The sequence below is a fragment of the Alosa pseudoharengus genome, unplaced genomic scaffold (genome assembly GCF_046254945.1).
Source record: "Alosa pseudoharengus isolate Yale_2024_CS ecotype anadromous, Long Island Sound unplaced genomic scaffold, YU_APseudo_1.1 YU_APseudo_1.1_scf_9, whole genome shotgun sequence".
Lineage (NCBI taxonomy): Eukaryota > Metazoa > Chordata > Actinopteri > Clupeiformes > Clupeidae > Alosa > Alosa pseudoharengus.
This window is the reverse complement of record NW_027468881.1, coordinates 36,314,917-36,387,005: the sequence shown is the minus strand read 5'-3', so window position 1 is coordinate 36,387,005 and position 72,089 is coordinate 36,314,917. Positions and strand designations below refer to the sequence as shown.

At 40.3% G+C, this 72,089-nt stretch overlaps 3 protein-coding genes and 1 long non-coding RNA gene across 8 annotated transcripts in view; 2 read left to right on the top strand and 2 right to left on the bottom strand.

Moving 5' to 3' along the window:
• The window catches only part of LOC143114791 (uncharacterized), a 6,290-nt gene extending 5,208 nt beyond the window's left edge, over nucleotides 1-1,082 (bottom strand). The window contains exon 1 of the mRNA XM_076276553.1: nucleotides 920-1,082. The gene's annotated coding sequence lies outside the window, so the exon portion shown is untranslated. The remainder of the gene's footprint in view (nucleotides 1-919) is intronic.
• A 22,466-nt stretch (nucleotides 1,083-23,548) lies between these two features.
• On the top strand, nucleotides 23,549-25,277 carry LOC143114523 (uncharacterized). The gene is made up of 3 exons (XR_012984936.1): nucleotides 23,549-23,658; nucleotides 24,778-24,940; nucleotides 25,189-25,277. It is a non-coding gene; the product is annotated as an uncharacterized LOC143114523 (long non-coding RNA).
• Nucleotides 25,278-26,764: 1,487 nt separating this feature from the next.
• On the top strand, nucleotides 26,765-38,677 carry LOC143114708 (carbohydrate sulfotransferase 11-like). The gene is made up of 3 exons (XM_076276444.1): nucleotides 26,765-27,209; nucleotides 34,286-34,368; nucleotides 36,875-38,677. The coding sequence occupies exons 1-3, from the start codon at nucleotides 27,116-27,118 to the stop codon at nucleotides 37,718-37,720; spliced, it is 1,023 nt and encodes a 340-aa protein (XP_076132559.1). The 5' UTR covers nucleotides 26,765-27,115; the 3' UTR covers nucleotides 37,721-38,677.
• Nucleotides 38,678-39,049: 372 nt separating this feature from the next.
• Nucleotides 39,050-52,501, bottom strand: LOC143114533 (solute carrier family 41 member 1). 5 transcript variants are annotated; one of them, XM_076276199.1, is made up of 11 exons: nucleotides 52,414-52,501; nucleotides 50,787-51,110; nucleotides 45,690-45,797; nucleotides 45,242-45,313; nucleotides 44,427-44,571; nucleotides 44,074-44,220; nucleotides 43,067-43,211; nucleotides 42,828-42,907; nucleotides 41,581-41,715; nucleotides 41,165-41,313; nucleotides 39,050-40,292 (listed from the first exon to the last, which is right to left on the bottom strand). In XM_076276199.1, exons 2-11 carry the CDS (start codon nucleotides 51,084-51,086, stop codon nucleotides 40,119-40,121), a joined length of 1,455 nt encoding a protein of 484 aa, XP_076132314.1. In that variant the 5' UTR covers nucleotides 51,087-51,110; nucleotides 52,414-52,501; the 3' UTR covers nucleotides 39,050-40,118. The 5 variants fall into 5 exon arrangements, with proteins under 5 accessions (XP_076132314.1, XP_076132312.1, XP_076132311.1 ...); XM_076276197.1 differs by lacking the exon at nucleotides 52,414-52,501 and adding an exon at nucleotides 52,026-52,065; XM_076276196.1 differs by lacking the exon at nucleotides 52,414-52,501 and adding an exon at nucleotides 51,739-52,019.
• Between the last annotated feature and the right edge of the window lie 19,588 nt (nucleotides 52,502-72,089).

Below are 72,089 nucleotides of genomic sequence, written 5' to 3'. Positions count from 1 at the left end.
AGTTTGCCGTTCATTTGCATTATTAATATAACATTGTATTTTGTAATTTTTGGCGAAGACATGCATTCCGTTAGGGATATTGAACATATTTAACATTCTCTAACCATCGTGATTTCGAATTGATGCAGTTTTCAGCACAAAAACTCATATTACTCTTTTCATGGAGAGCATTGCTCTATGCTGTTCTATGGTGCTTTCTGCCTCTTAGTTGCGCACGCATGTTTTCGTGACATTGCATAGAAATCCATGTATAGGCTAAAAGATAGCCTACACTTACACACAGATAATGGCAAACTATAGCCTACTGAACATCTCGTTTCTTAACTTAATTGCATTTTTGTCCGCTTTTAATCGTACATTATTTTCATAAAACTCCAAGTTGCCCTAACTTATCTCCAAACTCTTCACTGCACTAACTGCATGACAGGCAACACTACCACTTCAGTGTAGAGGAGGAAGTTGCCTAACACGGTCAAGGATGTGAAACTGACGATGTGAAACTGAAACGGATGTGAGACTTCAGCTGAGAGAAACAAAGCAAATAAAGCAAAGCAAACAAACAAAGCAAACAAACACCATCGAGTTGATATCCATTCCCATACCCGATATTACGTAGCGCAAGCAATATCAAGTGTTTCGGCAATGTGTCACATAAATGTTTATTACTCGACCTCTTTCTTATCGTCAAACGTCTTCTTAAGTGACACCCTGAAACATTATTGCACAGGCAGCACAGTAGGACTCTCACAAGTAGCAATAGGCCTAACTGGTATGACCGATGTACCAATAAGCCTAATCTTCCAACACACGTGTGAGATTTTCCATAAATCATTGTGGCATTATAATGAGTTTGAAGCCTATAGATTTAGATAAAGAACAACATTGTTGCTCTAAACCTTCATACAGTTAGGCTACTTACTTTAGAGTTTGAATGATGTCCTTGATGATGAATAGCTTTTAACATCAAGCTGCAGGTAATAAATAGTCAAATCTCAGAATACATTCATTGTATTTTTTGGTACAGCTCCTCAGTAGCCTATATTCAAGTTGACAACTGCTGCTATTGACACGAGCACCTCTCTAGGAAGGATTTCAATTCAAGGAAGTGGCTAGCATTGGCTACATTAGCAACATGCATGCTGTGTCTAGGCAGGCTCCCCCCACCTCCCCTTAGTTATTGGCAAGGTCCCAAAAAGCTTTTGCAGTGGTAAGGTTCAATTTAATGTAAGGAGACCCAGAGAACAAAAATGTAACAATTAATTATGTGTGAACAGGCAGGGCTTAAACCACTGACCCAGGATAAACTTGACATTTATGAATGTTCTATCAAAAATAGATTTTATTGACACAGATCACAGACTTGTTAAAATAGATGGAAAGACCGAAATGGTATGGAAGCCCGCTTTTGCCAAGTAAAAGGAAAAAAAAATGCAGGTCACAACTCATTATTTCGACATATCATCTCATTATTTCAAGATAGCATCTCATTATTTCGAGATAGCATCTTGATATTGTGAGTTAACTTCTCATTACTTTGACATATCAGCTCATTATTTCAAGATAGTAGCATCTTGACATTTTGAGATAACTTCTCATTATTCTGAGATAATATCTCAAATTTTCGACATACTGGTTAGCGCTTCGGACTTGTAATCGGAGGGTTGCTGGTTCGAACCCCGACCAGTAGGAACGGCTGAAGTGCCCTTGAGCAAGGCTCAAGGCACCCAAACCCTCACTGCTCCCCGAGCGCCGCTGTAGCGGGCAGCTCACTGCGTCGGCATTAGTGTGTTTCACTAGTTCACGGATTTAAATGCAGAGACCAAATTTCCCTCACGGGATCAAAAGAGTATATGTACTTATACTTATATATTATTGCATTAGATGTATGTAAGGGATAATATTGTCCACACTGAATAACTTTGTGAAGTTTATTCCTCGTAGATCACCATTTTTACATGCATACCCAGGTCTCAGTACTTCCGAAATCAAGCTGGATGATGAGCATCATCTCTGATCTTCAGGATAGGCTATTTTGATATCCTAGGTATTAAGAACATGAGTTGGATGTTAACCTACAGTACATGAGTTGTATATTAATTGTGTTATAATGATTTAGGAGTCGCCCAGTAGATGGCGGTCCAACATAAGTAATAGTGTTTGTATAGTTCTATAGTTAAACTAATAGAGAAGTGTGATCTCGAAATAATGAGATAATTATGTCAAATTAATGAGAAGTTATCTCAAAATATGAAGATGCTATACTGAAATAGTGACCTACCTATTTACAGCAACGCAACATGACACACATGCAAGATAGATACCCTACCACTCAGATCTCCCCTTTAATGTAACCAACACCCACTTAAAGAAATAAAACAAAATGACCCATTCACATTGTTAATTGACAATCTAAGTTGGAATTTGGGAAAAACAGTGGTTGGCTCCTTTAATGTGGTGAGACTGAAATAAACAAAAGCACAGAACATTTTACAGATATTATTTCATAGTCATATGTAGTGTAATTGGAAATCTACCTTTTATTTAAGGTGGGACACAGTGCATGGTGACTGGAATCTACATTTTAAAAAGCATGTTAATATCATATAAGGGGGATTAACATCCTATTTAAGAACTCTTCAGTTCTGAGAGTTACTTATTGGCTGATGTGTCTAGGCACTCACTCCAAGTTAGCCCCTCACCAAACATGGGTCTAACAAATGACATTTTTGATAATTATTTCATCATTATTCCACTGCTTGGTTGAATTTCCCATTGTCCTATGTAATTTAGAACGACCATTAACCGTATGTTATCTGCACACCTATGAAGTAGATCCATTTTTTTGGCCGTATCACACTTGTATATTAATTCGCCGAACTCGTTGTGAAGTTTAAATGAACTGTCACGGTGGTCTGTTCACAGAAGTTAATGCACTACGAGGTTTAAACGGCCCTCCGCTTCGCGTCGGGGCCGTTTTACAACCTCGACCGTGCATTAACTTCTGTGAACAGACCACCGTGTCGTCCATTATCCCTTACATATTTTCTGTTACAAAAAGAATTGCAGACAAATGCAGGGCTCAGCTGCTCTAGCAGAGCTCAAGTGTGTCTCAGAACAGGAAGAAAGGCCCTCTCTCTCTTTCTCTCTCTCTATACGTCTGTCTCTCTCACTGTGTGTGTGTGTGTGTGTGTGTGTGTGTGTGTGTGTGTGTGTGTGAGAGAGAGAGAGAGAGAGAGAGAGAAGCAAATTAATTCTGTACAGTAAAAATTGTGCAGGAAAAAAGCGGTCAAGCCTTCACAGTATACCTGTGACAGTGTTGTTAGATGAGAAAGATGTGAGGGACTACTGAATTTCTATCTAAAAGTAGGCTAATCTACTTATGATGATCTAAAAAAGCAAAACTAAAACATATCTTTATGTTTGCACTTGAGGGTTGTTTCACACACACACACACACACATATATATATATATAAGTGATCAGATTGTGACATAACAAAGATTTGTTGTCTTCTCTTGTCAACTTCAAACACTAATATGGCCAATTCACATATTAGCCTAGCCTCTTGTGATGAGATCATGAGATGGTATCATGTTTTGGCCAGTTTTTGTTGTCCAAAAAGTACAACTATGCAAACGCACGTTACAAGTAAATCAATGTTAAGGAAAGTGCTGAGAAATCTGTTAGCCTACATCTCTGTGGCTAGGCTACATCACTGTTTGTGGCAAAGATTCTAGAACAGAGCTCTAGAATCTTTGGTCTGTGCCTTCTTTGGCGAGGAGGCCAACGTCTACAGGTCGCGAGGATGCTACGTGAGATTTCAGTTGCTAAGCAACAACTGAGCGAATCTGCCTACTGTAGCCTACTTTTGTTAACAGTTACTGTCTAATAATAAGTAACTTTTCGTGTAGGCTAGGTTAGAATTAAGTCATCATAGCATTCCAAAAGTGAATTGAAATCTAACAAAATTATTTTCACCGTCATATTGTAGGCAGGCTAGGCTGCAAGGATGAATGCAGGCGATGGACCACATTACAGCGAAGCAACTGGGACGCACATGTCTCAGGAGGCCAATAAGCCTCTTCATTCACTTATTTTTGGTCCTCGTGTATTAAAAAACTTCAGCCAACCAAAACAACGAACGGACATCAGAGCCGGTAGGCCTTGAAACCAAACGTTAAACAATGGCGCTTAACGTTAGCCTACTTTCTCCACGCTGAATTGACGTAGGCCTAAACGCTAGGGGGATAGAGTGAATGTGGTTCAAAGAACAGGTGGTGGATATTTCTTCTATTCATCAGGTCCCTTTCCACAGGTGTATTAATCAAGCACCATGCAGTCTGCATTCATAATCTGGGGCGGTGGTAGTGTAGTGGTTAAGGAGCTGGGCTAGCGTGCAGTAGCCTGAAAGTTATCGGTTCAATTCCCAGCTTCCACCGTTGTGCCCTTGAGCAAGGCACTTAACCCCAGTGCTCCGGGGACAATGTGATCTCTTGTAATATACTGTACAGTAGCTGACATATGTAAGTCACGTTGGTCAAAAAGTGTCTGCTAAATGTAATGTAATAATCTAGGCGCTTGATTTTATACACCTGTGGAAAGGGACCTGATGAAACCCATGAATTAAGTCTTCATGTCTCGTTAACTTGGTTGTTGATGTGCCTGACTCTTTCCCCAGTGACCTACAACAGCAGAGGGCAGAGGCTTATCCTCCTGGACTCACGGGGTTGCTCAAGCTGGTCACTGGCTCGCCATATTAATTCATGTGAGTAAGTCAAGTCAAGTCAATTTATTTACGTAGCCTACTGTAGGCCCTAGCACATTTTACGCAACAGCGTTGCGTAAAATTACGCAACCCTTTAAAAGTGCTTTGGAAATTATTAAATATGAATAATAGCAAAATAACAAATAATGATAGGCCTACAATACAGAATACAAAATGGCTACATTAAAAATAAAATAAAATGAAATACAATAAAGAGTACAATTATAATAAAGCAGTGGCAATAGTAATAAAAAATAAGATTATGTTGGAAGATAAACAGTTAAATGAACTCAAAGAAAATAGTTGTGATAATAGTGTTAATAATTAAATAAAATAAGCAAAGCATATTTAAATGAAAATAAGAATGGACGTATGAAATGAAACCATGGGGGAGATTAAAGTGTACTAAAAGCTAGGGAGAAAATGGGTTTTAAAGGCACACTATGCAGGTTTTTTAGCTTAATTTACCTTCATTTAACAGCTTCAGAGTCATTGGAATGGTTATATGACTTTTTTCGGGTTGAACGGTGGCCGTCTCGCTTCCCCCTAGCGCCTGTGAGCGGAAAAACCACCCTTCCAACTGTGGGCCGGCGGGCCGACGGCCTCAGTGTCAGGAAGTATAACGAGTGTAACGAATTGCTTTACTGCATTCAAATACACATACACGCCAGGCACCGGCTAGAAAAAGGAAGCGATGGAGTTTCTCAGACATTAGTCATGACAGAGCCAGCGAAAAATAAAGGAAATTGCCAATACTGCGTAGTTTACCTTTAAAATTAGATTTAATTATCTAAGGCAGTGGTCCCCAAACTACGGCCCGCCAACTCACTTTGGGTGGCCCCCCAAAACATATCCGTGGTATATAGCATCTGGCCCGCACGGGAGTACGACATCGTCAAACTATAACCTCCGTAATTTCCCCATGGCGAGTCTTAAAAGTACACATGTAATACTCTTTTTGTCCACTGGTGGTTGTTTTGGCGCTGTTTCGCGTTTGCCATCGAAAACGGAATGAAATGTAGGCCTACCTGCAAACAATGTAAGAGGCCTATGCTGACTGCATCAGTGCTGAGAGTTATTTTTTTGTTAATAACTAACTAACTTCTATTCAAGTCATATTTCTGGGACTTTCTGGGATAATTATTTATATTTTTTATTCACACGTTCAAATGTTCATACAGAGTTCAAAGCTCTCATCAGGTGAGTGAAAGTTAGAATGGTGGTCATTTCAGATGTGTTTGCCAGCACTTCATAAATCTCTCATAGTTTGATAACTTTAAATTATTTGTAGGATATTGCTTGTTCACAACTTGATCTATGTATGCAAAGAAACAGAGTCTTTTTATTAGTTTTATTTCATTTGAGCTACATTTTACACTGATATGGCATGGTGGCAACATAAACACAGCTAGCAATGGTATTAAATTGCAGTGATGATTAAATGTAATGGAATATTCAACTAAGGTAGACTGCTGTTGTTCACAGCACTAAGCTATTTATGGTTGATATACTCCGAGTCTCTGGCCCTCTCTTAGAGCCAGGCATAGTGAGCTGGCCCTCGGAAGAAAAAGTTTGGAGACCACTGATCTAAGGTATGGCTGGACTTAATATGAGGATGAAGACTATTTCAGAGCCAGGGAGTGGAAACAGAGAAAGCCCGGTCACCTTTGGTTTTTAGGCGGGAAGGGTGAACAAAAAGGAGCTGGGAGGAAGACTGGAGTGACCTAAGGGTAGAATGAGGCCTACAGTTATGAGATCACAAATATATTGTGGTGCATAGCAACAGTGGGGTGTGTTAAACCATAATAGAGAGAATTGCAGTAGTGCAGCCTAGATGTAATGAAGGCATGAATGAGTGTTTTCAGATCCTTATACGAAACAAGAGATTTTAATTTAGAAATACTTCTAAGCTGAAAAAAGCTACCCCTCACCGCTCTACTGACTTGTTTGTTAAAATTCAAAGATGAATCCAGGAAAACACCAAGATTTTTAACAACATTGTGAGAGTATGTAGACGGGTCCAAGTGAAAGGTTTTGGTCTGAAACAGAGCCAGAGGCAAAAATAATGAATTCAGTTTTCTTTTCATTGACTATGGGAAGTTCCTTGCCATCCAGCCTTTGATATTATTAAGGCAGTTGAACAGATTTTCCAATGAACAGGCAGTATCAGGGGTAACTGGGAGGTAGAACCGAGTGTTGTCTGCATAACAATGATATTGAAATCTTTAGTTCTTAAAGATGGTGCTGAGGGGGAGCATGTATAATGAAAATAAGAGAGGGCCTAATATTGAACCTTGGGGGACACCACACTTAATAGGAGCAGAGGATGAAGAACAGAGGCCATATTACAGAAACTTCCTATCTTAAGTCCTAAGTTAAGATAGGAGAAGTGTAAGATAGGATTTTTCTCAATTTGGTATTACAGAAACATATCCTATCTTAATTTAGGAATCCTATTTTATCTTAGGTTAAGATATTCTAAGTAGGCGATCTAGCATCGACGTTCAGCTTTTATGTCTGTTACTTAGCAACAGATGAAACTTGTTGTTGGATCACCTCACTTCACAACTGACAGCTAGCAGCTATGTAAGGGATAACGGCCGCCGAGGTGTCCTGTTATACGGAATTAATGGACGAGGGCGAGGGGCAAAAACTCCCCGACGCGCAGTGGAGGCCTGCAACCAAAAGATTCTAGAGCGCTGCAACCGTCGTCCTACTATGGTTGTTATAGTTACCATTCATAAGCATTGATATGGAACGGTGTCCTGTTATTCAGAATTAAAGGCCACCCGCCAGCCAATCAGAAAAGAGTATTTCTTCTCTCCGGGTGATAACATAATAATAATTATGACCGCCGCTAGCGAAGCTAGCGAAGCGGTCATATAGGGATTGTCAAAGTTGTTTTTTTTTTTTTTTTCCCGTCATCTACTTCCTGAAATTTTGGTCAACGATACCCGGGGCACCGAAACACCGGGGCACATGAAATTTGGTGGGTATGTAGCCCCACTAGACTTTTACGGAAAAATTTCGTTTGGTCCCCGGGGGCCACTCCCCCTCCGCGCTGGGCCCCCCAAAACCCAAAAAATGCGGTTTTTCCTAAATAACTACCTGAACCGTGGCACCGAGGATGAAGACATTTTTATGGTATGTTGGTCTCAAGGGCCCACATCAATCTAGCCCATAATCACTCGTTTGTGATTTGCACCCCCCCGGTAAAAAATGAAAATGCAATATCATTCTGCTTTAATCGCCCCTCTCTTCAGTAAAGACGTTCAGAACTGCACCAAATTTTATGTGTATGATTAACCTGACATTCTCTGGGGGTATGCCAAGTTTCGTAGAATTTCATCCATGGGGGGGTCTAAAAAATTAAGTTATGTGTACATTTAGTGACTGTAAACTCATTGGCCTGTAGATGGTGGTGCACACATATACACATGCACACACACACACAGGCACCCACATACTATCGGTATTAGAACGGCTGATACATAATTACAAATTCAGTAGGATTAAAAGAAAGCCAAAATAAATATTCATCATTATCATCATGGCTGCATTTCCAGTATTGGCGATAAGTAGTCGTTTGTCCACTAGATGGCGCATCGTTGCAGTGAGACGTAATTTTGTTGGAAGTTAATCTAAAGTGGGTTGGAAAGACACTACGCTTCCTACAAGGACAAGACTGTAGGCTACAGTAGTTTACCGCAGAGAACGTCTAAGGGTAGAATGATTTCTGCATGACATGTAATTCCCATTTTCTCTTGAAGCCAAAATAAATCTGAGAATGTTTATCGGAAATGCTTGTTTTTTACTGCAGGTAGGCTACGTTAATCCTATCAATAGCAGAACGTAGGTAAAATAATGTTACCGTTAGCATGGTTGAGTGATGGAGGCCAATTTGATTATTGATGTATTTGTAGAAAACCATAAATGCGTTTATAGGCTACCAAGCAAATCGATAACAGCACTAATTGTATCTTTCGACTGTCATCTCATTTGCTTATGACCATAACCTAGGCTACTAACAGGAGCTAAGTGAGCTAGCCACAACACGTTCGCTACGTGATGGTTTTTTAATGGAAAATATATAGGCTACCTGAAAGATAACCTGTCTATGATGCACCCTAAACACCGGGCTGGGACATTTCTGCTCAAGGTCTCAAAAAGCATCTGAGTCAACGTTCATTCCCAAACACCCATATAGGCTACTTCAATCCTCTATTTTCAAAGGTGATTCAAGTAAGGAAGAGCATGGCTCAAAGTAAAGTAACTGAAACTACATAAATTCGTCAAAGTGAATAATTTGTGTCAACTCGCTGCAATGTAGATATATTAACGCACCCGTGATGATCGATCTACATCTCCATTTAAACCAGATGTTTTAGAGCGCACGTTGAGATGTATTCAGGGCAGGGCTGTACCTACACATATTTGTTGCACGTGCTACAAAAATCATTCTTTGCGATGGATGATTTAGTACCAACGTTACACCGGTCAGATACAGTTTTGCCTATGGCTATTCCGTGAGACTGAGGGGCTTTTTGTTTGTTCGAAGTGCATGTTTAGGGTGTGAGAGGGGAGTCGATGTGCTTTGATTCCAGCTTGGTAGTTGTAGTCTATGCGATTAAAAAACACGTGTGTGTGAAGTATCCTAACAATGATAACGCTTTCATTATGGCTGCTTTAGCCACAGACCTTGAGCTACTGTACAGTGGGTTGGGTTCCATGTAGAAGTGTCCACTTAATTCGCCCTTTCCGTGATTCACAGCTACGTGAAATGTATTACTACTGATATGCAAAACTATTAACTTTTCGCCAAGAGGTGGCAGCTTGATACTGTAAGGTGTAAGCCATTGGTTCCAAAGGAGATTTTATTTGGGTCGCCAGCATAGCCTAGTGACAATTTGTGTTGTGTAATAGGCCTAGCATAGGGCCTACCTTATATAGCTTATAGTTTGTTAACAGTCACGGTTTTGTCATAACTCCCTCTATGCATTTTTGCATTTAGAATAGCTCTAAAACCGGGGGGCGAACACGTCACAGGGGGGGCGCCAGTGCGTGGATATCTCAATCGCAAAATTAAACAATATTTCTATCGGGCGCCTACCATGGACTAGGCTGAGTGAAAATCAAAAGATTGCGTCAAAAGATTGAGCTTAACCATGGACCTCATGGTTGCAAAATGCAAGGGAAAATGAATCAGCATATTATTTGCACAAACAATAACGGACAGTAGGTCTTCAACTTTGCCCGTTAAAATGTGTATGAACAGTCTCGCAACGCATTTCATGAAGGCCCTTTTGGACATGTCAGTTATTTGCACCACTGGGTAAAACGGCATTTTGTTTTAGACTACTGGTATTTAATTTGTGCATTGACAATAAAGCTGAATATCATTTGAACTAGATGACTAAACTTATGCATATGTAGAAGAAGAAACATTCACAAAAATCCATGACATGACCTCTCTTCTTGATAGCTGTTGAAAACTGCATGGAACTGACAGGGATTGTTTTGTTTAATAATAAATAAATAAATACATTATGCTGCTACCTTCTGCTTTTCCCAAATACAATGTAGCCTACAGGTGTACCTTTCATCAGTCCAGTTGCAATGGATGGACTGTGATGAACTGCCCTACTTGTGATTGTTTAGAGATTTTAAAGGTTTTATAACAATGTTACAGATTTTTTGGCCCAGAAACAAATCTATTCACCTTTGCAGCGCCAGTAGGCTACTTTGTGTGCGGAATGTGTACAAACACACATTCCAAACAAGCATACACAGAAAAGTTTCAAGAGTGGGGGATGGAGTAGAAGATGGAGACAAATTCATTAATATGATTTATTTTCGCGGAATGGATGTGCAGGACTGAGCGGCGGTCATATTTTGTACCGCTACGCGGTACATCTAGTTCAATGTGGAGTTCATTACCCGTTGGAAACTTAATTTATAACGTCGCGCTAATCCACCAATGGCTTTTGCCACCTCTGTTAAAGGAGAATTCCGGTGTGATATGGACCTAAAGTGTGTTGAAACATGATACCGAGTGTGAACGTATGTCTAGCTCATCTCGGCCTGTCCCCTGCACTCAGAAATCGGGCGCTAGTTATCCGCCTAGCCATGCAAATAAATCACTGTTTTACACCATTTACGAGTCTCAGAGTAGCTCCATACTTCATTGTTAGACTTCCGAGGGCCTTGACATTTAAAACGAGACATTGTGAACTTGCAAAAAGCACTGGTAGTTTATTTACAAGACGATTTATACAGACAGTACCTGCGCTACATGTAACAAAAGAGCTGTCATCTCGCTTATTTGTAACAGTAATTTGACAGTTAGGAGAGCTGATGGGTCATCCTAAAGTTAGGACAGTTTATTTAGGATTTTGGTAACTTAGGATATTTCTGTAATACACATTTCCTATCTGGAGTTAAGATAAGAAACTGACTTTAGGATCGGCCGTTCTGTAATGACTTTTTTCCTAAATCCGATCCTAACCCTTGTTACCGTAGTTACCAAACAGATAAGATAGGATTTTCGAGTTAGGATGTTTCTGTAATACGCCCCCAGTTTCTTATTCTAACTGAGAAAGTTCTGTCACTCAAATAGGATGTGAACCATTTTAACACTGGGCCCTGCAAACCAACTTCATCCTCCAATCTTTTTAAAAGGATGACGTGATTGATGGTGTCAAATTCTGCACTAAGATCCAGAAGGACTAAGAGGGCACAAGAACGAGTGTCTACTGAGAGGAGGATATCATTGTGGACTTTCAACAGAGCAGATTCAGTACTATGGAGTGATCTAAAACCAGACTGGAAATTATCAAAGATGTTGAAAGTGTTCAAATAAGAGGAGACCTGGGAAACCTACTTGCCCCAGCAGTCATCCTCATGATAATCAGAGTGTATTTGATCATTTTCTCTTTATAGTACGCAGGGAGTTGACATTCCCAAAGTACCAGTTCAACATCCTCATCAAAATCCTCTTCTGCAAGGAATTCAATGTGTATTTTGGCTTGGGAAAGGACCGCTCACTGAGGGTATGAAAGTTCAGTTTATGCCCATTTCCTCAGAGTCAGCCGCTAAACGCAGTAGGCCTAAGCCTAGTTGTCTCGATAACAAGATGTCTTGTAATTTGGTTTACACATTACAGGTATATAACTGGAATTTTGAGGAGACACAAAGAGCTTGCACAGATGATAGCTATGTGGTCTCTCACCTTCTGTTCAATCCTGTGCTGAATGAAGTAATCACTGGTGGCGACTGTGTGCGGGTACTCCAGCACTACATATTCTGTAATGATTATCTGTATTATTCATGGTTAACTGTTATAAAACACTCTGTTGGCTGTTACATTTAAGAATGTAATAGGACTTTTTTAATTTCTTCTGGCAAATGATCAGATTGATCAGACCAAAACTACATTACTTATTGGGAAGGCATGACGTGACCATTATTAGTTTATTACCATCTGACAGTACTGTATGTAGCTCCAAAAACACCTCAAGTTACAATGAGGCGGACACTAATTTTCTAGAATCAACTGATGCCAAATAATGCATTCTAACCGAACGTAACACTTTCTTTTTCCTCTGCCCCAAAGTTCTGGAGCTACAAACGTGTGGAGACTAACAAATTAAATTTCCTCCCCATGTCCAATTATCGCCTCGTTCTCAGGTACTCACATGACTTACAGAAATCAGAAATCTGTTTCATGTTTTCACTAGTTCTGGGCTAGTTTATTGCATTTACATGGAGTGTGTAAACAGTGGCATCCTCACTCTGCCGTGCTGTGTTTGAGCTCGTTGATGTGTTGACTGCATGCGTAGGCACGAGTTTCGTCTGGAGGAGGCACGACGGTGCACCCATATGGAGCTGGATGTGCCACAGCAGCGCCTCTACTTTTTCTCCCACGTGAACATCCTGTGCTATGATATGACGGGCACCATAATGGCGCGGCTCAGGAACACCCACAGTGGCATGGTGCTGGCCTCAGTGTTCTGTCCTTATGCCAGGATGCTGCTGACGGCCGACATAGAGAGTGAGCTCCACTGGTAGCTAAGCACCAGTGTAACATTTAGCTGTGTAGTTTAAAGGCTTGAAATGTATCCATGTTGTCAGTAAATCGGTTGCATATTATACTGCTTTCTGTAACCTTTGAGCTTTACAAATGAAGATTGAATAACTTACTGCTGTGGTCTCAGTCAAAGCCTGGAGTGAGGCAGGTCATCTCCTGCACGTGTTCCATGGACATAACCGGCCAATCACCAGTCTCATCCTGCATCCTACTACACCAGCAATCTTCATCTCAGCCTCTTTTGATTGCAGTATTCGTCTCTGGTGCCTCAACTCTCTCACCCAGATCATAAGGTGGGTTGGCCAGACCACCTCCACTGACTAAAACATCTGAAGGTGAAATGTTTTGCAAGGACAATGCAGAATGAATGAAAACATATTTAATGCATGTTGTACAGTATGGATTAAGTAGGCCATATATGCTAAAGAAAATTGTTGTTGAAGGATAATTATGATCAAAAATGATGTAGGCCAGAAATGTTATTCAATTGTGAACCTGTTTATGATAGTCTTTTTCACTCTCTTCTACAGCATTCCATGTTTAGAGGGAGTGGTAGGACTTGGACTGACTGAAGAGAACCTGATGTTCTCATGGTCTCTCAGGACTGTGCAGCTCTACTACCTCAACCACTTCCTTGACTTCTGGGGCTACCTCCGCTATCCAGCCCTGTCCTTTAGGCTATGCAAGGCTCCGGGCAAGACCAACCGACTTCTCACATTAGGAGATGGCAACAGGTTGGGGAAAAGATTCATTAGTATAGGCATGTCAAGCTGACTTCAGAACAAAATTGAAAGACTGCTTTTTTGGTCAACAGTCTGCACATCTTCTCCTGTTCCACTGGGAAGAAGCTTTGCCTGATGCCCCCTCACCCATTCCTCTCACCCCTGAAAGAGTTGCCTAGCTTTGCCTATGACCGTCAGAATGGCCTCATTGCTTTGCTGCTAAGTTCCTGGGAGATCTGGATGTATACAGCCAGGTCAGGGGTTAGTGTTAAATGTAGTGCCATTGTGATCATTTAGGACATGTTAGTTATTTATTGTTTTACAAAATTCTTTGTCATTCAGACAGTTGAGGAACTTTTCATGTAAATCTTGTCAGCACCCTTGCTTTAGTCCGTATGTTCTGCCCTTGATGTCCACAGAACAGACCCTGCATGCAGAGTAGCTGAGTTGGATGTGAGAGAATTCCAAACACAAAGCAGAGCTGGGCGGAGTCGACAGTGCCTGTGAGTGTGCCGTGTCCCTATGCTTATGCAGTGAGAAAAAAAGAGCCTTTGCTTATTGTATTCTTCAGTTCTATGTTGTCTTCAGTTTCTGAACAGGATTGTCTCATAGATTACTGATTCTGTAGTGTACTGGTCATACTAATATCCTACTAAAGTCTTTTAGGAACATGGTTTTGCTTGGCACAAACTAGCTTGGTGTAAAGTATACTTTGATTTTTAGGTATAGTATTTTTCAGTAGCATTGTACAATATGAATTGACTTTTCTACATTGTATTGTATGTGTATGTGTACTGTAATGTATTAATATACATTGTGCATGACTGGATCTTCAATGCACAATTTATATGTGGGCTCTCTCGGAGGCCTGTTGGTGGTTTGATTTTCAGTAGATTTAAAGGAACTGAAGACACCTTAAATTATATGAAGTCACATTTAAAGTTTCCTTAAAATGGTGTGCACCTCTGCTGTTTAGAGATGAAATTATTCATCTGCCGAAAACCAATGCTGTGGTGGAAAGCTGCACGAGCCTGAGCTTCCTTAACTCTGTCATCTACTACCAGACAATAGAGGGGCCTGTCTGTGCAAATGCTACTAGCTTCCTGCTGTGCGGCATGGCGGTAATGTGGAGCTGATTTTACAGTCTGACGAGCTAGTGTAAACCCATCCAATATTTTATACTAAACTAAATAGTCTACATATCACCTGTAGTCCTAAAATAAACATGTGCATTATTGTATCAATTAATTTTCTCTGTACAGGATGGACGCATACTCTTCATGGATATAGCCATACGTAATTTGATGTACTATGAGCTAAAAGTCCACAAAGATCCTGTAAGTTTCAATACATGTATTGTGTTGTCTACATTGAACACTACCATTTATCATCATGTTAAACAACTTTTAAGTATTTATATTGTCCAAAGTCAAGCCTCATATGCCCTGTTCTAGTGCTAGACATTTTTTTCAATATGACATTATGTCAACATGTGTTCTGCACAGGTGGTGTGGCTGTGTCATGACACAGAGCAGAACTGCCTGATGATCATGTGTGAGGAGGTGGACAGACTGTTCCAGGCCTGGAGTTTGCCGCAACTGGAGACTCTATACCAGATATGTGTTCCCAGCAGTATCACAGCATTCAGCTGGATGGTAAGGAACACCATCAGAAATGTCCAGACATGCCAAGGAGAGAGTTGCTCTGAAACTAATCACACCTGGATGTGGCTGCCTGCAGGAGGACCTGTTCTTTGTGGGCTTTCGCACTGGAGCAGTGAGACTGGTCAGCTTGGCACATTCAGGAGATGGGAAAGGAAATCCGAGGAGGTGGGACCAGCTCCCTGGATCACACACTGCAGGTAGGTCCCATCATGGGTGCTAATGTCATGGCTCCTTCTGGAAACAGGTCCCATCATGGGTGCTAATGTCATGGCTCCTTCTGGAAACAGGTCCCATCATGGGTGCTAATGTCATGGCTCCTTTTGGAAACAGGTCCCATCATGGGTGCTAATGTCATGGCTCCTTCTGGAAACAGGTCCCATCATGGGTGCTAATGTCATGGCTCCTTCTGGAAACAGTGTAGAGTGGTAAAGAAAGAATGAAAGCACAATTAAACCAAAGCCTTTGGGAGGCCTTGATATTTAGCTACAGAATGTCCTTAGGCTATATAACCAAGAGTAAAAGGCATTTGCTGTTTAACATGGGCTTTTATGAAAGTGTGTACTCTTGAAGTATGTAGTTCACTCCTTTTGTATGTAAGCTTGTTCTTGGGAAAAGAATGTCAGCTTTCTTTCTGAGGACACTGCCATCCTTTTTTAAGATGGTGGGACGGAGTTTAACCCCTACTTGACACAAGACCATAAAGGGGCGGTGCTCTCTGTGGACTCCTCCTCCTCTTTACAGCTCTTCCTAAGTTGTGGGTAAGTCATAAGAAGTATGGCAACAATCCCACAGTCCCTTTCAATTTGGAATTATTTGAAGATATACACATGTGATTATAATAATACTGATACTGTTTATAATACTGCTAATTAAAACAAAATCGCTTTCATATCAGATATGATACCTTACGTTCAGACTGTTGTGTTTCTGCTGTAAGTCTTTGGTTCATGAGTGATTGACAGCCGCCCTTCTTGTACTGTAGGTCCGACACGCTGATTAAGCTGTGGGACAGACGGCGCACCCTGCTGGCCGAGGTGCAGCTGGACTCCTCGCTGAGCTGTGCGTGTTTCCTCAATCCCAGTGGTGACCTGCTGGTGGGCTTCCGCCTGCACCTCTACAAGCTGCCTCACTGCCACCTCTTCTCCTCTACCAGTGGCCTCATGCAGAGCTCAGGCTCCCAGGCCTCCTTGACCGGTGAGCAGGTCAACAGCTAAATTAGGCCAGTATACTTCACTGTAAATGGGCTCATTTGGTGAATTGTGTCACTAGTAATTCAGTATACTTCACTGTAAATGGGCTCATTTGGTGAATTGTGTCACTAGTAATTCAGTATACTTCACTGTAAATGGGTTCATTTGGTGAATTGTGTCACTAGTAATTCAGTATACTTCACTGTAAATGGGCTCATTTGGTGAATTGTGTCACTAGTAATTCAGTATACTTCACTGTAAATGGGTTCATTTGGTGAATTGTGTCACTAGTAATTCAGTATACTTCACTGTAAATGGGTTCATTTGGTGAATTGTGTCACTAGTAATTCAGTATACTTCACTGTAAATGGGCTCATTTGGTGAATTGTGTCACTAGTAATTCAGTATACTTCACTGTAAATGGGTTCATTTGGTGAATTGTGTCACTAGTAATTCAGTATACTTCACTGTAAATGTAGCATGACGCAGTCATACTCAATTGTAGTCAGAATATGAGTCTGATACTGCTCCATTGGGACGTAATTGTGGGGCGTGTTTCAACCGATGCAGGGGGGGAATGCCTCTGCACTCAATTGGATAGACCTAACCAATCAGAGCAACGAAATAGCTTACCGTGAGGTGTAGGAAGAAAACACACGAACCATCCTTCTTCTCCACAAATGCCTTAACATTGTTTTCTGGTCTTTTGTAAAAGTTAGTGCCGTCAATAACTCCTAGCCTATCCACTCATTAGCGAAATCTAAGAGATACGTAGTAGGCCTATGGTAGGCTATTAGGAAAAAACTGATAGCCTATATCCCCTTCGTTTTTAAAAATAATTCTGTTGAACACTGATATGCTACAAACATCTTAAACAACTGGGAAAGGCTGTCGCAAATCCCTCAAACAGGTGGTCAATCAGAGATTTCAAACGAACGAGGGAACATGTCGCAATGCAACAGCGCTGTTTTTCCTTGATGAAAGTGAAACCACGAGTTTTCCCACATCTCAACTTTGGCCAAAGTTTTCAGAAATAATCGTTTTCAGTGATAAAACCTCATTAAATAATATGCATTTTCCATATGGGGTCTTAAAAGCCATGTATCCTTCTAGCCACAGCATTTTTGTTTCAAACATAAGCCTAATCTAAGCGTGCTCAGATGACGTGATAGACCAGGCACTGTTGCTCACCTGTCCATCATCGTAAAGCCCGATTTGATTGGTCCGCCCGATCTAGGGCGAGCATACTTGCTCCACATGTTGTGGGTGGGACTAAGTTCGGAATGGCACCCAGGCTACTGTAAATGGGCTCATTTGGTGAATTGTGTCACTAGTAATTCAGTGGTTATAGGTTAAACTTACCCAGTGAACACATACTGTACATGTGGATGAAAGTGTAAGCTCAGTATATCTGTACATGTAGGACATTGTTGTGGATAAGGGGGAACCTAGAAGACACCTGCTAGTGAATTTGAATGTGCAGCTCTGCAGGTCCAGATTTGCAAACAGGTTCATCTGGGTTCACCCAGAATAATATCTGCTGACATTTAAAAAGTGAAAGTAATTGTAGAAGAATTGTAATGAAGAAAAGTCAGGACGTAACTGTCTAAGTACTATCTATGGGGATCTTTTAGCTCTATTCTTCTTGTGTGGCACCAAAGTACTTTTTACTTGTCAGTTAACAGTGGCATTGCTTTCGGTGGGTGTTTTGTATTTATTTATTCATTTATTTTTCGGTCCTTTTTACTAAATCTTTCACAGATTCCTTTGTCTATGAGAGACCAGAATTAACATTTGATGGAAGGCATGACGACCCAATCAACATGGAGAGTTACATTGTATGGACAAACATTTGAATAAGATCTGCATCTGGACACTGTACATGCAAATGCTCCTAATCTATAGATTGAACCTGTAAGGTTTAGTGGGAAAATGTGTTTGGCATTCAAATAAGATGTGAAGTTGTTTCCCTTCTCTCCAAGCTGTAATAAGTTTCTATTCACAGGAGCCATATAAAGGGTTTGACTTCAGTGTCCCTCCACCAGAAGAGGCCTCGTGTAAGGCTGATGAGGAGGTGAGAAGCATTCTCTGAAAAACACGGTATTCACCACACACTTGGCTATAGGAGAAGGCATTTATACGTACACTCATTTATGTACTCACAATGCCTTAGTCTCATTTAAGAAGTATTCCACTTCTGTTTGGTGATGTCAACTAATTTATAGTGTGCATGCATTTATTTATAGTGACAGTGTACATACGAACATAGCCCTTTATGAGTGTGTATATACATAAGTTAGTTAGTGTGTTCTTTCTGCAGGATCTGGAGTCAGAGAGGGAAGTTCCTCATGCCCCATCCCTAACTTACCAGTCCCTGGAGAGTTGTGTCTCGATCTACTCAGCAGCCTCATCCCAAAGCCTGTTCCTCACGCCCGGGCAGTCCCTCACAGACATTGACAAGCTGTTGGACAAAGAATGCATACAAATCGGTCAGTAAAGTTTGGAAGTGATTGTTTCATTCATACTTCATTTTTGTAATGTGTGAAGAGATTCAATTTGGTATTTCCCCCAGAAGAACTGGAAGGACCTTCAGCACAGGAGCGCTCCTCTTGCCTCTCCCCGATCGACGCCTCCTCCAGGAGCCAGACTAAGGGTGTAGGCCTGTGGGACATGTCCACAATTCTGGAAGCTTGGCCCACTGGGTCACCTGATGTGATGGACCTGACTCAACAAACCTCACTTGGAACAAGTCAAACAGTAACACAATAATGTTATATTCCTTAAATGACTTTTTCTCTGCCACTTACGACAGGGCGGCAGCTACATTTAACGCATGGGCTATGCGAGCTTTGCAATCACACACATGAGTAATATAGATTTTACATTGTAGCATTCATTTGTATTTGTTAAATCTGGCTGATCCTTTGGTCATAATAATTAGTTGGTTGTAGGTTAGATGATATTTTTTCATGTTGCTGTGATGTTTTCTACAGAAGACATCTCCACCCCCTGACATGGACAACCCCCCTGGAGATCAGGGACTTCCAGTGTCTCGCTTTGCCAATATCCGCATCAGTATTTCTGACATGAAAGCGCAAGCGAAACCCCAAGTGAATAAAAGTGAAAAGGGTGTGTCTGCTTGGGTGACTTTTTTATTTAATTTAATTTATTGTGTTACTTACCTTACATTATGAAAATATAACCTGTGTCTGTTATGATCGTGGCAGAAGAGTTCACGTGAAAATGAGTTTGCTTGTATTTATAACTGTTCCAGATCCTCCTCCCTCTCCTCCTCCTCCATCTTCTCCTTCTTGTCCTCATCCTCCTCCTCCTCCTCCTCCTCCTCCTCCTATGTCACCTCCGCCTAAAGCCGTAGAGCTGGAAAAGCAGGTCACTGGTTTGCAGACTGAAAAATCTGGCGCCACCAGCATTGCTCCCTCTGCTAAAAAACAGGTGCACGATCTCACAGTCTGGTGCCTGTCCGTTAGTAGTACTCCTGACTGAGCATCTCTCATACAGTGTATAGTGTGTGTTTTTTTTTAACCATTTTTCAGTCATTGTTTGATGATTTAGTGGGACCCCTTGATTATTCCTCCACAGGTTTCAAATTACAAGCGCTCAGTATCCAAACCTACCCCCTCAACAACTAAAGCGGTGAGGAAGGCATCTCATATCAAGAAAACGGCAGCACAGAGGCCAGCTAAAGCGCCCAAGCAAACTCAGGAGCCTCAGAGACCAGGCAAGGGGCCCGTGGACAGATCTTCTAAGCAGAAAGACATTTTGGTAAAGGAAAGCCTTTCAGTAAATCATCAAACAAACTGAAACATACAGTATACTGACACTAACTAAAAGGTGTTCAGATGGTAGAACTGCAGTTATCGTTATGAATCAGGGACTGTATTACTTTCAGAGTCCCACAGAGTGAGGCCAGCCGTAAGGTAGAACAGAGCAAACACCACAGTTATTGTTATTACCTAGTGTTCCTATTATAGTAGGAACACTCATCGCAAGCAACGCTAGATGATGGCTTCCCTGCTAGATGAAACAGTTGTACTGTAAATAAAAGAGTAGTTTCATGTGTTCTAGAGGGACAGGATAGATTAAACAGTTGTACTGTAAATAAAAGAGTAGTTTCATGTGTTCTAGAGTTTCATGTGTTCTAGAGTTTCATGTGTTCTAGAGGGACAGGGTAGATGGTGAGGTGAGAAAGGCGGCTCCCATTTCACGGATGCAGAAGAAGGTGGTGGATAGCGCCAGCCCTCCGCCCAGACCCTGCCCTGATGCTCAAGCACAGCAGGAGAGCAACTCTGCTCTAGGTGAGTTCCATGCCTCCTTGTCCATCAGATTTCAGTGCACTGTCAGATCAATGTGCTTTTCTTCCCTTTGGATCACAGTAGGTGGGCTTCGCTGTCTATGTTTGTATGTGGATATAAATACTGTATGTATACAGTATGTGTCTCTGTGTGTCTATGTGCACATGTGTTTTAACAGTGGAGAGGCATGCTTCGTCTTTTTACTTGTTTACTTATTTACTTGTTTACTTTTCTGCTAAGTGAAAAAAAAAAAACTTATTTATTCATATTTTTGATGCATTTTGATGCACTTTCACTTGAGAGAATGGAAGACATGCCATGTAATCAGAGTGTGGTTAAACAAACATGTCTTGTTCATGTGAACAGGATGAGACGTCGTTGCAATGTTAGCAATAGCTTTTTGTGTTATTGCTGGACAGGTGTGTGTGCTGTAGCTGATTACAGCCGGGGGGAGGTGAGGGCGCCAGAGAAGCAGGCTGATGCAGCTGGAGCTTCTCTTTTGATGGTGAAGAGGAAACGGAGTCAGTGTTCCAATGTGACCCTGACTGATGCCACACCAAAGCAACACACCGAGGACCAAGGCAAAGACGAGGAGAAGAGAGGAGGTGGTGAAGACTCTTGTGAACCGATAGGAATGACGAATCGGGAGTCTAGTGACCGCTTTAGTGACTTATATGCAGAGCCCACGGTCAGAAAGCCAAGCCCAGAGGAGTGCACAAAGGAGCGGGAAAAGATCAGCCAGGTTGATGTAACTCTGGGGTGGAGAGGTAGCGCAAAAGCGAGGCTCTATAGAGGGGAGAAGGTGCAGCAGGAAGATGACTCTGACGAGGAGAGCAGCAGCAGCAGCAGGAGCAGCTCAGTACTGAGGGGTGGAGGAGATGATGATGATGATGATGGTGTGAGGAGCGAGGAGGCTGACGAGGGGGAGGCCAAATCTGTGCAGCCAAAGTGTGATGTAAGTACTAGAAATGTAAAAGCTGATGACAGAGAATGGTGGTACATACTGAGATGCTGAGGCAGCAGAATCAAAGCAGAGCAAAGATGTTATGATAAGGTACTTGAACCGATGATTCACCATGATTCAAACATTGATCTAGGTAGATCATAGAGAGTCTGCCAACAAAAAACATGATCGGATCTTATGGCACAAAGTTACTTTAAAAGTGATATTGTTTTTTGGTAGATACCGGTATATAAATAAAAACTGGTATATGCAAAACAGTATCTCAGTATATACAAACCATTGTTAGAACAATATTTACATGTTCATTAACAACATATGCAGTATGCATAAGACGTGAATGGGAACTTAATAGTCCTAATGTCCTTAATGTAGCCTATTTTTCTTTTGTGTGCCATATTATATTATAGTTATTAAACCTAATTATATCAACAGCACATGTCATTGGATATGCAACTGTTATAGATTGAGTAGTGATGTAGTATTTTGTGTAAAGGCTATGTGGTAGGAAATCATCATTCCCACAAATCCACCGTTATTGTATTGGTGAGAGTGTGTAACCCAAATAGATTGCAAGCACAGAACCACCTACCATATTTAATTCTATTAAAAATGTAACATTTATTTTATGACTTTTAGAGAACATGGTTATTTTATTTGGGCAATCAAAAAGAAAAGTGGGCTACAGGTAGTGGCACTGTAGATGTGTATGTTGTATTATGTGAATAAGATTATAATTTATTTGCCTCTTACAGTCTTCACTGGTTCGCCCAGTGTCAGAGTTTTCCAGAACCCCTCATGAACTTTCCAGTGTAAGAAAAGGTAAGTCCCACTATACATGCTGAAACAACATAGAAATCTGAAGTGTACAGTACATCTAAGAATGCAAAAAGGAAAAAGTTGGCAAATAAATAATATATTATTTACTTTATAGTTAGTTTACTCTTTGATGATGTTGGCGAGGATGATCAGTCACCCATTACATCAGTCTTACATTTAAAATATTATGCAACAGAGCACAAATAACTGTTACTTTCAATAGCGATGTTAAGTACAAAAAAAGCAAAAACTATTATGAGTGTAGTTTGTTGTATAAGAGAGGTGTCTTTGTTGCAGAGATTTTGGCTAAAATATTCAGCAAGAGCTCCATGTCAGGAAATCATGAAGATGAGCAGTTTTCTAGGAGAAGCTCTACTAAATTTGGTTGGTAAATTAACATCCATTTTCTACAAATTGGTGTTATAATCTCATGCATCTAATAACATGAATGTCTTCACACATCATTTGCAGGCAGTTGGGTATCACATACGGATATCAGGGTAGGACAGTGACTACAGCATGGAATGTTAATAGTCTCCAATCAAAAGCTAACATATTTTTTGGTACAGTAAGAATTTTTCTTTCTCCCCCGTAGGATCTTGATAACGATGTTGCAGCGGATGTGAAGTACGCATTTTGTATTTCTTTTAAAATGTATAAGATTTATAGAAAATGAGAAAGGCAACATTTGAAAGTGAAATGTCCTCACAGTTTTAAAGTCAGTTGTTTTTAGCTCCTCAAAACAGGCTTCAAATGAACCTGTACAACAAATTTCCTCTGACGACCAGAAGAGGTTGCGCAGGAAGAAACGACTCAATGAGAGTGCTGAGAACTGGATCAACCAAGAGCTTCTCCGGTATGAGAGTGAGATAGAGAGAAAGATCAATTCTGAACTGATTTAACAATAAACTGAATAATAAGTATCGTAATGATGTATAAATACATGATGGTGTATTTGCATCACACAAACTTGCTTTTTTCCTTGTTCTTCTCTAGACAATTGTATCTACAGAGGATGCGGAGAGAGAGGCAGTGGCAAGTCCAGGAGAAGAGGGCTGACCTTCTGAAAAAAAGACTTCAGCGGTTGGTTAAGCAGCCATACCATGCTTTCTGTGGGAATAGCAATACAGGTCCTGATGGTAAAGATTAGCAAATTTCATACAATTCTAATATACACTTAGGCACATAGTAAAACATGTTCTGACGTGTCTTGCTACGGGCACGAGTATGTGCAGTGCCAAGTTTGACGTTAGATTAAGAAATGCAAAATGTATTGTTAAATATATCGGTAAAAGAAGCACACACCGCTCTACTGTAGCCACTCCCCCTCTGTGCAATTATCAAAGTCAAAGTCAAAGTCTGCTTTATTGTCAATTTCTTCACATGTCAAGACATACAAAGAGATCGAAATTACGTTTCCCACTATCCCACGGTGGAGACAAGACATATTTTACCAATTAGGTCCACGGACAAACATAACATTCAAGTAAACAATATAAAAAGTAAATAAGAAGGCACATACAATGAAGAAATAAGAGCAGCAAAATTTGGGTTGATGTGCAATAAACTGACACTTCAAATAGCCCAGGCTACTTTGGACTGACTTAGACTAAACAAACGACAATTCCGACTTCAAGGTCCCAAATTGAAACGAACGACAATTGTCCCGAATTTAAGAACGTTTTAGAATGCTACACATGCAAGCATGATCAGCTACAGACAACGAGTGGCAGACAGAGTGTGATGTTACCAGAGACTGTTTTTGAGTCACATCTTTGCAAATTTCATGTGATGATGCATCATTCCAAAAAATGGTTTGTCTTCTCTATCATCAAGTTATTCAATAGGCTAAACATATAAACAGCCTTGACTCAAAACAGCTGTTAGGCTTGTCATTTTGATCTGTAAAAAATGTCACATGCTGCCATGCTTAAATTCTGCTCACTGCACATTTATGATATTATAATATAATATTCAGTATTCATTATTGAATGCTTATAGCTGGAATTATGTTTTTCCCTATCATCCTATTTTTTAAAGCAGGCCTACCTGTGGACATGTAATTGGGCTTCAGGTTTTCTACAAGAATAGCATGTTTGAACGGTCTCTGCACTAGTTATTTTAATGAGAGATGCTCCAAAAGATGAAGATTTCCTACTTTGTGTAATATAAATAAAGTGAATCTTGAATGTTAAATTGATATCATAGTGTTCATTGTGATGATTCATTGTGTGATTTATGATCTATTACATCCCTAGGACCCGCACGGCATGGCTTTAGTGGTCAGCAGGGGGTTTGCTCAATCGGCCAGCAGCCTTGTGGTCAAGGCTTAGGCCAGGGCCTTCCAGGCAGCAGTGGAGCTGCACTTCACCAGAGAGCTCACACTCACACTCAGGGATTAGAGACAGATCAGCCATACAGGTTAGATTTGGAGTGGAATAAATCATGGGCAGTGGTGGTTAAAGTAGTGATACACACTATTGTCCTTTCCAGTCGAGTCTGTTTAGATCAGTTCAATATTTGCCTTAAAAGGGCATGTTTTGTTATTGACTTATTGTAATGATTTTGACAGACTCTCTCTGTCTCTGTCTGTTTGTCTGTGTGTGTGTGTGTGTGTGTGTGTGTGTGTGTGTGTGTGTGTGTGTGTGTGTGTGTGTGTGTGTGATCAGACTCCAGATGCCCAGTGTCTCTCAAACCTGTGATGATTCCACTAGACAGAGCACAAAAAATCAGAACAGAGTTCTACCTCTCCGGCCTCACTCTAGTGCATCCATTCCCAGTAAAGGGTGAGTTTGTCATATGTGTAGAATGACTTTTTAATGGAAGTAAGTAAGCAAGTTTGTAACTGTATTTGTAAAGCATCTTTCACAGACAAGCATCACAAAATGATCACAAAACTGAATAAAGAAAATATACAGTAGTTTGTGGGGGTGTGGTGGTGCCAAACATTTACTCTGAATATCACTATATTAAAATGATACATGGGCACAGACCAAACTGTCTTTAACAACAGTACTTTTATACATAACACGAGTAATGAATTAAAGCTATATCATCAGCATTTGTTGTTTAACTTTCAGGAAAGCTTCTTGTTTGATGGGTATTTTATTTTTTTTAGGCATTTTATGTTGACTCACTCCCTCCATGTCCCAGTCAGTCACCTACCTTCACAGCTAGAGGAGAGACTGCTGAGAACTCGCTTCCCCAAGCATCACAGAGCACTGTCAGCCAAGGGAATAATCCCCAGCCCCCTTCACACCATGCACTAGGAGCATACAACCAGAGATTGTTTACCACAACAAATGAGTAAAAGTAGCCTACAAATACATTTGGGTTTCATATATGTTTAGATTGCTATGTGGATTCACTCAGAAACCTGACTACTCACTAGCCTAACTTAGATAATCTGATTGCATGATTGAATAGTGCAACTACTCTGTACTCATCCACGAATGTCATTGTTATCTCCACTCTCATCATTTCTGAGCGTAAACTTGCTTCGGTTTTGGATTATTTGTTTGTATTGTGTTATCAACCAATCTAAGCTTTATTATCATGAATGAAAAAGATGTAGATATGGACAGAGTTCAGAACTTGTCACCTGTCACCTGAAAAAAATCACACATAGTCTCTCCTTTTCATATTCTCAGTCCTTGGATGAACTTGGATGAGCTGATCTGCCACTTTTTTGGGAAAAGAAGCACTGCAGACTAGCCTACTCACAGTGTAGGTTATCCTCCTGTGGGGGCATAGGCCTACTCAATCTGCATGATTTTATGTGTATTATTTAATATTGTATGTATCCTATAGTACAATAAATATGCTTTTTATATGATAGAATCATGTTTAACACATTTTTGTGTTAAAAATAGTTAATTATAATATTTTGTGTTGTAGGAAATAATGCCGCCAGATGTCGCTACAAGTGTAGATAAACAATTATGTTTCCGCTATTTTCAGGGGATAGCAGCATTTAATTGCTTTTGGTTATATGTGTTCTTGAACATATTACACATGACTCTAGGATCTAGAATCTTTGGTATGAATTATGTAGGAAACTGTCATTGGAAATTTGAGTGTTGACTGCGTCATGACAACCTAGCCTACTCTAGGGAAAGCCCATGGCTCGCGTTACGCGTTGCATGATAGTGCAGTGGCTGTGACTAGCGGGGGGACTGACGTCATGGTTGAAACTTTGAAACTGTGCCCTCCATGTTTTGGGGAAGTAACACATTTTGACAGCGGAAGACCACTATCAACGAGAACGATAGTAGGCTATACTCGAGAGACGGCAACCTTTAGCAATATTTAACTGTCCACATTCATTTCACTTAGTCTGCTGTAGTAACAATTCCTCCTTCTCAGTGGGGTAATAGCCTATTCATCGAGAATGCATTGGATACATCTTAACTTTTGTGCAATTATGACTTATAGCCTTGAATAGGCTTGCTTTATTGATGAAAAGTTTAGTTGGAATCACCAAGAAGCTACTTTTTTACATGGAGATTGCGTCGTCCGTGAGTCAGCATCGGACTGATTGCCTCGCATGAGCCACTGTCGGACGACGGCGGGGCTCATTCCGTTTGGAGAATAAGGATGAGAAAGACCAAAGTGGGACGACTTATTCTGGCAACGTGCCTTGGTTCCTTTTTCTTTATTATATTGTATTTCCAGAACAGTTCTAGATCGGGTAAGTTTGTGTCTTTGTCAAACATAGGCCTACAATCAGTTTATTGTCTTTGATAGTTTAATCTGAATATCGCAATAAGCCCATGAACATCAAATAGGAACTCAGCTAGTGTGATCAGCTGTCTGAATTCACAGTTTTTGAACTCTGGCACTGCTGAGCTTTAAGTGGCCACACTGAGCTTGGGAGATGTTGAAACCCCCATGAAAATGCAAACTCCTCATTGAGAGCAAGTGTCTAGTGTGTGAACCTAGTGAAGCCTAGTTTATAGGTTAGTAGCCTAGGCTATTTTAGTCAGCTTTCACACTTGTTATACAATATTTTCCATTTCCTGAAGCTGGCCAAACATTTATGATTTTTTTTTTCAGTAGGCTTAGGCCTATGTTAGGAAGACAGTTTGCACATTTTTCAGGATAGGATCCAACTAGTCCAGCTGCCATGAACAGCTTTTATAAAAAACAGTCCTAATTCATAGTAGACTAGGATCGGTGAAACATGTGGGGTAGGCCTAAATGTAGGCTAGGCTACTATACTGAGGCCAGACCAAGACAACATAGGTTTAAAAAATGCGATTGTCTTTGTGCTAATGAGAAATGATAGTGAGGAGAAGTGACGCACAGTGTTACAGTCTACATTTGCATACTGTCATGTTTGTCATTGTGCAGTTTCAATAATTAATAGCATTGGTGTACTTTCTGCTGAGATCATTTCACAAGGTGTAAACTTTCCTGTGTGGGCATGTTGGAGAGATGTGTTTTATGGAACGCATAGTGGGTTTAGGACAATAAAACACAAACAAAACTACTAAGAATGTATTTTAAAAGTATACTCTTATACTCTGCATTACATGTGCTATGATTAAATAGTACTAATAATACTACTAATAATACACCCTGATGGGCCCTTCACTGCTTCAACCCCTAATACCTGAAAACTGATACCATATGGGACGGTACATTCTTGACGGACTACTTGAAAGGGGCACTACATTTTGAACCACAATGGAATATCAGAAAGATTTACAATTGCATGGTTTAACCAATGTAATGTCAATGTCCTTGCTATAGCTTTCTTTCTTTCTCTTCCCCTTTCTTTCACATGACTTCTGCTGCTTACCCATGAAACCACAAAACTTCCTCAACTGTTTCCCCCTCATTTGCAATTTGAGCACATGTGCAGAAATGACTTCAACGAATATACCGGTAATCACACTCATGTTGATGGTCTTTGCGTACCCATTAGGAAGCAGCCACCTAGTGCTATTGTGTCTCTTCCGCCGTTCACTTTCCCCAGGAAGAGTGAACACAATGTAGCCATAATATTCGTAGTATATAATTATAAAGGCATAATTGTAGTGATTAGGACCATAACCCACTGGCTGGGTGCATGGTTACAACAGATCTCAGGAGCAATGAGATCTGCCTTCACAAAAGAGCTTTCTTAGGGTCAGCCAGGATACTGCACTCTCAGAACCCTCAAACATCCAGGCCCCTGCCTTGCGATGAAATTGAGAATTCAAAAACACCAAAACATGTCTATTGACGCAGATATTTTTTGAGTCACCCTTTGAGTCAAAGCACTCTCTGCTCTGTTATCTCCCCTTTTTCTCATTTTCTTGCATCTTGCCGTTATCTCAAGCAGGGTTGTGCACAATTCGAATTGCAATTCTGCTTCCTGTTTGCTACCTCATTTGAAATGCAAGTGAAATTCAAGAATTGAATTGGAATTTAAGAGCCAGTTTCAATGAAATTCTGAAATGTTGCACAAGCCTGATCTCAAGAGATGCCAAGAGAAGTGAGGGCATGTTTTGCACAAGCCTGATCTCAAGAGATGCCAAGAGAAGTGAGGGCATGTTTTGCACAAGCCTGATCTCAAGAGATGCCAAGAGAAGTGAGGGCATGTTTTGCACAAGTACAGATCAGTGCCGTGAGAGAAGTTGGACTGAGACAAGAGCAAAGCTAGCTTCTATATCTTAGGAGTTGAGATGGAGAAATTCATAACAATGCTCAAAATCTTATATTGACCTTAAATTTAGATAATTTCTGTCCAGGAGCTATATGGGCTACACAAAGAAGAGATATTATTTTGAATATTTTCCTTTCTTCTGGGTTGTACAAAAATCGTTGTATGACTAAAAAATGTATGGGCGAAAAAAATCATAGCCGTAATTATGACCTTGTGCATCATAAAAGCAGTATGGTGGAGACAGGTTCCATGCATATGTTGATGGTTTTGAGTGGCATTGAGCTGTTGATTTGGGGTCCCTCTGACATCTCTGAAGCTGTCGTCAGTGGCAGGAAGCCTGTGCAGGGTTCCAGCAGGCTTCCTTTGTTCCGGCCGCTTTGCCTCAGTTGACTCCGAAAGGCTGTGCTCATTGTGAATACTAATTGAACTCTCTGGGCCACTCATTGCTACTCACATACGTGGGCTGAATGTTTAGAGACGTTTCTTCCTAACCCGTGGAAAGTTCCCGGTTTGTGAAGTCACCTAAGGGTAGGCTATGTATTATTTCCTCTTTCAACGGGGATGCATTTAATTGACGATTTCAACCTACTTTGAAATCACAGCCCGTATTTCAGACCAAATAGGACAGAACTCATCTGGGTAGGAAAAATGTTTTAAGCAACAGCTGTCTTTTTCCCCTCCATCACCCAACAACCTTTCCCTCTGATAAGCACGGAACAGTGCTACAGAGTGAACAAGCTGAAAACAACAAGAACTCTGTAGAACCAAATCAAATACCCCAAAAAGCTGAAACTGAGAGGGAATGCTCAAATATCTATGCTGAAGTATGCCCCACCCCTACTTCCCACCCCATCATCTGAAGTTCCCTATAAGTATTGAGAGGCTATACTCTCAATGGGCAGGCTGTCTTTGTTTAGCCCGAGACCCAAACCCAAGGCTCTAGCACCCAAACCACCTGCTCCTGGCTCTGCTGCTGAGAGCTACCTACCCAAAAAGCCCTCATACAAAAAGCACAGGTTACCTGTACCCTCCTGTCCCTTTGCCTTCAACGCCTCAACGCTACCAGCAGCAGCCTGGTCTTTTAGCTCAGACCACACTGGTCAGTGAGTGCTATGGCAGCAGTAAGATACCAGACATTAATTGCTACAGTATGTATAGAGGATGGTAATATCTGTTCTGGAAACAAGCTGGTATGTCTAAATTATTCTCTAATCTGGTGTTGATTAGAAATAGAAATAGGAATTGATTTAGTGTATAAGGTAAACAAGTCTAATCTATTACATGTTACACATCAATCTGAACATTTAATCTCGTTTAAAGTCATTTTGTTTAATCAATGGTCTTATATGCACACATAAACTTGATTGTTTTTCTTGTTTTAACTGAAACATGGTTTGAAACATCAAACAAGCAATGTTACTACCCTCATTGAATCAGGTGTTCTTATATATATTTTTTATAGGCCTCCAAAACACTTTGCTTAAGTTCAGTGAGCTAGGCGAACTGATGTTGGTCATTTGTACGGATGATACTTATCTTGTCTTATCTTATTATAATACATCTCAACTCGTACTGTAGATAATTCAGAAAACAGTTATAACATACCAAACAACTAGATGAACTGAGCTCGATACTTCCAGCCTTCCATTGTATGTACAGTGGCCAACTTTAAATCTCTTGGTAATACTTCAGATCTTGTGATCACAAAAGGTGTCAATGGCTTTACAGGTGTTAAAGGTGCTATGGCTTTAAGAAAGTAAGAAAAGTACTCTCTTTGAGTTGGTAAGGACATTGCAAAATGCTAAATATTATGGATGATATTGCTTTAGTATTAAAAGTTATAAATGAAACTATTTTGAATTTGACTGTTTTATATTTGAGTACTGTAAGCTCTTGGTGTCTTGTCTTCACTTCCTTGTAATGTCATCAGATTGAAAGATAAAATATTGTTTCCTCTTTTAGCATGTACTGAGCACGTGATTTTCCGAGTAACTCTTGTTGTAAGAAAAATTGAATGCAAGCAGACAGAGGCAGGTTTGAAAACTGAAAACATGGTGAAACATAAGCTAGCAACACTGAAACCACTGAACTGCCCAAGATACACCACGCCACTCAACAACAAAATCCAATTGGTTGGAACATTGACTGACAATCAGTTTGTTCAGTTAGAATCCCTGAAAATGGTAAAACAAATAAAAATATAATGACACAACATACCACCCCAACCAAACCTTATAGATTATGTAAATTATATATAAATTGTCAAGCTTAATCAAACAGATTAATCGTCCCATTACAGTTTATGCAAAATGACGTACACCCATTTGAATGAAGACAAAAGTGACGACAAGCCAATAACTGGGCAACTCTGTTTGCAAACTTCCCCCAGTTTCACACCAGTTATTCCCACATGAGATGACATTTTCACTGGGAATTTTTTTTCCCCATGCACATGAACGCATCATAGGTTTCCTTTATGTCTAGTAGCCTATGCTGATTGCTGTGTGCATGGGATTGACGTATGTGCAGGATAGAAATTTGACTGAAATTGCATTAAATCAGGTTGTTTTAACTAATATTATGCTGCAAGATGGGGTTTTGTCCACTACATTTAAGTTCCTTGTTACTGTATAGACCAAATTGCCATATTAAAAATTCCCAGTTTATTCCCGTTAATTTCCGTAATTCCCATGGAAAGTTTCCAACTTTGAAAATTCCCGAAATGTTGCAACCCTATGAGTATGCATACTGTGTTGCACGCAAACATGCATAACTGTTATTAGTTGTTGGCGTTTTTTTTTTTTTTGCTGTTCACAAAAGTACAGGTATTCTTGATTCTAGAGGAAACTATAGGTCAACATGGTCTTTGTGAATCATCTGGTTCATGAATGTTGATAACCATAGCATTGCTCGCTCAAATCCACAACTGATAGCCCTTTTGGCATTGGGCCTCACCTTCCTCAGCATTCAGTTGTAGTGTTAGATAAACACACATGATGGTTCTGTAAACTTTTGTCAAGATCAGAGGTCTAAAGTATACTTTTGAACTGTGTTTTTGTCAATCTCTGGATTTGCTGACCATTTGGCCCTTTTGGCACCGTGTTATTTGGGGCAGGGCAGGGCGATTCCCTGCAAATAATGCTGATGTTAATCATTTTCCACCAACCTAATGCTATTCATGTTAAGACATTTAAACTTCACTGCATGCTTGTCTGCAATCCCTGAGAGTCTGAAAGGCTTACATACCCCCAGTCACAGTTCAGTTTACATGCTAGACTTAAGTTTGGCTTTTTTTGAATTTCCCCTTGGGGATCAATAAAGTATCTATCTATCTATCTATCTATCTATCTATCTATCTATCTATCTAAGTTATAATTTAGACATTGTCTACCAGGCACCACACAAGTTAAAATGCCAGTCTCACTGCTGTCTACTGTCAGTACTGATCTGCCCTAAAGTTATTATATCATGTTGATTACATAATCAAATCTGCACAAGCTTCATTTCTATTTAGTATTCACATGGAGATACTGTATAGTTATGGATAGCATTTGTGTATGACAAATAACTGGAATTTAAACCCACAATGGTATGCCAAGTGGATGTTAAGGTTGTTTATTACAGAACAGAATTACTTCCAATGCATTATTTACACACAGTTTTCCTGCCCATGAGACATGGCTTACATTCAGTCGTCTCACATCAGATCATCACTGCATGGATTCTGAGTGTGGGACTTCCTATACAGTCTCCAGCAAAGCATTTCGGGTCCCATAGACCTTTGCAAAACTTGCTTTTTCTGCAGCATGAATCATGTACCCTAGATTATTAATCTGAAAGCACTGACAGTAGGTTATAATATGAACATTTAAGATTAAGAAAAAAGTTTCACAGTCTGGAGAAACAGTGTCTCGTACAACAGAAGGAATTATGGTTAGCTGTCAAGTAGTATTCTATAATCTATGTTCTGTTCCTCTCTCTTGCTGGATGTGTGAACAGGATTTTTAAAATTTGTGTCAACATAGAAGCAGCTCACAATTAGCATATAAGCAAACTATCCACTGAAGAAAAATGGAAGACTTCACCAAAACATGAATTGCGTTCCCAAAGGCTGTCAGGGCCAGTATGGGTGTTCCTCTGACTGGGGAGATGTGTATTTGTCAGTTGCCAGGTTGTTTCATACATGGTCATTTATTAATGTTAGCTATAAAGTCAACTTCCATCTCCGTGTTAGTGAACTCTGTATGATGTGGTGAAATATAAACAGCTGCAAGTCTTAGCTATACAGCTCCAGGTCCTCCCCCTCATATATCTACATGGGGGCAGTGAGTGCATTCCTCCTCCCACCCCCTTTTTTCTGTCGTGTCTCTCTCTGCTTGCCTCGCTGACCACGTCATGGACCCTCTGCTCTGCGGGGCGTCTCCACCAGCCACCTTGTCACCTTTGTCACCATGTCTGTCACTGTCTGTTGTCTATTTTCGGTGAAGTGCCTTCTCTCCCACTGTTGGTACACGTGCCAGGCCACTCCTGTGCTCCTCAGCAGGGCCCCAGCGCAGGCATGCATCTGGCCTGGAGGGGTTGAGGGCGGGAGGGGGGTGGAGGGGAGAGGACTTGGACTGCTCAAAGGAACAAAGTGTTCCTATAGAGAATGTAAATCTGAGGGAGGGATTTTATGGCTCATCACAACGGTGACAGAGTCAAGAAAGTCAGTAATTGGTGGAATATTACGGACCGTTCTCACCTCCATATGTTTCACATTAAACGGTAATGCAAAATACACTAGTCTTTAATGAGTTAATAGCTATGTCATCCGAGTTGCAAGCCTATATAGAAAGGGTATAGGTTCCCATAGGGGGAGGATGTATTTTCCTCTACAATAAAAAAATCAAGAAGAATTGTAGTTCAGCTAAAAATGCATTGTGCACTGAGCTTAGAGATGGATTGTTTATCTTAAATAAGAGCAGATAATGCTGCCACTGAAATACTGACACACATGAAGGAAAGAGAGAATTGGTGTGAACAGTGCTGCATGCTTTGTTTACTTATGCATGCTTCTGATCAATCATTCTTATGTATGTGTCTTATTTGGTGTGTATGCATTTGTCTCCTCACAGTGATTGCACTTGGTGGGCCGAGGAGAAACGTCACAGGGAAGTCCCGGAGAAATCCGCTGCATACATTATATGACAATGATCAGGTAACATAACTAAGTCATTCACACAAGTGAGTCATTACAGCACAGAATTTTGCATGCCTTAAACCAAACGTCTCAGAGGTGCGCATTTGGCCATCATTAGAACCACGCGCTTATAAATATTAATGAAATACGGAGAGTGCCCCGTGAAATGTAGCATTTTCAAAGTATGTCTGGGTTCAGTCAGGGTTCACAGACTGGTCCGTGGGGTATGCCATGGTTGTGGCGGGGGGCAGCAGAGGGGAAAACTGAAATTACTAAGAAAACACCCCCCCCCCTTCCAATACCACCTGGTATGCCCCAGGAATTCGGGCTATTGAGTGATCTAATGTTGAGGGGGAAAAAAGCAAAAGCCAAGCATCATGTGACTGAGCTTGTCAAAAGTAGAGCCCACCAAATAGTTCTCATATGAAAGTTCCTTTAGAATTTTCATGAAATCGATCAGTGAAAATTTTATGTATTTTATGCATTTTTCACCGTATGTCATCTCATGAAAAGCTTATGACCTTACAGAACATTGCAAACTGCCATGATGAAATCTGTTATTCTGTAATATTAAACAGCATTGTATTAATGAATAATATAATTAACTTCTTAACTCTCAAAAAGAATTTCAAGTTTTTGCCTGAAATTGCACTGTGCCTATTTACAAGGGCATTGTTCCCACCTCTTCTGGGGCCTACTATCAAATGTTGGACCTCTATAGAAAGCTGAGAACCTCTATAAAAATAATAATCTATAAATAACTTCAATAAATGTGTGATGTACTCACAAAGAGTTACAGAGGCTAGAATATATTTTTTTCTTTCTGCCGGATTACAAGCATCTCTAAACTGACCACATTTCAGCCCTCTGGGTCTCTTGATATCCCTTAGAAACACAACTGAGCCCTAGCACCAGGTCTTGTGAAGTTGTGTGCAAAAGTAGATCAATATAGAATGAAAATATGAGTGCTTTAGACTATTATTTGCCAAGGTATGCCCATGCGTTTTGTAAAATGCCTATGGATACTCCCCATAGGACTTTTTGTTATCCAAAATGCATACTGACAATCAAATGCTTACTGCACATGAACCCCTTTGTGTAGAAGCATAATCCTGGTCTCAAATGAAAGGTAACACTTTGAGGTTTCATGCTTGTATTTGGATTATACTTCAGGAGTTCTGATATGGAATGACTACACTAAATATGGAATGATTACAAAAATGTCTCTATTTTTGCATTTACTTTGTTGGTTCAATGAGTGTGTATAAGATAGACTATACATCTGTACAACTAATATTGGATAACACAACATGAAGATCCAATTCCTATGGATTTTTGTGAATATTTCAGTACCCAATATGTTGCATCTACTTATTGTGCTGCAGCTACACTGCAGCCAGAAGTCAGGGTAGCACCAAAAGCGGAAGGGGGGGAGGGGGGCATTTTGGATCAAATTTAATTGAGACATAATAAGATTAATCTGAGAATGTAAAGCACTATACAGATTGTACATGAAAAAAGTTGTCATTTTTGGATTCCCAAGAGTCAAAGCTTTGAAATGGTGTATAACATTACTATGCTACATAGCAATATGGTGCATACAATTGATTTAGAATGTTGGGGGGAGGTGGGGGAGGGGGGTAACCGTCCCGCCGGCGGGACACTGAAAGTTATGTGGTACATCTCATACATTTGATAAAGCATTATCATTTTAAAGTTATGAGATACAGTTTGGATAAATACATACAGAAATACACAACATAACATTTCTGGAATAATGCTGGTAACATTTATTAACCCCTAAAATGGTGGCATGAAAAAAGACAAATACATAAATACCACGAAAAGGGTCCAGGCACATTAGTCATATCAGCCTTAGTTTGTAGATCTAGTGTAAAAACCTATTTTGAGGATTTTAATGCTCATTGTCCTTTATAATTGGAAGGGCTGATAGGGGTTAATTATGTAAGGGATAGCGGCCGCCGAGGTGTCCGTCCTGTTATACGGAATTAATGGGCGAGGGGCAAAGAACTCCCGACACGCAGCGAAGGGGGGTTGCCTCCGCCCGAGTCCATTAATTCCGTATAACTGGACACACCTCGAAGGCCGTTATCTCGCTTATCACCCGGTTGCCACTGTAAAGCAAAGGAAACACGCGGTTCCGTTTAAAAAGACGCTCACTAGTTCAGCTTGTTGTACAACTTTCGTTGGCCCTATAACAGTGATAGAATGGACAGTTAGCTTGCTTACAATTGATTCCATTGTTGCGAAGCCTGCCTCCAGGCTCAACCGTCGTCCTAATATCGTTGTTATAGTTTCCATTCATAAGCATTGACATGGAACAGCGATTAAACTTTTTTTACCAGATCTACTTCATAGGTGTCCTGTTATTCAGAATTAAAAGCCACCCCGCCAGCCAATCAGAAAAGAGTATTTCTTCTCTCCGGGTGATAAGGAACAATGGCATGGTGTATTGTCTGACTCCTGTGTGTCCTTTCCCCTGTCCTGCGCATGCTGTCTGCAGCTGGAGCAGTCTGCTGTGCAGGCATCCCTTCTGGGCCGCCGAGAGCTGCTGGAGGAGGTCTGCCGCTCGCACACCCACAAGAGGCGCGTGCTGACCCCCGAGGACCTGCGCCACCTGGTGGTGGACGACGAGCACGGCCTGCTCTACTGCTACGTGCCCAAGGTGGCCTGCACCAACTGGAAACGCGTGCTCATGGTCCTGACAGGGAAGGGCCGCTACCACGAGCCGCTGGCCATCCCGGCCAACGAGGCGCACGTGCCAGGCAACCTGCGCACGCTGTCGGAGTACTCCGCAGCCGAGATCAACCGCCGCCTGCGCAGCTACCTGAAGTTCATCTTTGTGCGCGAGCCCTTCGAGCGATTGGTGTCGGCCTACCGAAACAAGTTCACGCGTAGCTACAACACGGCCTTCCACAAACGCTACGGCACCAAGATCATTCGCCGTCACAGGCCCGACCCGAAGCCCAGGTCTCTGGAGCGCGGGAACGACGTCTCCTTCGAGGAGTTTGTCTACTACCTGGTGGACCCACAGACACAGAGGGAGGAGCCCTTTAATGAACACTGGGAGCGGGTGCACTCGCTCTGCCACCCTTGCCTCATCCACTACGACGTAGTGGGAAAATATGAGACCCTAGCTCAGGACTCTCGCTATGTGCTCCAACTGGCTGGCGTGGACTCAGAGGTCCGCTTCCCCACCTCGGGGAAGACTACCCGCACCACAGGTGACATGGCTGCCCAGTTCTTTCGGAATATTAGTCCTTTCTATCAGAAGAAGCTCTTCAACCTCTATAGGATGGACTTCTTGCTTTTCAACTACACCACACCAACTTACTTGAAGTTAAGATGAGGATAAGTACATTTTCCAACCAATGTCAGTATGTTTACTTCTTTGTGAATGTTTTGTGCTTTTTTACTGATTGTGATGCCCCAAAATGAAACTTCAGAAGGGAAAATGGCAGGACAATTGTCATGGGGCATATCTCTAGTGTGAAGACATTGATACTGTCTGTGACAGGAGAATTTAACAAAATGGCTGCCTCTTTTACGGACTGGAATTAGTGCCTTATGTGTCAGTTTTCTAAGGGTTCTAAGGCAGTTACATGAAGTCACAGCTTTCTTTTGAATTTCATTCCATGCATGTTTCTTGACTGTATTTATGGTATTGTCGAAAATATTTATTGTGGATTATTGTGGATGAAGATTAAACTAAACCATCCCAATAAATTACATTTCTTAGGGTTCTATGTATGTCAGGTTTCAATGGAAAACAAAATGTGGGCCAACTACTTTCCCTGTTGACTACTTGAACATAATAAAAACCCCTCAGAGTTTAGGATGAATTTAGGCTAAGGTGAAATATTACTTGATTCAATAATGACAATAATGAAAAAGATGAATTTCCAATTTCATTCCAATTTGAATTAAAAAATTGAAATGATGGTGAACTGTGGCAGTCCTGCTGTATCTGGACAGTATCGGCGCTAATGAATGAAATGGCAAAGGTTCCTTTTTACCGAGTCTTTATTTAGTATGATCAGCCTGTGTCAACAGTGCATAGCTGTGGTTTGGAGAAACGCAGACCCTCATCAGAGCCTTCCTTGTTGAACTATGCAGGGCAGTAGGAGGGCTAGACTACCTGTGAGTCACTAGATTCAGAGGAGAAGATTCTGTGAGAAACACCCATCTCCATCTAGATATGGTCCATATGAAAAGTTGTCAAGTTGCTGAATAAACGTGTATTGGTTGTCATGCTGTTGCATAACCTCTCCACCCACACCTGTTCTTTTTGAAGCCCATTATACATGATTGAGGATTGTTTTACTTAAAAGAAATCAATGTCTGGACAGAGGTTACAGATATCATATCTGAAATCCAAAGCTGACTGGTTTTTGATGAGATGTGCAAAGTATTATTGATTGTGTAGCTCCCTGTGCACCAGGTATGACTAGTAATGTGGACTCATGGAAAGAAAAGAGGAGGTCCAGAGTTCACCCAAACTCATTGAAGCCTATGTGATATCCTGGTCATATGTTGACACATACTGTGGAAACCAACCAAAATTCATGAAGTAAAATAGCAGAATATAGTTTCCATTATATTTTTGTGATAATCCTACTTTAGATTCCTTGCCCATAATCAGAGGAGCTGAAGGAAGTTCTAACATGACACACTCTGCTTATGGTAGGATGTCTTTATTGTCTTCTCAGCAATGATACAGTGAACATTCAAGACTATCAAACACACACATTTCCCATGTGTTAAAGAATGTGAATTGCATGGAAGCTTCTCTATGGAGGGACACTTGTGAACACTTTGAAAACAAAATATGTGTAGATTGTATTTATTTGACTGTAATACTACTGCCATATTTACAAGAAAATTTCGCAAAAAATGCGCATTTTTAAACAATGTTTAAATATATGGAAACAAACATGAAATTATTTCATAATGATATTAAAAATAAAATAATATTTTCAAATGTAGAAGTTAATTAGGGATTTACAACAAGAAGTGGTAGGCCTACTGAATGTGGTATCAAATTTAGCATACCTTTTAAGGAAATATAAAGTCAAGTGTATGAAACGCTATATTCCTAATGTGCAAGCAAAGCACAAGTCATGTCGTTTTAATCGTATGTTCACCTCATAGAGATGGTAACCACAAGCCAGGGTTACAGACATAGTTAAAGCTGTACTACTATGTTATGCAATGCTTATATTTAACAATGTAACTTCACCCAATGTCATTTCACAATTGGGTACCGAAAAACTGACAAGAATGTTTTTTTTTCTTATACCCTACTACACTGTGCAAATAGCCAATGCTTCCTGCATCCATGAATACTGTAAACATTATCTAATTCATATCATACGTGGCACAAAAGTAATAATTTTGGCAATGACAATTAAGTCAATTAATAGTCCAGTCACGTCTAATCCAGTGTAATCCAGTTGTGTGTGTGTGGGTGTGTAAGCATTTATTATAATGAAATCATTTAGATGATGCTTCCTGGTAAATGAGTTGTCACCAGCGCAGGTCGACAGGTTTTTCCAGGCAAGTAATACCCTCTTGATGAGCCAAATGGAGTCCTACGTCCTTGTGTCACCCCAGTGGGCTGCCGGCCTGCTGAACTGTGCCTCAGGTGGGAGAGATAAAATGCCTGGCATCTTAGAGACAGGAGTCCCAGAGAGACCAGAGTCCCAGAGACAGGTCACATGAGGAGACCCAGGGAAGGGGCCTAATGTTCACAAGCCAAGGCCCTCCACCAGCGAGACCAGGTGGAAGCACAGGGCTAAGAAGCCCGTCCCCAGCAAGTCCCCCAGGGCAGTCAGGTACGGGATGGAAAAGTTGTCTGGGTCCAATCCCCTTCTCCACATGAATCTCACAATCACGTCGGACACATAGAGAAGGATCCCCACCTAGAAGTAAGCATTTGTTCTCCGTCAAGGTACTCACTTAACACTATTGACCACTATCAAATTCAGTGCATTCCTGTCCTTTTAGGAACATGAGCTGCCGTTCTCATGGAGCCTCCCTTTAAACAGAAGCCAAAAATGAGCAGACTTCCTATTCCTCTCTTGTGATCCATTGTCTACATTAAAGGTATCCAATGCACTTCCATTAGAGGTATCCAATGCACTTTCATTTTTTGGGGGAGTGTTTTGTTACGGGACTCCCCCTACAGTGGCGGAGTATTTGTATTTAACACAACTGTAGTAAATACCAGTCATGGCTTGCACCATCCCCCTGGACACTGTACATGTGGGTTTGTTTACAAACCAGCAAAAATGATTTCCGAGGAGCCATGTCGACTGACAATTTCAAACTGACACAATTTCAAACAAATAGTAGGTTATTGGACAATTGGCATAAACAATTTGTGACTCATCTGGTCGGGTAAGAGCGAAAGTGCCAGGCTGGTTTTCCATAGACAGAAAGGTAGGGTACGGATGGGAAGGCGCGCCATTCTCCCTATTATAAAGTAGTTTACCATCAAAATGACTTCAAAGCTGTTATAGGTAAACAACATCCATATGATGCCTTCAACAAAGCCGATCTCTGTGCACGGTTACTTTGTTGCTCAATGAACAAAGTATGTTCAAAAATTGTTTGTTTATCCAAATCTAAAAGTTTTTGCTCCAACAGTACCTCAGCACATTCCCAGCCAAGGTGAATCATTAACTCACAGGCCTGTCAAGCTCATTTCTTCTGGAGTCTGTAGGCTTGTGTAGAATTTAAGGAGTGGTTTGGATGCATTTCACTCCACAAAGTACTCCACAAAAGTACTCACCTGAAGAAGAGCAGCAAAGAGGTAACAGCAGGTAAAGGCAACCGTGATGGCAGTGTGGCCTCCCTGTAGAAGACTTATTGCTGACAGGAAAACTAAATGACCAGGCACCACCAGCAGAAACAGCACTCTTGCCGATTTGGAGTTCACACCTATCGCAACAATAAACCAGTAAAGTTTAAAACAGTAGGAATGCCTCTCATAATACACCACATAGAATTATGAATAGTGTGAATTGTGGATATCTTCCATTTAAATGAATTGTGCAAGTTGTGCAAGAGGCTTTTATATTACATAAATAACCATCAACCAAGTATCCATAATATTAAACTGCTGAGCTACTTTGACCATGATGTCCTACTGTGAGTTGAAATGTATTTCTTTCTTTACTAACATACTTCATTATGATTGAGTATTACCTGAGGAGAAAAAGGTGATGCAGGGGTTGGGCCAGTGCTGCCTCATCTTGTAGGGCAGCACCCCTGGCACACTCCAGAAGTGGAGATAGGTGGAGATGCGGCTCGCCTGAATGGCAACCAAGTTACCCCCCACACCTGCAAGGAAGGGAGATGACCATGAATGGCAACCAAGTTACCCCCCACTCCTGCAAGGAAGGGAGATGACCATGAACAGAGGTTAGGAAAAAGGACCAGCCATTCATAAACTCTCGATTCAAACCACAAATGATGTGAATGGATGGCATATGTTTTTAGCATACACATTTGGGTGGGTGTTCAGGATTACATATGCACAGCATATATTTTTCCATACTGTCCTGACAGAAAATCAAATTTCCTTGTGATTTATGGATTTTCCAGCTTTCAACAGTATGCCAATTTATGGTTTCAACCGCTACCTTGCTCTCTCAGTCTGAAATATTTAACAATAAATGATTTAATTGCATCACTGCGCACTTGCCAAGTCTAAGCTGGCAGTCTGGAATATCTCCTAGAGAGTTGCCAGACAAGTGTGATCACTCGTTGTGGCTGTAGTCTTTTACACACTCCAAGAGAATATTCTGAACCAGAACAAATATGAGGATTATTGCAACAAGGAGAGCCAATGAAGATGATTATACAACAAGCCTGGCTATTATGACAAGAAGATGTCTGAAGGGACAATCGCAACGCACAAACAGTGTGGCTCCGCAGAGAGGAAAGGGAAATGGAAAGCAGACCCGTGGTGGCCAGCGGTCATTCCACTGCAGGCTCCTTTGCTATTCTGCGTGTTCCTTCACCCTGCCAATATTGGGCCATGACTATGCAGTTTATGGGCAAGAACATCTGGGCAGACAGTCTTAAACAGACGCATCTGTGAGGTTTTGTAAGATTTGGCGGCTTATTCCTTTGTAGATAGATAGATAGATAGATACTTTATTGATCCCCAAGGGGATATTCAAGAATTGTAATATTACCTGAGACACCAGAGAGGCTAGAACAGAGGAGAGCAATGACTGTAATCAAAATCCTCGTAGATTGGGCTAATTCTTTAGCTTGGCCGAAGTACCAGAGAACCATTTTCCTGTCAAACCAGCTGCAGAGGCACCGATAACTTAACTATGCCGAAGGATACACACGTATTATCACATGTTGAAATTCCAAAGATGGAAATAACAAACTCATAGAGGACAGCTCTAAACAGCTGTGAAGGCTACAAAACACCTTACCATTGATGACAGGAGTAAAAACAGCCATCCCCTCAAACTTAGGGTCACTGACTGTCTTGTCAAGAATAAGACCTCCAAAACTGAAAAAGAAAAGTACATTTGTAGCAGAACTAGTTAAGAGTTTTCCTGCATCCCCTGCATGTGTTTCATTTACACACATGATTATACTGACAGATGTGTGAACTGAAAGGTGTGTTGTGTAAGACTGCTGTGTCCCCTGTGACTCTAGTGCCACAAACCTGCTGATGGACATGGCCACAATGACAGGCTGCCAGCCGGACTTGAGGACCTCACGGATCTGTGGGCTCCGCCGAGCAATCACCACCCACACAGGAATCAGGACGAGGAAGAAGACACACACAAGCGGGGCCAGGTACCACACACCTGCACACAGACAGGCAGAGCACAAGCCAGAGCAGCATCACACAGCGCACTCGGAGGCAAACACTGGCCCATTTAGGACAGACAGGGAAAACGGCATGGAGTTGCTTTTTACACACCTATACTGACCTCTTCTGGTAAATGGATGCCTCAGCAAGACTTTATTTGCGAGCATACATAACATTGTTTTTTCACACAGTGCCAATGATGAATGATACTATCCACTTCTCAAATAGACACTATTACATAATACTAGCCCTAACCTCAAACCTAGTTCTTACTCTAAAGGTAAGTATAATATAACATGCACCAACATTAGTGTACATAAAAAGTATCAATGAGCAAATTCTGAAGTATGCAGTTCCAAATTAGCGTGGCTGCTCACACAATGTTAGCAGCACTCTCGGAAAATATGTGTGTGTGGACACCCAGATATAGTCAATTAGAGCATACCTGTAAGAGCCAAATAGGGACTAGTTCATTTGGAATTATAATTTAGTTTAAAAACAGTTAAAATGGTAAAAAATATTTCATGAAAATGTATAAGAATGTAATGGTTTAAAATGCATAATTTAGTAATGTTTAGGTCTGATAACATTGCAGTATTTTGAGCTTCCAATTACACAGCACTACTGTACGTCATAGCGTAATTGATTGGACGTAATTAGTTTAGTTTGAAGTCAGAGACGTTGGAAGCAATACAGTTTTTTGACCGTGCTTGCCATGCTTATGTATAACTTGTGTTTTATAAGTAAACATTTCAAAAGAAGACTTTTTGGTTTGCTCGCGTTTCAAATACTGGTTGTAGACTGACTTCAAAAGGTGGTACAGAACAATTAGAACCAACAAGGTGCCACTACAATACCTCTGTGTTCAAACAGAGTGCTGCTGACTCCAGCTAGCAGGGACAAGGTGATGAGGTCTCCTAAGCTGGCCGCTATTGGGGTGGCCACATTGTCTGGGTTGATTCCCACCTTCCTGGAGCCGATGATCACTCCAATCATCACCAGACCTGAGAGCAGACACAGATGGGGAAGATGACAGAGGGCATAACTAACAAAGAGGAGACAGCCATCGGCAGAGAGTTAGTTCCACGACAGTTAGTTCCACGGATGCTGTATTTTTTGAGTATTAGAATAAAACGATGACGAACAGTTTTGATAGCCCAATCCTATTCTCTGACTTTAATAGTCTTGGTATTGTTGTTCAGGGTTGTACCTAAGGACAATGCTGCCACAAAAGCAGTGGTCACACTACTAGCACATAGCACGGCCGCCTGGTCCAGTTCCACTCCACCTCGAGAGAATGCCCCCAGCACCACTGCAGCCAGAGCAGCCAGGAAGCCCACCACTGTGGCCTGAACCTAGAGCAGAGAGGACGAGAGAGGAGAGTGAGGTTAACCACACATCACTTTGACATCGGTGAACTTCTTTAGTGAAGATGTATGGCTTCAGTATCTCTACTCTACCACCAGATGCTATTCTTGAATTCCTCCTTGGAAAGAAAGAAAGAAAGAAAGAAAGAAAGAAAGAAAGAAAGAAAGAAAGAAAGAAAGAAAGAAAGAAAGAAAGAAAGAAAGAAAGAAAGAAAGAAAGAAAGAAAGAAAGAAAGAAAGAAAGAAAGAAAGAAAGAAAGAAAGAAAGAAAGAAAGAAAGAAAGAAAGAAAGAAAGAAAGAAAGAAAGAATGTATGTATGTATGTATGTATGTATGTATGTATGTATGTATCTATCTATCTATCTTATTCTGACATCTTCTTGATGCAGGCATGCGCAAGAATGCTGCTCTATTATCTAATCTTATTTTCACTTTCAACGTACAGAGATAACAGATAATCCAAAGAGGCAATGTCCACTCAGTCGTACCTTTTGAATTATTACTATACAGCTGAATTATAACAGTACATTATTTACTGTAGCTATATCTACATTTCATCACTCGAATGTGTCTACTTACTGTATATTATTCATTTATAAACAGTGGGTGAGGACACGAGTCTTGTTGTTTTTTAAATGAAGTACAAAACTATGAGCACCTGTATTAGAGCCAGATTACTGCACACCATTATCCACTGCTGGTTTGGGTCATCCATTTGTCCAGTGTTTGCCTAGTCAATGGGAAGAGATCAGGTCATCTGAGAGCTACATGCAGAATCAATACAAAGTTGAAAATGCATTTGAAAGTGGTAACATAACACACTGAATACTGATGTTCTCTTCGGTCATGCAGCACAAATAGAGCTTGTCTGGCCTTTACATGTTCACATAAATTGTATAAAGCAACGTGGCAGTATGTCCAATATGGTTTAACAGAGACATGTTACCATAAATCCATACCTTCTGATATCAAAATATAAACTATCCATAAGTTGATAATTTTCTGTTCTGAAGGAGAAATAACATGGTTTGCGATACAATGGTTACAATAAAATAGTTTTTAGTAAAAAACTATTTTTTTACTATTATGTATTCTGGTGGACTTACAGCAGTGGACAGCCTAGACGCTAGGGTCATCTCCAAGTTGCCCTTCAATCCAACCAAAGCTGGAACCAGGATAAATATTTCAGTGATGACTTTAAACACCTCCCAGTGCTAAGAGGAAAAGTAAATAAGAGTGCAGTTAGCTCAGACATCTTGCAATGGAGCATCTACATCACACACTACTTCTAATAAACATGCCAGGAGTATTCCTGTCAAAAGATAGGGCAACATTAGTAAAGATGAAAGGATAGGCTGCGTGGGTGATTGTGGCAAGGTCGTCATTTTGTAGCCATGCTACTCAGATAACAAATGGCACTTATTTAGAGCTGTGACCATCATTGTGATCATGTAATCCACATCAAATCCATTAATTGGTATGAGCAATAAAAACAGCATGGACAAAATCCTTCCTGTGTAGATCACACATATCAATTCAAATGAAGAGACAAAATAAACCCCTGCTCAAGAGTGGATAAAATCAGAGAGAGTCTCAACTCCAACTCATCTGTCTAAAAAGCATTCCAAAAATAGACACGCAAAAAAATGATTAGATAAGGAAGCCTGTCTACAGTGTCATACTGCCAGAGTATTTTTAGGCGCTCTTGAGTGCTGGGCTATCTGTCACGTTACGCTGCTATCCTGGGAGCTGGCCCAGTTCTCCTGCTGCTGGGTGTCGGAGACAACAGCCCTCTCTGCCTCTCCACCCATCAGCCACTCTGTCAGGTCCTCCACCACCGGCTGTCCTCTGGATCACATCTGAGAGCACTGCTTGATGGCGAGGTCCCTTCCAACACCACAGACTTCTATCATGCTACAGAACACTGATCTACAGACATTCCTTTACCACGGAGACACAGAGCTCCAAAACTGTTATTGCACCACAAATGTGCTAAACCCTTTTGTTGTAATTTCCAGATAAAGAGGATATGAAAATGTGGTTCATGGTTTCAGGAATTAAATGACTTACAATCTCAAGGACAAAAGACAAACCCAATTCATGAGGAGCTCACTCCTGATATGAAAGTAGATGAGGGCTACCCAATGCACAGCAGATAGATAATGAAACATGGTAATTCAAGAGTTTTGCACTCTGAGTTGGAAATCCTATGATCACATGAGAAAAGGAGGCCATAGCCAAATATATTGCTGAAATGAATCAGTCCCTGCATCCATTTTATCAGTGCCAACTGTGATGTTTGTATCACTTCAACCAGGTGTGTTGCCTGCTAGCTCATTGGTTTACCAGTTCACCAGAAAAAAACTCCAACATGCCAACATGTCTAAGCAATTATTTTCTTTGTTTATCCAATGTTAGAAGAGCTAAACCAAAGTGTTAAAAACTATGGTAAGACACAATATGGTAACAGGGTATGATTATTATTATTCTCTTAAAGGACCACTATATTATCATCACAATATGGAATCCAGAACCAAACTTTACTGTAATTTTACAACATGCAATGTGAAAATATTGTACCATATGGACAGTATTTTTAATTCTGGACAAATTGTCTTTGTGAACCTTACATCATTGTACAGCATTTAACTGTTCTGTGAACATTAAGAATGGGTAAAAAAAATATCTTATGTGAGAACCATACTTGCACAATGTCCATGACAATACCAGCTGCCACCATGCCCAATCCAGCCACCAGGAAGGGCACGACCACCTGGAGAGCAATGAGGCAGGAGCTCTCGGGCAGGACTCCATGGGCAGACCGCGTCAGCTTACAGGTGAAGCCCCTCAGCTTCTGGCCCTGATAGCACAGCTCAAGTTCCAGCTGTGTGACCACCATGGCCAGTTACCCCATCCCCAACAGCAGTGGGGCACAATAGAGTGGGTGGAGAGGACCACTGCTGATCCTGTGACTAGCCAGCGTCTCCAAACTACTTTTTATGGTTCACGCCAAGTATTCATGGAAATGTGATTGTGTCCCAATGAAATGTCCTAAAAAAAAACGTGGACGTTTAAAAAATGATGGGTTCTTATATTCAATCTGAGAAGACACCAAATCGGTGCCAAAATATCTCTACTTGACTGACAGAACAGTCAAATCCTTCAGTCACTTCTGACAGTACAAATATCCTTAGAGCTCCACAGATGAACCAGCAGGTGCGCAACTCAATCTTCTCCGTATTGTATCTCTTTTATGAAGGTAACTGTGTTTCTCTTCTAAATAAGCCCATTGGTTTCTTGTCAGTCCAGGCTAACTGATGAGAAGAGGGGAGCACCTTCCAGTGCAGGTGCCCCTGATGCCCTTGGAGAGAAAGCTGCCCTGCTCCAGGCGGTCCTCCAGGCGGGCTGAAAATGAGAAGTGGTCTCCACGTGGGGAGGGCTGGTCAGTCCGGAAGAGAGCAGGAGCCCGGTGTCTTCGTCACTGTCGTCGTGACTCAGTGTTTCCATGCACAGCCTCGTGCTCTGGGACAGATAACCTCACTCGAGCTCTTTTGTGCTTACAAGCACACACACAAACACCGCATCATGATTAGCTTGATCTCTCATTCGCACTGTTTTCTCTCTCACTGTTAAGGTCTCACCCACTTTCTCTAGCGTAAAATGACCACTCAGACATGTTGCTTTGGTCTCACTGGGTTAACAGGTGTAAAACCTGACAGAAACACATGTCAGAGGTCTGCGCTTTTTTCTGGTGGTCTGTTATAGCCCCTCCCTTGTCCAGTGAATGGCAAAATGGCAAGCCCTCTACTGCCGGCTTCTCCCTCTCACTGCTTCCCCTCCGTCCTGACTCATTCTCTGAACCTCATTCACACACTGCCCCCCTCCCCACCACCACCACCACCCAGCTCTCTGAGGTCCTGCTGCAGACTTCAGACTTCATGCCAGTGTTTCCCCTGAAACCGTCATGGACAGAGAGAAGGAAGGAGAGACAGAGAGAGAGAGAGAGAGAGAGAGAGAGAAAGAGAGAGAGCAAGAAAGACTGAAAATATGCTGCAGAGAATGTGCAAGAAAGGGAGAGAAATGAAAGAGAAGAGAGAGGAGGCAGACAGTACCCACACAGCAGGCTTTAAAGCTGCGTACGCTGGCTGTGAGGAAGCAGGAACAGAGGCAGGGACACCCCCACCGGAGCGATGATTCAGCTAAAGTGCACCTCAAGGATGAGCAGGGAAATACAGAGCAGGATTGCTCTGCCCCAATCTTCCCTACAGCTACACGGCACACTGCACATAGTTCCTCTTGGACCAGTACACATATAATTCCAGGTCCCCCAAAAAATCATCAGAATTATGATGAGAATGAAAGATTAATCTTAAGAGGCTTTATACACTGATTAATGAAAAATGTTCTGATTGGGACTTTAATATGATTACTGGGCAAGGCTTACAAAACATGTAATAACATTTCTTGTATTTACTGCATTAACATTTTCATCATGATACTAAAAAGATGTGAAATTGACTACTTGTACTCATGTCATTATGAGAGCAGCTGAGGTGAGCAAATCACTCGCTGCACATCATCAGTACAGGTGGGATTGATTTGAGAACCAGGACAGCATCTTCTAACAGTGGAGCAGCATCATTTAGTTCTTTACCACTAAGAAGACTAATAGAGGTATATTAAATAAATGAATAAATGTAATAGGACTAGCTGCCAACAAGCCCCTGTTCATGATGCCTTTACTCAACAGTCAAATCAGACTGCACAAATGGTGTGAAGAACTAAAAAACATGTAAAGCAGGGTAATTTCATTGCTCTCATTACAAACGGTGTGAAGAACTAAAAAACATGTAAAGCAGGGTAATTTCATTGCTCTAATTACAAATGGGGTGGAGAACTAAAGAACATGTAAAGCAGGGTCATTTCATTGCTCTAATTACAAATGGTGTGAAGAACTAAAAAACATGTAAAGCAGGGTCATTTCATTGCTCTAATTACAAATGGTGTGAAGAACTAAAAAACATGTAAAGCAGGGTAATTTCATTGCTCTAATTACAAATGGGTGAAGAACTAAAAAACATTTAAAGCAGGGTAATTTCATTGCTCTAATTACAAATGGGTGAAGAACTAAAAAACATGTAAAGCAGGGTAATTTCATTGCTCTAATTAATTTTCACCACTGCTGGGGATTGATATTACTATTATATGATATCAAAATCCATGATGATAATGACTGACAATAAGCTCAATCACACTACCTATCGCTTTGGAGGATTCATACAGTTGCTGTTTATAATGCATTTGACTGATCGTTTAACAAATTCATAGTAGATCGTAACATCTCTAGAAGATTGTAACATCTCTGGAATCCTGTAGTATTTTGCTCAATCAATACATTCAGCGTAAAGCTGAATAGTCACACAATGTTTGTGAAATATAAAGCCTAAATTAAGCACACTGACTTTCGAAACATTTGCTTGTCTCTGCCATAGAGTTTATCTGTCAGTCCACCCCTACCCATTCTGGTTTTGGGTTGACAGTGACACTGATGTGCTGTTGCGCTGAGAGCTTGCACAACCCTTTGGGCACCATGAGTAAGACCATATGTTGATCATTATCACCAGACAACCACCATCAGAGGTTCTAAGTGGAGATTGTGGACTACATGTCCACACTGAGTGCCAGAATTAACAGGAATATTATTAATTAATATAATGTTAAGAGGTTTCAGGGAAGGCGTTAGTGGCCAGGCTAGGAAGGCATATTCTACAGAGAGAAGGAACAGCCACATTCATCAACTAATGATCAACATCACCAGACAACCACCATCAGAGGTTTTAAGTGTGTTGCATTTCTTGTTACAACAAAGTCTGAAACAACAAATGACACTTTTCGACCAAAGAGAGGGCACAGGTTGTACAGTACAATGAAGGCAATGGCTGGGACTGTGTGTGCATTATCATTCACATGTATCAACAATGTGAGCTCATCACCACTGCCACTTCCAAACAAGTGCCCCTGGTTTTCATAAAATGTAGTCGTTCATAAACATATTGGTACTTATTGAATGCCATTATCCTTCCATCCACCTGCCCAAGACTGTCTTCTTTGGGCATATAAGACAGACAATATATTCTGTAATTTTAACTAAGATGTGTGCTATTAAATCATTACCAAAGAAAAGGAAATAAATGATTACTCACCTGTACAGAGTCAAGCACCATGCCAGCCATCACCATCCCCATCCCTGCAAGCAGGTAGGGGAAGAGCACCTGTAGACAGATGGATATGGATGACTCCTCCTCAGCTTTGGCCTGTGCTGGCTTGACCTTCTCTTCCACAGGCTTTTTGGGTGGTGGTATTGGAGGAGGCAGCAGCTGGGTATCATCTTGGGCATCAAAACCTGCCAACTTCTCATTGGTGGCACTACCCTGACCTTTACCCCTTCCCTTTTTAGCCTTTTTGGACCGCCCTTTCCTCTGACGGACTTCATCTCCAGGCATGATGGCGTCTCAGTTCCTCTGCCACTATAGAAAAAGCACAGCATATATTATCATCAAATGATCAATTACGTTAACATGTCTACCACAACAAAATAGGAAGGCTGAGACTTTTGAGGATATATTCCACTAATGCCCACTGTAGTCTTATACCCACAGCTATGTGAACAGTGATACTGACTGACTATATCCTGAGTAGCCTTTAAGCAAATTTCAGTTTGAAGTAAGCCTGGCACACATCATAGGTTTCCACCTGAATTCAGTTGAAATTAGGATAGCCTATAGTATGCTTAATACTGGGCTACAGGTACGATATTAGGCTAATAATGGTGGTGGACTCTCCAGGATCGAGCCTCATTATCAGCAGATGGGCAAGTGATTTAGAAAGACAGGAATTCAGTGATTGTTTTGGCACTTGTAATACTTTGCTTCGTTGGCAATGCTGTGGACTTATAATCAATTAGAGATTCTGACAACATTTTCACTCTGATTGCCAGAATAACGAGAATGATGTAAGCGGTCTCAGGTTAAGTGCAGAAAAGAGAAATTAACAGGACGTAACATATTCATCAACCGATGGCGTACGTTACAGTAGACTACAGTGTACGACAATCTCGTGTGGACAAGGTAAGACAAAACGATAAGTTGAGCCAACCTTTACATTTTGGTTCATTAAATAGATACCCAGTATCCAAAAAGTGTCATTACTGGAGGCCCAGATCGATGAAATCAGGTGAAGCGATAAACCCTCGAAAGTTCAAGTAGTCTAACGTTATTCCAAATAGGCTACACCAGCCAGATAGACTGTTAAAGGATGACGAGTTAAAAATTTATCCAAGTGCGTTCTTAAGCAATGTTGTTGATCGAGATTTTTGTCTATGAAGATCATGTTGACCTAAGATAACAGAGCATAAATCTAGATGGTCTCTATGTGTAACCTACACTGTCACGACGTTGAGCAAGACGCCATGTTCATATTCCAACCGATGACGTTACACGTGAAAAGGTTTCCCATTTCAACTTAAAAGTTGGAGCCGTGAGAAAAAATCGAGAGTCCCACTCGTTTGGTCACTGTATCTCAACGGAATGCAGAATTCTAATGGATGTTTAATCGCCGCACTAAAGCGCGAATTTGGAGTCAGATGAAAGCGTCAGGCTGTCAAATAGAGTTTGCAGATTGTATTCCAACAGCTTTTGAAGTAGCCTATGCTATAAAATGTATGGAGGATTGACTATAATAGCCTAGGTTGTTGGACATTGCTACACATGCACATGACAATACTCATAAAAATACGCTCTATGCCAAAATGCCTTAATAGCCTATACTTACCCTAAATGTTGTTTCAGTTATGAATGAGGTCGTCACATGGAGGAAAGTTTTGAAACTAGCCTAAAAATAGTCTAAATGCTGTATGAAGTAGATGGACTCCTCCCCGACAGTGTGTAGGGCAAAAAGTATCATCTTAAATTTCACCTCAGTTGGCAGATTGGCACGAGTGTATTTTACGGCATCTGCCAGCAGCGACAAACACACGCACCAGCTCACTGCGTCTCTCAAAGGCAAGAGGCCTATGCATTTTTTGAAACTGCAGTGCTTCCACATCAACTGATTGTCAAATTGACAATAAAGCAGACTTTGACTTTGATTCCCACTATAAGTGTAGTGAAGCCTATTTTGTTAATCTGGTCATTGAGCACCTTACCAATTTAAGGAACTACAGGCTCAGTCCCCGCCCTATCACTGCAAGCGCCCCATGCTTGATCATCCTTAAGCACACTATGTGGATATTTGATTTAGTTTTTTTTTAGTATATTTAGGTTTTTTTTATCTTCTACTGTCTCTATTGTGCAGTGTATTTTATATTTATATTACTTTTTCTGCTGAAAGTGCATGTTGTGATGTCTGTATGCTACTGAGGCCTTGAATTTCCCCTTGGGGATCAATAAGGTATCTATCTATCTATCTATCTATCTATCTATCTATCTATCTATCTGGTCATCTCACAAGCTTTATATTTCACCCCAATGTGAGCCAAAGTTAGCCTGGCGAGCCAGACCCACATTATAATGTAGGGTCTGGGCACTCACCGTTCGCAGTGCTCAGTCCGAGGGTCGGGATAATCAGTTGTCTTTCAAATTCCCTCTGCACGCAATAGGACGCAATAGGATATTTGTTTTCAAGTAGCAGGGAATTCAATCCAAACCATTGCAACTCTGCCATCAATCATTATGTTAAGCCCAACAAACGACTCTATACACGATTTCAATGCCAGATTTACCTTCGATTTCTAGAGCTCACAAGTCAACGGAGAGTTGCTAGACTAGCCCTGGCAGCTGCCGCTAGGGGCGCGTCTAGATTTCTAGGCTAAGCCAAAGTAACTTATTTAACTTAATGTAGTAGCCTATATTTGCACTTAGGCCTACATTGTTAGACTGCAGTAGCATGGTGGTAAATGGCATAATGTTGCATATTAAACAGATGTCCAACCCATGTTGATGTAGGCATTACATTACAGTAGGATGTCTTCTGAAAGTTGCCTGTCGATGCAGAGCACACTATTCTTTTTACCACAAGGTGGAACCCTCGTATTGCGTCAAAGCCTACAGCATAACGAGCCTTGGAAACCGAGGACTTGGCTTATTTTGCAAGTTTGAGCTCGTTTTTCCACTTTCTCAGCTCGGATGGTCTTGCACATCACTTGACCTTCACTCAGAAGAATACATGGATATGACGTAAACGGCATTACTTAGCAACTTATGAATTTAAAATCGGAACATTGAAGGTTAAGAACATTTGTTTGGCAAACTCAGTAGTGCTGTAGGCAAGACATTAGGCCTACTTGCAAACTTGAAAATGAATGGAGAGTATGATGTAGCTGTACCCTCCCACCAAGAGGCCCAATTCCTGGTTAGAAATAAATAAATAAAGAAAGAAAATTGTCCTTAAGAGTGACGTTAACTCTATACTACCTTCTGTGTTGGACTAGGGCACACATGGAGAAATGTAAGACTTGTTGAGGAGATGCATTAATCCATACAAAACTTTCTCCCTTTCTTCCTATGTAAGCACTGACATAAGCAGTGTGGAATTCCTGGTTGCTGGGGTGAAAATTCACATAGGCTATAAATAAAAGTCCTCTTGCTTTGACTAACTGCTAACACCTGTTGTGGGCCTATCAACAGCTTTTCCAACCTCCAGTTACTTTCACTTTTACCAGTGTTTCCATACTCCCTCAAGTGTCCTCAACCACTGCCAGCCCCACTGGCTCTTATAATACTCTCTCAGTGATATCATGAATCACAACAGTGAAACTATAAATATTCTATTGGTATTGACTGATATGTAGGCTCGTTCTGGAAACTGCACAGTGTATTCCAACATCTTATGATCCAAATGTATAAATTGTCAGTTGTTTCTGTCATTTTAATGAGATACCACTCATTTTGTACTGTCATCAATGTTTGTTATAATGTTTTTTTTTTTTTTTTTTACAGTGTAATGGCTGCAATGAGAATGTAGTTTTTTACTCAATGAATGGCATCTGTCTGGACTGGAGTAGGATTGGTCCCGCTTGGTCAACTAACCTATTTAAGACTGTGGTTTATTACAGTGCATGAAAATGCACTGTACTGTTCTTCCTAGGCTTCTTATTCTTCTTCTTCTAACGCATTTAATGCAGCTTCAACCGTTTAACGTAGAAACTTCATTCAAACTATGTTACGTAGGTCCAGTGGCGTAACTATAGTAGGTGCAGCAAGTGCAGTCGCACCAGGGCCGTGACCTCCCGGGGGCCCGTCGCTACCCCCGCCCTGCCTCTTTTTCTTTTTTTTTTAGAACTTTAGAATGTTAGAGCACGGAGAGTGAAGCGTCACTTTGACGATCTATCGGAAGATGAGCGCTTAACCGATGCAGAGAGATACTTCAAAGTGCAGGTATTTAATGCAACTCTGGACATCATAATCAGTCAGCTCTCCCAAAGATTTGGAAGTATGCGGGAAACTTGTCATGTGTTTGAGTCTTTACGTATGACCCTTCAACTCGCAGGTGATGATGAACTGCTTGAAAAGGCAAGACGTTTGTCCGACCATGGGACATTGCACCGACATTCCCAACACAACTCCTCTCATTCAGGTCTTGCTTTAAAGCAGAGATTTCACAGAAGTCATCTATTTTTCAACTTGCCAAAATGCTGGTGGTAGATTATGACAGTGTAACATCCACATTCGGGGAAGTGTGTACTCATGTTTCTCCCATACAAAAATGTGATATATGGCAATATATGAACATATATGTCAAATAACAGGGACTTATAATTTTACTTATATGGACATATATGTGATTCAAATATTTATGTCAAACATATATTCAAAGCTATATGTCCATACATGCATACAACATATTTTAATTTCCCATATAAGATGCTATAGGCCTATATCTTCATATACTAGATCCAATTATTGGTTTTCCAAATATATGGAGACGTTTATGTGTGAATATGTGACAGACTTATATGTAGTCTCCATATATGGTGGCATACATATCCATACACTAGATTCCACTACTTATTTTCTAAATATATGGAGAACTTTATTTGTGAATATGTGGCAGACATATTTGTAGTCTCCATATATGGTGGCATACCCATACACTAGATTACATTACTTATTTTCCAACTGGAGAACAGTGTGAATATATTTGTTTATGTCTTGGCGTCACAGATATGGTGTCGACTATGCTGCCTTATGTGTCAATGTTTTGTGTGGAGTGCTTTGGGTTGCACTATGAGCATGAAAAATGTGTGAGGCCAAAGCTACTTTAAATATAACGGATGCTTATCGCATCTTGATATGCGCATGCGCACACAGCAATACCCATCCCCCACCCTGGACTGACGTTTGAACTCCAACCATGGTGACTTTCAACCGTCACTTTTTGTCATGCATCTGACTGTGTAAGCTGTACAAACTCTGCTGTCATCATATCCAAGGTAAGAAAGCCTTTAGTAAACGGGAATTAGTTAGAAAATATTGTTTTTATAATGTAATGTTAACCAAATCCGTTTGTTAACAGTCTAACCATCATGTTAGAATTAGCTAACGTTAATGTTATCAATTAGCTATCGATAACGTTAGCGAGCTAATATTGCTAACGTTAGCGATGTTAGCTGTTAATGTTAACTTTTCCATTAACTAACTTTACCATTATGTGGAATATCTAGAATGGTAGTTAACATCATATCCAACAACAAGCCTGTCTGAGATGTCGTTATGAATATAAGTTTTAGTTTGAATGAAATATCAGGTGTGAGTAAGTTTGCTAACCTAGCTATAGCAGCTAACTTATATTTAAAGTGGCTGCTAATAACCATGCAGGCTAACGTGAATGTTAGTAGGCCTCAGTGGTGGCTGGTGGTTAAAAAAATAACGGAGGAAGGAATGTCTGCTTGATTGGCTTAAATGTGAGGTTGTGATGGTGTTGGTGGCATATGTGAACAATAGAGTATGTAGGCCGCCTACCCAGACACATTTATAGCAGCAGTATGTGCTATGTAGCATTTTAACTGGCAATGTTGTGCAATAAATGCTGTTCTGACATTCTCGGGGGGGTCTGACCTAAGGAGCTAGGCAAGCATGCAGCAGCCAGAAAAGTTGTGGGTTCAATTCTTGGCTTCCACCATTGTGCATTTGAGCAAGGCACTTAACCCCAAATTCGTCCAGGGACAATGGACTTTGTAATATAATTTAAATATATAAGTCACTTTGGATAATAGTGCTAAATTAATAAATGTAAATGTAAATAAATGTAAATGTAGGTCTGGGAAGTCAGGGAACATATGTAGGTCTAGTTATGAAATACTGTTTTCCAGATGTGCAAAATTACGGAAAGTCTGGAGGTTTTGCTCAGTGTAATAGGCCTATATTGGCACAAAAGTCTATAATAATAAAAATAGACACTTGTTTTCTAAAACCATGTAACTATTTACCAATAAAAATAGACCTTAAATGTGGTAATTTGTAACATGCTATTGTTTTTAAAGACTGGTTGTAATAGCTAAGTGGGAATTTATTAAAGCATACTCGAAAGGCAAATGTTTTTGAAGACGTCATTAAGGAATGCATCATGGTCTGAAACATTCATTAACAATGTTACCATCCAAAGATACATTTAGAACGGTGAAAACAAGAACATAACAACAAGAACCTTATTTAACAATTGTTTAGTTAAGGCATAACTTGGATGATTATAACAACGCATAACTATCCAAAAATGTTTTATCACCAAGTGAACTGTCCACGTATGTGACAGGCCAGCAGTAGGCTATGGCTGATTGTTTTCTGTGCTAACGTTACCAGTTAGCCATGAGTAGCCTATTTGTCTGACTATGTAGCATTCAGTAGCCTACACTAGCCTTACCGTCTTGTTTTGGAATATGAATTTTTGGAGCTGGTCTTCCTGCTTTGATAAACATTCATCATACATCAGTGTATTCGCAGTGTATTTGAATGTATAAAAGATTTGAGATTGTCCACTGATTCCATTGTACTGTTTATTTCACGTGCAAAAAACAAGCTTTCCGTTCAACATAAGATTCGTAGACTGCATATAACGTTCTTGAACCGTTGCCGCTAAAAACAGCACCCCCTATCGCAATTGAAAATTACTGTACGGAGGAGCTTCCTCCCTTGGCCATTGAAAACGACGTGATTCACGAGCCGCTGGGGTCCGAGACGTTTATAATGGACTTCAATGAGGGGCTTGAGGAGGAAGCTCCTCCATACAGTAATTTTCAATAGCGATAGGGGGTGCTGTTGGCATTTTGACCTAGGGGAACGATTTTGTTCATTCAAAGTGTTAAAAATAGTAATATTAACAGTAATTTATCAGATTAGTAATTCACTTTATATATTTTTATTTTTCTCTGAAATTTTAGGGAGGGTGTTCCTCCCTTTCCTCAATGAAGGAGCCTCCTCTGGTAGGCCTACATGGATCTTTAGTTTGTGAAGGGTAGTGTTAAGCCATCCTTACAACAGAAGACTTTGAAGATTTGGGAAAGATTCTTGAAAGATAGTCTTTTGAGTAAAGCTTGAATGGGGGGCATTAGTTAAAAGACTCCAATCTTTCAAGAATCTTTCCCAAATCTTGTCAAAGTATTCTGATGTATGGATCATTAGGCTACATGTTCTTCATCTCATAGCCCTTATTTAAGCTTACTTGTGCCAAGGTGTGTGTTTATTAAAGATGCATGTGAAGGTCGTAGTGCTTCAGTGATGGTCTTTTCATGTTCTGTGTGTTTTACAGCATATTAATCTTCTCTGTTCCCTGTTTGCAGGTGGTGATTTGTGAGGACTGCTGCCCTGAGAACACTGAGTGCATCATATGCCAAATCAATGTGTGCCACTTCCATAAAGGGGAAACAAGTTTCTACCTGGAGAGTGTACTCACTGTTTGTGTGGAAAAACTAAACTTTAATAAAAGGTTAAACAAATATTTTGTGTGTTTTCTTTGGAACATCAACAATGTTATATTTCTGATACATATATTGTGACATATTTCTATAAATGTGACATAGCAGAACATTACATATATTTTGCAATATATTTACCTTATATGAGTGCAAATATACTATTATATATATATTATTATATTATATATAATATTGGTATCCCTAGTATGCATACAAATACATAACTTATCATATATTAACATATATGCAACTGACATATATTTGTAATATATTTGTATATCTGGGAAAATATATGTGACGTATATAAAAACGGCCAATTTTGCTATATTTTGAAATATATTTGACATGTATGTGTATATATGTGACTTATATGTGTGAGGCATACATTGACATATACATCATATATGTGATTGACATATATTGCCATATACCACATTTGTGTATGGGCTGACATTGCCTGTGACTGTGGCAACAGCGAAGTGATCTATTTCCAAACTCAAACTTATTAAGACCTATACCTAAGGAGCAGCATGGGGCAGGAGAGGCTCCGTGGGTTAGCTATCCTGTCCATTGAAAATACGAGAGCCAGAGCATTAAATATTGGGAACATCGTTGACGATTTTGCACAACGAAAGGCTCGTAAGATGGCCTTCTTCTAATGGCCTAATTCACGCATATTGGGGATTGTATGCATATGAATGATTTTATTTGGTTTCTGGACGGTTAAATAAGTAAGGCTACATTAAGTTTTGTGCCTGCGCAGTGCGAGTTTATAAGCAAGCAATCTACGCTTGCAGTTTCAGCAGAGGTTTGAAGAGGCGCATTGAGTGTTCCCATAATTCCATGCGAGTTGATGTTAATGCAGTAATATTAGATTACCCTGGCCTGCAGGCTGTTAATAAAATTATTTTTTAATGTTTTCACATGTAGGCTAATGGATATGTAGATATGTGTGTTTTTTATTTGAAATTGTAATCTGTAACTACTAAACTACTTCGGTGCCTCAGGCCCTTTGCATAAACAATTGAAGTCACCCTTAATGTGTATTGCATGTATCAGAGCTAATTCATGCTGGGCCAAAGTTCGTCGGTATGGGGCCCGCGTAGCACTCTCGCACCTGGGCCCACCAATGGTTTGTTACGCCACTGCGTAAGTCTTACTTAGGACACCCGGGCAATGTATTTTTCAACTTTGTAACTTTTATACTTTTTAAACTATTAATTAAAAACTGTTCAAAATTTCCCCATAGACTTAACATGGGCTGATGACATCACAATAGAGCCGTTAAGCAATTAGAATCCTATGGCAGGTGTTCGGGCCACCTGCATCAACTGCCAGTCTCAGGTTTTAAGCATACAAACTGGCCCTATAGAGCTGGTAAGTCCCGCCCATCCGCTAAACCCCCGGTGGACCTCTAGATTGAAAAATCGTCAATGCAAGTGAATGTGAGAAAATAATTATTTTCTGGTCCCATTTGAATTGTGCCATGAATGTGAACATATGTTGTCTGTGAATTTTTAATATAATTTTTCATGTTACAAGTTTGACAGTATATTATATGATTCTTCGGCTATCAGTTGTGGAAAAGACATAACGAGAAAGACTACATGTCGCCTGTGACGTGAGCTAGCTCTAATCGCTAACATTAACTGAGATGCTAGTTTTTGTAACGGCAGGAATAAACACACATGGTAACAAAAATATTCGAAACATGTCTAGCTTCACTCAATACATTAACACTATGATACAGTGTGATTGTAAAGTTGTATGGTTCACTGTGTTCAAAGTCAATCTTAATAACCCTCTACATCTCGACCAACTGATGGTTGTTATGGGAAACTAGTTAGCTGTCGTCTAGCGGAAAGTTGTAGTCAACAAAGTGCTCTCACACAAAGTTTAACCGCATCAAACTTCTACCCGCTCAATTGTAGCAATCTTTACACGAAAATTTATATTAAAAATTCACAGATAACATATGTTCACATTCGTGGCAAAATTCAAACGGGATCAGAAAAGAATTATTTTCTCACATTCACTTGCATTAACGATTTTTCAATCTAGAGGTCCAGCGGGGATAGCGGAAAGGGCGGGACTTACCAGCTCTATTAAGACTACACATCCTGTTCAACTGCTTCCTCTGCCAAAAACTGTTTCAAAATAAAAGTCCTCACTACAATATTTCACTGTTAAACAATTTAAGCCTTTAAACTACTGAACTTTTTAACTGTTCAGCTATTGTAACTGTTACTTGTCATGAACTATGACTCCTACCCACTGTAGCTAGTTAGCATGGTTAGCATGTTAGCATTGCTAATATTGTTAACATTTTTAACAAAACTGCTAAAAATGATTAGCTAAGTTAGCTAAGTAACATGGTTAGCATAGTTAGCATGCTAGTATGTTAGCTTGCTAATTAACATAGTTAGCATAACTACTAAAATGATTAGCTAAGTTAACTAAGTCACATGGTTAGCATGTTAACATGCTAGTTAGCATTATTAACATAACTGCTAAAAATGATTAGCGAAGTTAGCTAAGTCACATGGTTAGCATAATTAGCATGTTAGTTAGCATAGTTAGCATAACTAATAAAAATGATTAGCTTGGTTAGCATAGTTAACATTTTAACATTGTTAACATGCTAGTTAGCATAGTAACTTGGTTAGCATTATTATCTTTGTTAACATAGTTAGCAGAACTGCTAGCAAACATTGGAGCCAACTGTTAGTTATCGTCAACTATCTGCCTAAATAATTTAACCATTTCAATTATCAACCTATTTAACTGTTCAGTCATTCCAACTATATAAAACCTTATCTACCAAGCAAATAATTTAACCATATGAACTCATCATATTTTTGCATTTTCATGCACTGTATTTCCTTCAGGAAATGCTTTTCTAGTTGTGTTTTGTAATATAACCTGAGGAAGGTGGAAGGATCGAAACATTGTTTATTAAATTATTTGTTTTCAAGAGAAACAGTGCACAGGAGTCTGTAAGTTGTGTACTTGTTGTCCAAAAACAAAATCAGTTATACTGTATGTTACCAGGAGTATCATTTATATTTAAATACAGAATGGCAATGTTGCTTTGAAATAAAATATTTTGCCCATAATATTGATATGCATGATTACTAAGTAATAGCTTGGATACCATGAAATATGACACAGGTTTTCACAAACAAGCTATTCTTCCCATTCCCAAATGATCCACCTAACACTATTATCAAAATAAGCATAAAAATTGGCTGGAAACGAAGAAGGAATTCTAGAAGAAGGAATTCTTTGATTTGTCAGTGCAGGTCTGCAGTGTTGCATATCTGCCCCACTTAATCCTCATATGTGACATGTAACAATATAAGAAAAGAAGACACAACAGATGCACAAATAACTGTTTATCATGGTGAAAATAAGTGATTTCACCGGCATTTTTTTTACCTTTCTGTATTTTGCCTGTTGATTTAGCACCATTTGTTTATTAAATGATAGGGTGGAGGGTGCAGGATGCTCTTTCATCCATCCATCCATCCATCCAACATCCATTAATTAACTCATTCAAATAAAGGTCACAGCTCAAAGTAAATGTAGAGATGTGACCTTTATTTGAATGTGATGAGCTAATACATGATTTGTTAATGCATGTTCTGATAACTCAGGTGAACTTTAAGGAAAAGGGTTTTGCAAAGTAAAGCTAAAACTGTTATATTATGTGAAAGGGTGTTTGTGTTCCTTGATTTTTCCAGCCTTCTTAAACTACAGTTTGCAAGTGAGATAGAACAGCTGTTGTTGTACTATGACTCCCACCCTTTCTGTGAGAGTGATATTACATAACTTTACAGTGGTTGATTGATGACTGCCGCAGTTTACTGTCTGTCTGTGCCAAGTCTCTCCTTACACAGCAAAAATACTCAGTTTTAGTTCTCTTCCAGACAAAAAGAGGAAACCTAATATCACAATATCTATTTTAGTACCCGGTGGAAAGGGGTGAATATTAACTCATTTTGGGAAAAATAACCAACTAAAATTACCATGTTGCAGTGGTTTGCTTCCGCGTAGCTGTGAATTTCTGATTGACATACTGTGTGGCGAGGCATGTAATACATAGATTATAGAGTTCAAAGGAATCTAACCAGCTGATATTTTAGTCCAACTGAATGTTCATACATAGTTCCCTAGGTCACAGTGACCTTTGACCTCTAAAATCAAATCAGTTCATCTTAGAGTCCAAGTAAACAGTCATAGTAAATTTAAAGTATTTCCCTCAAGGCATTCTTAAGATATAGCATTCACAAGAATGGGACTTTCATGGTCACAGTGATCATGAACTTTGACCACTGACCTCAGAAATGTAACCTGTTGATTGTTTAGTCCAAGGAAACATTTATACCATTCCATTAGAGGATACAATGTGTTCCCTGCGGAAAGGAAGAGCTAGGGAGGAGGTGTGGTTCTTTATGTGAAATCTAAGTATCATGCCACTCTGTTGATAGCCATGAATGTCACAAAATGTTTTGAAATGTTGACTATTGATCTGAAATTGGGAAATTCCAGTCTAATTGTTCCTTGTTGTTATAGGCCTCCGTCAGCTCTTAAAGAAGCTTTATCGTCACTCTCAACTGTGCTCACAGATAATGTAAATCAGAAAGAAATGATTCTGCTGTGATTCTGTAAATTTAACACGTCATAAATGCTCCAACCGGCCCAAACACAAAAATCCAAATAAGTCCACTTTAATTTATATAATCCTATAAACAAACCTGACAAATGCACACAGATTGGTATTTTCTCTAATGATGTGAGTGAATACTGTGGTGTTGGGATGATTCGAAACTGTAAACTTTTTGAAGAGACCTCCACGAATAGTGGAGAAACAGTATTTTAAGACCTTTGACCAACAAGCATTTATTCCTGATCTTTATCATTACGACTGGAATAAAGTATTATTAATTCCTGATGTTGATTTGGCATGAACTTACTTTAAGGATCTATTCATGGGAGTTTTAAATAAACATGCACCTCTAAGGCTTTTTGAGGTTAGAGGAAGTGATAACCCCTGATGCATTATCCTCTCTGATACATGAGAGGGGATCTAGCCTGGGCAAAGGCAAGGAAATTTGGCTTAGAAAATGATTGGTCTATTTCCCGATGCTTAAGAAACAAATGTACTGTACATGTAAAGCTAAATCACAATTTTACTTAGATGAGACAAGCAAAATTTGCAGAATTCAGCTAAATTTGGGAAAACTGTTAAGTGTTTGAAATCTAATTCCTCATTTTCTGTTCTACCTAAGCAAATTAGTGTTGATACTGTATAAATCACAGACAGAAAAGAGATAGCGGACTCCTTTAATCAGCACCGTGCTTCTGCCGGGCTCCTTTTCAAGTCAATGCCAAATCAACCAGTAGACATGCATCCCTCCAACGTTATTGGACAATCATCACCTTCTTTCTAAACTCAAAAGGTGAAGATATTTGAGTCACTAGTCACTAGCAATAAATTAAAAGAGTTTTTAACTTAGAACTGTATTCAGGAGGCATAGCACCATCACAGCAGCCAAGTGATTCATGACATTGTCAGAGTTATTTTAAAAACTCATGTGCAGCATTGTTTATTGACCTCGCCAAGGCTTTTGATGGATCTCAATATTTTATTACAGTGATCTGTGTAAATTTGGGGTGTCCACTAATGCTATTGGGTGGTTCAAGCACTCTCACACAAATAGATTTCAATGTTGCATCAAGGAAGGCTGAAATTAACATTGGAGTTCCACAAGGCTCCATTCTAGGGCCACTGCTATTTACCATTTAGATAAATTCTATTTGCAACTACAGGAGGCATTCACAGCTTTACAAGAACATTTATTGAAGTTAAAAAAAGATATGCTGTTCAGTCATTCTCATTCCAATGTAAAATCGTTGCCTCAAATTATTACCTCACAGGCAAAAGAAATAGAAAGTTTCATAGTAATACTTGGATTTTTTTTGGACGAAAATCTGTTTTAGTCCTCACATAACTATCGGAACGTCACCTATCACGGCCTGTCCCCTATTTTGTGTATGTGTCACGGATTCCTAAAGAAACACAAGCACCCGCACCATATCTAAATTAGCTATGTACCAAAAATGACATTTTACCATGACTCGAAGAGCTGTAAACAGTGTTGTAAGGCTGCGTGTACAAATCCGCTTGGAGCTCTAGTGGAATTTTGATTTGCAACGAGAATTCTCGGTCTAACTGTTGATGTGCCGTGTGAAAGGGCGGAAATAGGCACCCACCAGTCCAGCACTAAACTCTGAGCGTGGTAAACAAAATCGGATATTTCAGGCATGAAGCATTTGCCTCAAGGCATTCGTGTGATATAGCGTTCACAAAAATGGGACGTTCACCTTGAGCTTTGACTTTTGACCGGTCTAACCGGTTGATCTTTTAGTCCAATCGAAGATGAATACCAAATTTGAAGTACATGACTTTTGGCATTTGTGAGATCAGAGAGGACAGAGAGATTGACGTATGTACGTACATACATAATTACGTATGGACAACCCAAAAAACGACCATTGTACTGTTTCTGATGGCAGGGCCAATTGTGGCACTAAATTGTACATGCACATTTTGAGAGACAAATTTAAAATGTCTTGAAAGAGCATAATGGTCTCATTGCACTATCACCTTTACACACTCATTTAGAAAATTAAGATAAGATAGTGGAGAGGGTATTTGCCCATCACAACGAACGCTGCTTATCCAGAGGCAATGTGCACAGCAGGCTTGTGCAAAATTCCAGAATTGAATTGGAAACTGGCACTTAAATTCCAATTCAATTCTTTAATTTCACTTGCATTTCAATTGAGGTATCAAGCAGGAAGCAGAATTGCAATTCGAATTGTGCACAACACTGGTGCACAGGCACAGAGTGGCACACCCACATGAGGACTGCATAGACTAGTAGACACACAGATACCTGATGTAAAAAGTGGATTGCTCCATTATTAATGAAGCCGTTCTTTGTTTCCCTTGTTTTTCATTTCTCTGAATGTAATGGTCCAAAGAAAGAGACATTCAAACTCTGATTTAGGTCTTTGTGACTCATATGCTTACGGCTCTGAGGTATAAAAAATACTGAACACGCAATGGCCACTGAAATCTGATGGATTGGTTTCTGTCCTTGAGGCATTTCAAATCATGAAAATGAAAAACATTAGCCATGTTCCTTTGTACATCATCAGCAGACCTGCTTACTGTAAGGCTCGGTGATGTGTCTGAGAAGCTCTCTGATTGTGTGCATAATTGTGCATGATGGAGAGGATTAAGAAGACAAGTTAAACAAATGAACTGCACATGGAATACGGAGTGACATGGATGTTTTACAGGCACTTTGCAACCTCAAACTGAAAACGAACAACATTATCATGCCTGGAACAAGCAGACCTTTGGGAAGTACGTAGGCTCCAGAGACCTGGGAGATTAAGGAGATAGATAGCTGGAGCAGCCAAGGTTCTTGTTTGTTTATGTGCCTATGAATCCACTACTGTTAATGTGCAACATTTAGCCTACATAGTGTCCCCTTAGGCATATTTGTGTAAACACCAAAACACATTTGTCAGGGGCGTGAGCACACACAGGCAAGCCTGCAAAACACATGGACATACAAAATGCATCATGAATAATACATGCACTGGGCATGTTGCACGAACTTCCACAGAACTGAACATCGAAACAGTGTACAGTGCACACTTGTGTACAGTTTATTGCTAACTGCATGGCAAAGAAGGCAAACTTAAGTGAAGTACTAAACAGTAAACAGTAGGAAAAAGTATATTTTTTGGTTACCGAAATTGTATTCAGAATTGCGTTGTTGAAGGATATCTCTTGCAGTGTGCAGTGCTGTGATTCCCTTATTCTGTTGGATAAAACCTAGTCCGATATTCACCTCAATGCATGGTTTTCATACAACTAACAAATACAACTGTATTTTCATGCTTGTCCTTCAGTTTTTTTTTCTTGTGTTATTAAGACACAGTAATCACTGATGTTTTGAAGGATGTATGTTTAAGGTTCCAACAAGGCACTAGTCCATGTTTTTTTGCTACCCTGTGAGTCTTTTCATCCAAGAGTTAGCGTGTGTATTTGTAAGAAAGCCATTATTACTTCCAGAACCATTTTATTGCTTTGTTCCCTGGAAAATCTGTTTGTTTGACAAAAAACATGATGTACACACTAAACTGGATTTCATTCACGATGGCAAATGAAAAGTATACTTGCTTGACTTGATCTGCTGGGGTGAGCAGAGAGCAGCGCAGAGCTGTTTCTCATTTTCAGGCAATGCCGAAGCTTGCTAGCCAAAACCTCAGGCTATAATATCCCATCTAGCTGTTACAACAGGGTCACAGATTACAAGCAAGATTAGAGAGAGAGAGAGATTAAACCAAACAATGCAATACAAGTCTCCTTTTTTCCCACACTAATTGACACAAGGATTTGGGCCAAAACTGAATGACTGGATCAGATGTTAGAGCCTTGTTCTGCTGATAAATAATTCAGACACACCAACTAAATTACTCACACACACCAATTTAAATCAAACTAAAAGTGCTTTAATTTCAAGCACTGAGACTGGAGGGGCCTATTCGGTTTCCATTACTGCCTTCATCATTGCCATCAAACTGATGAGCAACATCTATGTTTAGCCCTTCAGGACTTCAGTATTATGTGTTGCCTTGTGAAAGGAAGAAGAGAAATAAATCAAATTTGAAAGAAATATTAGTGTTGAAAGTGACTGCTTCTACATGTTGCTCCATCATAGACATTTCCCCTCACTCTCATACCAGAGGACAGATAGTTGTTGATAATATATAAATGTTTACTATAGCAATTATTATATACTAAGCTTCATGCTAATTTTGTGAGAAACCAAACCAATCCAAGAGGAAAGTAATGTTACTGAGCAAATGGGTTGCTGTCAGGTGAGATACACTGGAGGATGACACAAACTGTATCAAATAAACACGCTCTCCAACAGGCCCCATAGAGTCATGGCTTCTCCAACAGGCCCCATAGAGTCATGGCTAGCTTCTCCAACAGGCCCCATAGAGTCATGGCTAGCTTCAGATGACTATTTGTCCCTCTGGATTGTTCCTGTTTTTGATTTTCTCGACTCACTGTGGCATTTAGGCAGGCTGTGGTGTCAGTTACTGCCACGGAGAGCATAGACTGTATTGCTCTGACGTCCACCAAACAGAAGAGAAGACAGGAGGGAGCACTCAGAGGAAACGTAAACCACGACGTGGAAGCTGATGACAGGCTTTGCAGCACACATTTCTGGCTCTCTCTGCCGCTTATTACATAAGCCACTCTGGGAGCCATTGTTCTTTGTGTTGTCTGTGTTAGTCTGGACCATGCAGACCAGCTGCCTGTACGTTTACTGGCAGCTTTCACAGAATCTGTACACAAAACTGTTTCATGTTCCTCGGTCCTGATTAACGATTATTATCTTGCTCTTTGGAGAGCTTGGGATTAGCTGTAATTATGGCCCCATGAGCGTGCTCTCACTCTTGTCTTCCAATTGTGTGATTCTGAAGAGTTTCTGCATGCAAATATCTGACCAGATGAAAAGAAATATTTATGCATGTGCATCACTTAAAATTGCTATACTGTTTGGCTCTATGGATACCTTGGAAATGAAGCCAGAATCCATAGGATCAAACTAACTGCTGAGCAATCTTGCCTATTTAAATCAGTCAGTAATAGCCTTCCACTCTGTGGTGGACAGCAAAATTGCACTCTGGTAAAGCTTAAGTCCAAAGGGAACTGGTGTGGGTTCTCTTTCACACATCTGCGCTCTATCAGGGCCCTGTGTTTCACATGTGGTAGCATTTCAATCCTTGCAGCCTCACGGGCCCTCTCTACGTTCACAGGGGCCAGCCATTCAGCAGGGTCTCACAACTGGAAGCCATGCCAGTGTCCATCTGTAGCATAGCCAACACCCAGGACCGGTGAGACTGATTAACTGATACTGATGTCATAGAGCAGCATTTAGTCAGCCTTAAGCGGAGTGACGAAAGCAAAATATGGACGTTAGCTGAAAGAGCCCCTGTTTTCACTTGGTGATTTAAATCTATGATTTGGTTATTTTGCTTATAAAATGCTTTCCAGACCAAACACAGTCTTCCAGAACTAAATTCAACAGTGGAATACTGCCCTTGATAGCAGCACACAAAAAAAATTAAACAGAAATGAATTGAAATAAATTCTAATGAATGATTTCACATCCACATCTATAAAATAAATACGTTGGGCAAGTCATCTACTGTCTTACTGTTAATTAAGGAGTGCTGTCAGTCAGTCTTAGGGAGACATACGTATGAAGTAACGACATCAGAGAACCATGAGTAATAAGAATGAGAGTTCTTTTCAGAGGCGATTACTTGATCACATCAATAACTTGACATAAGCAGAGGGTTAGTGAACTATTGCATTGGTAAAGAGGCATGCCACATTGAGGAAAGACATAAGTAAAGCATCATGTGTAATTCATTGGTGTTATTTGTTCATACATGGATGGGTTTCATGTTTTCATGGATGGTTTTCCTGTTTGAGTCTCATGATTGCAGGTCTCTGTCCAGTCGGTTGCATGGTTGTAGCAGTAAGCACATGGTTGTACTTTCAAGTCTCACTCTGTACAGTGTTTATCTGGCAAAAGAACTTCATTGCAAACCACTGTTACATAACACTTGGCACTGATCAAGTCACATCTCATTCACCTGTTTGTGTGATAACAGAACAAAGCTCTTTGTATCCAGATGGAAAAAAACTGCTGAGAAATTGCAGCAGTAACTATAGTGGGAATGAATGAGTTTCAGCCGATCTAGTACTGTAGGTGTGGAATACTTGATTACTTAAGATACTGTATATAAGATTGTTTGGAAGACATCTCACAGTCAAAGATTCATAACTCTAATAATAAAACATTTTAAGAAATTAAACTGGATAATTTAGTCGATGAATTTTGAATATATTTGAATTCTCATAGAACGCATAATTGACATTAAAGAAATACATGAACATTACATGGGTTTTTTGAGTTCTTCTACTCAAATCTTAATCCAATCAAACCCAATTGCACCATATGACATACTACAGGCCTTATGTGATAAAATGGGGTGGAAAAGCACAGTTACAAATATGATTTGACCAGGATAAATCCTGAGATTTAGTGTTGTAGAACTTGAGCTTGGTCCTGGTGTCGAGTTCTGACTAAAGTGTAAGAAAAAGTCTACCTCTGGTAAAAGATAATTAACTACAAAAGGCAATACTATAGTGTCTACCTCTACAGCAATATGAAATATTGATGTAACAAGAATAAGGGAATACTTCCACCACATACTAGTCTTGAAACCTAGCATGTCACCCCCAGTGGTATCTCCCACTGACTGAGTGATATGACATAAATATGATAATTTCTGTAGAAACTGTACTGAAGTGCACACTGAAATAGAAGTGATACATGAATGATGAATGTCTTTGGTTTCATTTGGTCACTTGTATGCTTCCCTGCTGGATGGCTCACTAATGTGTGAGTTACCTCTTTGTGTTACTGCAGGTATGTAGTTTACTTAAACCAAATATACTAATGAGGGCTCTTGTGCTGGAACATAGTAAACAGATAGCATTACTGGTTCCATCTGTTTCTGTAAACGTAATAAATTCAATTTAAACCACATCTACTTGAATGTCTAATAAACATAGTGTGGTACCAGCCAATAGGGAACAAGTAAAAATGGTTCTCTAATGTGCTACAGTTAATTTCAGTAGTTGTAAAGAGTCTGTGCCAAAGGCTATGAAAAGAGCGCAGTTCATTAGAGATGCTGAGTACATTATAGAGACGGACCAAATGGTGGGGTGGGTTGGCAGGCAATGGCTGGTTGAACTAGGACAGCAGTGTGTGTTGCTCCACAGGCAAGCTGGCCTACTCACAGCTACGGATACCAACGCGCATGTCAGTGAAGGGCTCACTGTGTAGTGGCATCAAATTGGCACAAGCTTAAGTGAATTGCTTTAAAACTTAAACTGTTTACCATGTTGTTAGTCGCTTTGGTTAAAAATGCGTCAGCCAAATGTAATGTAATGTAATGTAATGAAAGGAACAGGGGAAGAAGTCAAGATTTCAGCACTCTTAGTTTTGGTCCTGTGCACGTTGTCTTATTTCCTTACTCCTGCAGCACCAGACAACATATTCAAATTTCATCTCAGGTGCTCAATGATCAGGGACAACAAAGACTATTTAAAACCGGTGCAAACTAAAAGCACAAACTAAAAGTGACCGAAGAGGTGGTTTAGGATTTCCCTTAAAGGGGCATTTCTCCAGCAGTCTGATGGAGCCAAATATAACATTGACCACTTTACAAGGTCCCGCAGACACCAGACAAAATATGTAATTGAAGCCCATAATTGTAAAACAGAGCACAGGAGAGCACATGATTGTAAGAAAGAGAGGAATGTATGTATTTACTAGACATACAAACAGTAATTGTGTCCTTGTATAAATTACATTGGTTTGTTGATTGAGTTTGTTTATGGAACTGGTCATTTAACCATAAAGAAAAGCAGTCATGTGTGAGCCTATGGAATGCAAAAGAAAGCATAATTCGACTCTATGCTTGTTGGCAAGTTGAAGGAGAGGTTGACCCCCTATGAAAAGGAACAAAGAAAAGATAGTGTCTGGTGGTACCCAAATTCTGTTTAATCTGACCAAGATCCCTAAGGTACATATAAATGTACTGTATATAAGTGTATCCAAAGTCAGATCACTTCTGCCACAAATAGGATTTCTGGGGATGTTTGCTTTCCTTCTGCTTTCCTGCACTATGCCAACCGTCCTTCATCCCTCTGCATAAACCCCCATCCAAAGACTATCATTCCATCCCAGCCACAAGCCAGGCTCTTCACCCATCCCATTGGAGCCAGAGGTCTAAGGGGGCCTGATTTTTGTGAGGTTTGACCACAAATAATATGTTGAGAAGGAAAGCGAAAACCTCTGTGTTTGCGTTCCTCTGGTTTACTTTCACCCCCAGAGATTCCTTACAGGCCTTTCTGGCCGACTGTTTTTGGCCCTTTTTCTGTCGTCTCTACTTTCTCTCTTCTCAGGCCCATAATGTTGCCCATTATTTTTCGACATCCCTGCAATATCTATTAACTTCTCCATTACTAAGGAGGATGAATAGTGAAGGTATTATGATAAAATGAAAGCAAGCCTAGTAGATAGTCTGGGCTCTGCCAAAATACAAAAACTGGCATGCTGGCTAAGCTATAATCTATTATCAGATGAGAAGGAGCTTAGAGACACTACATTTCACATAAGGCATTATAATACTTGACAATGTAGTAGCATTTTGAAGTCTTGGTGTGTTGCTTTGTGAGGACATTTGGACCTTGTAAGGGTATTACACTTCAGTATATTGTGTGTGTGTGTGTGTGTGGACAGTCCATTTGGAAAAAGCTGTATTACATTACAATGGATACAATAGTGTTTGCATCTTAAGA

Excerpts from the sequence above, each read along its gene's own strand:
- LOC143114533 (XM_076276199.1), bottom strand. The coding sequence starts at position 51,086 with ATGCCTGGAGATGAAGTCCGTCAGAGGAAAGGGCGGTCCAAAAAGGCT. Across the intron at positions 45,798-50,786 it reads TGGTGCTTGACTCTGTACAG|CACTGGGAGGTGTTTAAAGT; the intron begins GTGAGTAATCAT and ends TTTTCCTCTTAG. Across the intron at positions 41,716-42,827 it reads TTTTACTCCTGTCATCAATG|GTGTGGGGGGTAACTTGGTT; the intron begins GTAAGGTGTTTT and ends CCTTCCTTGCAG.
- LOC143114708 (XM_076276444.1), top strand. The coding sequence starts at position 27,116 with ATGAGAAAGACCAAAGTGGGACGACTTATTCTGGCAACGTGCCTTGGT. Across the intron at positions 27,210-34,285 it reads CCAGAACAGTTCTAGATCGG|TGATTGCACTTGGTGGGCCG; the intron begins GTAAGTTTGTGT and ends GTCTCCTCACAG. Across the intron at positions 34,369-36,874 it reads CATTATATGACAATGATCAG|CTGGAGCAGTCTGCTGTGCA; the intron begins GTAACATAACTA and ends TGCTGTCTGCAG.